General features: G+C 38.1%; 1 protein-coding gene across 1 annotated transcript; it reads left to right on the plus strand.

Annotated features, from left to right (window-relative positions):
* Positions 1-6,848: 6,848 nt before the first annotated feature.
* On the plus strand, positions 6,849-12,257 carry LOC146882360 (uncharacterized). Its single transcript, XM_085667365.1, has 3 exons — positions 6,849-8,676; positions 8,770-9,402; positions 9,886-12,257. Exons 1-3 carry the CDS (start codon positions 6,849-6,851, stop codon positions 12,255-12,257), a joined length of 4,833 nt encoding a protein of 1,610 aa, XP_085523491.1.
* Positions 12,258-72,089: the final 59,832 nt, after the last annotated feature.

The raw sequence follows: 72,089 nt of genomic DNA on the forward strand, positions 1-72,089 counted from the left end.
ATTCGAATCAAGCGAGGATCAAATTCAGTACAGGACAATGTGTGAAACAAGTATTATGTGATATTGCTCCCATGAACTCTTGTCATCTTGTTTTGAGATTGGCATGGCTTAGTTTTAAAAACACTCAATCTTGATGAACGTTCCCTTTATTTGAGGCATGAGGGACATGAAATGAAGTTGAAATTTATGACACTAAGACAAGCCAAGAAGGATCAACACACGTTGAAGGAGAAAATAGAAAAAAAAGAAATATAAACTGCAGAAGGAAGGGAAATTGAAGAAAAAGAAAAGGAAGTAAAGAAAATGATTATGGAAAATGTAGTAGAGAAACAAGGTGTTTAATCGAAGGCCACCCATGTTTAGTTGCATTCGTTTACGAAAGCGACAACAATGTTGTAAGTCACAGATTGGTGGAGAAACTCCAGTTACCAACAAGCTTTCATCCGAATCAAGCGAGGATCAAATTCAGTATAGGACAATGTGTGAAAGAAGTATTATGTGATATTGCTCCCACGAACTCTTGTCATCCTTTTTTTAGATGGGCATGGCTTAATTTTAAAACACTCAATGTTGATGAACGTTCCCTTTATTTGAGGCATGACGGACATGAAATGAAGTTGAAGTTTATGACACAAGGACAAGCCAAGATGGATCAACATACGTTGAACGAGAAAATAGAAAAAGAAGAAATATAAACTGCAGAAGGAAGGGAAATTCAAGAAAAAGAAAAGGAAGTAATGAAAATAATTATGGAAAATGTAGTAGAGAAACAAGGTGTTTAATCGAAGGCCACCCATGTTTAGTTGCATTCGTTTACGAAAGCGACAACAATGTTGTAAGTCACAGATTGGTGGAGAAACTCCAGTTACCAGCAAGCTTTCATCCGAATCAAGCGAGGATCAAATTCAGTATAGGACAATGTGTGAAAGAAGTATTATGTGATATTGCTCCCATGAACTCTTGTCATCTTGTTTTGAGATGGGCATGGCTTAGTTTTAAAAACACTCAATCTTGATGAACGTTCCCTTTATTTGAGGCATGAGGGACATGAAATGAAGTTAAAATTTATGACACCAAGACAAGCGAAGAAGGATCAACATACGTTAAAGGAGAAAATAGAAAAAGAAGAAATATAAACTGCAGAAGGAACGGAAATTGAAGAAAAAGAAAAGGAAGTAAAGAAAATTATTATTGAAAAGGTAGTAGAGAAACAAGGTGTTTAATCGAAGGCAACCCATGTTTAGTTGCATTCGTTTACGAAAGCAACAACAATGTTGTAAGCCAAAGATTGATGGAGAAACTCCAGTTACCAACAAGCTTTCATTCGAATCAAGCGAGGATCAAATTCAGTACAGGACAATGTGTGAAAGAAGTATTATGTGATATTGCTCCCATGAACTCTTGTCATCTTGTTTTGAGATGGGCATGGCTTAGTTTTAAAAACACTCAATCTTGATGAACGTTCCCTTTATTTGAGGCATGAGGGACATGAAATGAAGTTGAAATTTATGACACCAAGACAAGCCAAGAAGGCTCAACATACGTTGAAGGAGAAAATAGAAAAAGAAAGAATAGAAAAAGAAGAAATATAAACTGCAGAAGGAAGGGAAATTGAAGAAAAAGAAAAGGAAGTAAAGAAAATGATTATGGAAAAGGTAGTAGAGAAACAAGGTGTTTAATCGAAGGCCACCCATGTTTAGATGCATTCGTTTACGAAAGCAACAACAATGTTGTAAGCCAAAGATTGATGGAGAAACTACAGTTACCAACAAGCTTTCATTCGAATCAAGCGAGGATCAAATTCAGTACAGGACAATGTGTGAAAGAAGTATTATGTGATATTGCTCCCATGAACTCTTGTCATCTTGTTTTGAGATGGGCAGGGCTTAGTTTTAAAAACACTCAATCTTGATGAACGTTCCCTTTATTTGAGGCATGAGGGACATGGAATGAAGTTAAAATTTATGACACCAAGACAAGCCAAGAAGGATCAACATACGTTAAAGGAGAAAATAGAAAAAGAAGAAATATAAACTACAGAAGGAAGGGAAATTGAAGAAAAAGAAAAGGAAGTAAAGAAAATTATTATGGAAAAGGTAGTAGAGAAACAAGGTGTTTAATCGAAGGCCACCCACGTTTAGTTGCATTCGTTTACGAAAGCAACAACAATGTTGTAAGCCAAAGATTGATGGAGAAAATCCAGTTACCAACAAGCTTTCATTCGAATCAAGCGAGGATCAAATTCAGTACAGGACAATGTGTGAAAGAAGTATTATGTGATATTGCTCCCATGAATTCTTGTCATCTTGTTTTGAGATGGGCATGGCTTAATTTTAAAACACTCAATCTTGATGAACGTTCCCTTTATTTGAGGCATGAGTGACATGAAAGGAAGTTGAAATTTATGACACCAAGACAAGCCAAGAAGGATCAACATACATTGAACAAGAAAATAGAAAAAGAAATAATAGAAAAAGAAGAAATATAAACTGTAGAAGGAAGGGAAATTTAAGAAAAAGATAAGGAAGTAAAGAAAATGATTATGGAAAATGTAGTAGAGAAACAAGGTGTTTAATCGAAGGCCACCCATGTTTAGTTGCATTCGTTTACGAAAGCAAGAACAATATTGTAAGCCAAAGATTGATGGAGAAACTCCAGTTACCAACATGCTTTCATTCGAATCAAGCGAGGATCAAATTCAGTACAGGACAATGTGTGAAACAAGTATTATGTGATATTGCTCCCATGAACTCTTGTCATCTTGTTTTGAGATTGGCATGGCTTAGTTTTAAAAACACTCAATCTTGATGAACGTTCCCTTTATTTGAGGCATGAGGGACATGAAATGAAGTTGAAATTTATGACACTAAGACAAGCCAAGAAGGATCAACACACGTTGAAGGAGAAAATAGAAAAAAAAGAAATATAAACTGCAGAAGGAAGGGAAATTGAAGAAAAAGAAAAGGAAGTAAAGAAAATGATTATGGAAAATGTAGTAGAGAAACAAGGTGTTTAATCGAAGGCCACCCATGTTTAGTTGCATTCGTTTACGAAAGCGACAACAATGTTGTAAGTCACAGATTGGTGGAGAAACTCCAGTTACCAACAAGCTTTCATCCGAATCAAGCGAGGATCAAATTCAGTATAGGACAATGTGTGAAAGAAGTATTATGTGATATTGCTCCCACGAACTCTTGTCATCCTTTTTTTAGATGGGCATGGCTTAATTTTAAAACACTCAATGTTGATGAACGTTCCCTTTATTTGAGGCATGACGGACATGAAATGAAGTTGAAGTTTATGACACAAGGACAAGCCAAGATGGATCAACATACGTTGAACGAGAAAATAGAAAAAGAAGAAATATAAACTGCAGAAGGAAGGGAAATTCAAGAAAAAGAAAAGGAAGTAATGAAAATAATTATGGAAAATGTAGTAGAGAAACAAGGTGTTTAATCGAAGGCCACCCATGTTTAGTTGCATTCGTTTACGAAAGCGACAACAATGTTGTAAGTCACAGATTGGTGGAGAAACTCCAGTTACCAGCAAGCTTTCATCCGAATCAAGCGAGGATCAAATTCAGTATAGGACAATGTGTGAAAGAAGTATTATGTGATATTGCTCCCATGAACTCTTGTCATCTTGTTTTGAGATGGGCATGGCTTAGTTTTAAAAACACTCAATCTTGATGAACGTTCCCTTTATTTGAGGCATGAGGGACATGAAATGAAGTTAAAATTTATGACACCAAGACAAGCGAAGAAGGATCAACATACGTTAAAGGAGAAAATAGAAAAAGAAGAAATATAAACTGCAGAAGGAACGGAAATTGAAGAAAAAGAAAAGGAAGTAAAGAAAATTATTATTGAAAAGGTAGTAGAGAAACAAGGTGTTTAATCGAAGGCAACCCATGTTTAGTTGCATTCGTTTACGAAAGCAACAACAATGTTGTAAGCCAAAGATTGATGGAGAAACTCCAGTTACCAACAAGCTTTCATTCGAATCAAGCGAGGATCAAATTCAGTACAGGACAATGTGTGAAAGAAGTATTATGTGATATTGCTCCCATGAACTCTTGTCATCTTGTTTTGAGATGGGCATGGCTTAGTTTTAAAAACACTCAATCTTGATGAACGTTCCCTTTATTTGAGGCATGAGGGACATGAAATGAAGTTAAAATTTATGACACCAAGACAAGCCAAGAAGGATCAACATACGTTAAAGGAGAAAATAGAAAAAGAAGAAATATAAACTGCAGAAGGACGGGAAATTGAAGAAAAAGAAAAGGAAGTAAAGAAAATTATTATGGAAAAGGTAGTAGAGAAACAAGGTGTTTAATCGAAGGCCACCCATGTTTAGTTGCATTCGTTTACGAAAGCAACAACAATGTTGTAAGCCAAAGATTGATGGAGAAAATCCAGTTACTAACAAGCTTTCATTCGAATCAAGTGAGGATCAAATTCAGTACAGGACAATGTGTGAAAGAAGTATTATGTGATATTGCTCCCATGAATTCTTGTCATCTTGTTTTGAGATGGGCATGGCTTAATTTTAAAACACTCATTCTTGATGAACGTTCCCTTTATTTGAGGCATGAGTAACATGAAAGGAAGTTGAAATTTATGACACCAAGACAAGCCAAGAAGGATCAACATACATTGAACGAGAAAATAGAAAAAAAATAATAGAAAAAGAAGAAATATAAACTATAGAAGGAAGGGAAATTGAAGAAAAAGATAAGGAAGTAAAGAAAATGAATATGGAAAATGTAGTAGAGAAACAAGGTGTTTAATCGAAGCCCGCCCATGTTTAGTTGCATTCGTTTACGAAAGCAAATACAATGTTGTAAGCCAAAGATTGATGGAGAAACTCCAGTTACCAACATGCTTTCATTCGAATCAAGCGAGGATCAAATTCAGTACAGGACAATGTGTGAAAGAAGTATTATGTGATATTGCTCTCATGAACTCTTGTCATCTTGTTTTGAGATTGGCATGGCTTAGTTTTAAAAACACTCAATCTTGATGAACGTTCCCTTTATTTGAGGCATGAGGGACATGAAATGAAGTTGAAATTTATGACACCAAGACAAGCCAAGAAGGATCAACACACGTTGAAGGAGAAAATAGAAAAAAAAAGAAATATAAACTGCAGAAGGAAGGGAAATTGAAGAAAAAGAAAAGGAAGTAAAGAAAATGATTATGGAAAATGTAGTAGAGAAACAAGGTGTTTAATCGAAGGCCACCCATGTTTAGTTGCATTCGTTTACGAAAGCGACAACAATGATGTAAGTCACAGATTGGTGGAGAAACTCCAGTTACCAACAAGCTTTCATCCGAATCAAGCGAGGATCAAATTCAGTATAGGACAATGTGTGAAAGAAGTATTACGTGATATTGCTCCCACGAACTCTTGTCATCCTTTTTTTAGATGGACATGGCTTAATTTTAAAACACTCAATGTTGATGAACGTTCCCTTTATTTGAGGCATGACGGACATGAAATGAAGTTGAAGTTTATGACACAAGGACAAGCCAAGAAGGATCAATATACGTTGAAGGAGAAAATAGAAAAAGAAGAAATATAAACTGCAGAAGGAAGGGAAATTCAAGAAAAAGAAAAGGAAGTAATGAAAATAATTATGGAAAATGTAGTAGAGAAACAAGGTGTTTAATCGAAGGCCACCCATGTTCAGTTGCATTTGTTTACGAAAGCGACAACAATGTTGTAAGTCACAGATTGGTGGAGAAACTCCAGTTACCAGCAAGCTTTCATCCGAATCAAGCGAGGATCAAATTCAGTATAGGACAATGTGTGAAAGAAGTATTATGTGATATTGCTCCCATGAACTCTTGTCATCTTGTTTTGAGATGGGCATGGCTTAGTTTTAAAAACACTCAATCTTGATGAACGTTCCCTTTATTTGAGGCATGAGGGACATGAAATGAAGTTAAAATTTATGACACCAAGACAAGCGAAGAAGGATCAACATACGTTAAAGGAGAAAATAGAAAAAGAAGAAATATAAACTGCAGAAGGAACGGAAATTGAAGAAAAAGAAAAGGAAGTAAAGAAAATTATTATTGAAAAGGTAGTAGAGAAACAAGGTGTTTAATCGAAGGCAACCCATGTTTAGTTGCTGTACTGTACCTAACCAAACTCAATCAAGTAAATAGTACACATGTCAAAACTACATACTACTTAATATTCGGATGCCATCAACATAAGCCATCTAGACAAATAGTCGGTCTAGGCCGACTACCTGTCGACAAGGTTGGTCAACATCGATACCCCCATACTCCTCTAAGACCTGTTTTAGGGCCAGACCCACTCGTGGCCCAAACAGGGCCCAAGCTAGAGCCCAAGTCAAGGCCCAGCCCATGAAATGGTCAAACGTCATTAATGCTCTATAAATACGCGTGGACCCCATCATTTAAAGGTACGCAGTCATTAATTGCTGATTTGACTTCTGGAGAGCTTTGACTCACTTGAGCTTCGGAGATTCTTCTGCAGGTAACCCCTCCTGGGTTCAAGCCGACATGTAGCGAGTGGAAAGAGGCCAACTGAGGAGATAGCGGACTATATGGTAAGGTGACTCTTGTGTCTGATTTTATGTTTGTTCTCTGCAGGAACAATTGGCGCCCACCGTGGGACACGAGACGAACACCCTTTGTACCCGCTTTTCTCTGAAGATGGTTTCTACCCGTAGCAAGGCTGGAGTTAGCAAGCAAGTAGACGCTGGTCCCTCTGGACCCTCTGGCGTCACCCCCGACTTGGCCGCCATCCTAGACGGCCAGATGAAGATGCAACAGGAAATCGCAGACCTGAAGAAGCGCAACGCTGAAGAGATGGAAGCGCTCAAACAAGAAAACTCTCGCCTCAGGAGGAAAATTGAGGCAGATGCAGATCTCAAGGGAAAAGCCAAAGAAACATCTGAAGCCGTGAAGTCTCTGGCTTTTCAACCTACAGAAGAAGAGAGTGAATACAACCCCACCCCCCACACCTTCACCTCCACCCAACAAACCCCTCTCACGACCACACACCCTCAACACCTCCCACCCAGTCACCCAGGGCTTACAGCCCCCTCAACAACCCACATTCCTCAGAACCTACCCACTACCCTCCACACCGCATACGTCCCACCCTACAACCCCCCATATCTTCCAGCAACCCACATCCCTCCTCATAACGTGACCTCCACCTTCCCTACCATGATCAACCACCCACCACCTCACCTTCCCCATCCACACCAGCCCAGACGCCGCCACCCGTTCACAGACTTCATCTCCAACACCCCTCTCCCAACCCAGTGGGAACCATTCAACCTTGATCGCTACACTGGCGAAACGGACCCCGATGAACACCTCAAAGTTTACATCACACACGTCGCCCTATACACGTCCCAGGACGCAGTCTTCTGCAAAGCTTTTCCCACAACACTCAAAGGCCCAGCCTTAGAGTGGTTCACCACCCTTCCACCCTACTCCATTGACAATTTCGACACCCTTTCCCACATGTTCTCCACACATTTCGCCGGCAGCCGGCCTCACCAAACTACCACCATGTCCCTACTGGGCATCAGACAAGAACCCAACGAACCACTTAGAACATTCATCGATCGCTTCAGCAAAGCAGCCCTCCGCACACCACACCTTAACCAGGAGATGATACTCCAATGCATGACCCTCACCCTGCAACCCGGACCTTTCGCTAACAACGTCTACCTCCACCCGCCCACCACCATGCACGAACTCAAGCTGCGTGCCGCCGACTATGTGCGCATGGAAGAAATGCAAACTCTTCACACCCAATTCTGCAACGACTATGCCGCCAACACCTCCCAAACCAATCCCAACCCCGCACCCAATCCCAACTCCGCACCCAATCCCACCCCGCGGCCTCACCCGCGCCCCGATGCCCGTCCACGTGAACCCCGCCAACCACGTTTCACTAGGTACGCCCCACTAACAGTAGCCCGCTCCCGCATACTTGATGAAGCCCTCCAGGCTGATCTCCTCCCCCCACCACGCAAAACAACTACCCCTCCTAACGCTGATATGACCAAATATTGTCGATACCACCGCAATCATGGTCATACTACAGAAGAGTGCAGAGCGCTACAGGATAAGATTGAAGAACTGGTACGCGCCGGCCACTTTCGTCGCTTCATCCGCAGAGATGACCACACCTCCTCCCGAACCCACCACCCCCCACGCCACGACCACAGACGACAACCAAACACCACCAACCACAATGACCAAACCACTCAACCCAATGACCAACACTCACAACCAGCCCACACCAACATCACTCCTGCCGACCCCCCCTTGCGAGGTACTATTAACACCATCTCTGGTGGCTTCGCAAGCGGAGGCTCCACCTCATCAGCCAGAAAGAGACACCTTCGCCACATACAATCCATTAACCACATCACCCAATCCCATCACAGACGCCGTATGCCCCCTATCGTGTTCACCGACGACGACTTTCACGGCCTCGACCACCAACAAGACGACCCCATGGTCATTACAGTCGAAATCGAGAACTACGCCGTTAAAAAAGTACTGGTAGACCAAGGCAGCTCAGTCGACATCCTCTACTGGGCCACTTACCAAAAATTACAACTCCCGGACACCGCCATGATCCCATACAATGAACCCATATACGGTTTTTCCGGTGAACAAGTCTCAACCCGTGGCTACATAGACCTCCATACCGTCTTTCGGGAGGGAACCCAAACAAAAACAATCCCAATCCGCTTCCTGATAGTTGACGCACCCACATCTTATAATATACTCTTGGGTCGTCCTTCCCTCAACACCCTCGGAGCAGTCGTCTCCACCCCGCATTTAGCCATGAAATTCCCAGCACCATCCGGTGATATCCTAACCATCCACTGCGACCAACGTTTGGCGCGCGAATGCTATATGGCAAGCTTAAGACCCCAGCTCCCAATCCAACAGACAAACCACATCGAACGCCCATCTAACTCACGCATAGCCTTATCCGGCGAAGACCTTGATCCCAGAATAGGCCGAGATGCCCGCCTCGAACCAGTCGAGGACACAACCCCCCTAGAACTCCCAAACGGCCAGTCCATCAAATTGGGCACTGGTTTAAGTCTTGATGAGCGTGCCCCAATTACACCCATCCTTATAAACAACTCGGATCTCTTCGCTTGGTCAGCCGCCGACCTCCCAGGGGTAGACCCTAGTGTCGCCTCCCACAAGCTCTCGGTATATAAAGAAGCCCGCTATGTATCTCAGAAAAAACGCAAGCTTGGTGAAGAACGCAGGCAAGCAGCCAAAACAGAAGCTGAGAAGTTGTTGAGCGCAGGATTCATAGAAGAAGCGCACTACACCACCTGGCTCTCTAATGTTGTCTTGGTGAAGAAGGCCAACGGTAAATGGCGAATGTGCGTGGACTACACAGATCTAAACAAGGCATGCCCTCGCGACGCCTACCCCCTACCCAACATCGATCGCCTTGTAGACGGCGCAGCAGGAAATAAAGTACTTAGCTTTCTGGACGCATACTCAGGTTACAACCAGATACCCATGGCCACAACTGATATGCACAAGACCGCCTTCATCACAGACGACGCCAATTACTTCTATAGAGTCATGCCCTTTGGCCTCAAGAACGCTGGGGCAACCTACCAGCGTCTAATGGACAAAGTCTTCAGCCACCTCACAGGACAATGTGTCGAGGTCTACGTCGATGACATGGTTGTCAAATCCCCAAGCCATCATCAACACGCCATAGACCTGGAGGCAGTTTTCTCCGCATTACGCCGTTACAACCTCCGCCTAAACCCTGAGAAATGCGTATTCGGGGTGGACCGGGGTAAATTCCTCGGTTTCATGTTAACTCAACGCGGCATAGAGGTTAACCCCGAAAAGTGCAAGGCCATCATCGAGATGCGCAGCCCTACCACCATCAAAGAAGTGCAACGACTAATCGGCCGCCTCACAGCTATATCCCGCTTCCTACCTAAACTAGCAGAGCAAACCCAGCCCATCATCCAGCTCCTAAAGAAATCCGCCCGGTTCACGTGGACAGAAGATTGTGAACAAATTTTCCTTAAGCTCAAATCATCCCTAACCTCACCCCCCATCCTCCGCAAACCTGACACTAGCCAACCCCTGCTAGTATACATCACGGCCACCGATCACACCGTCAGTGCTGCCCTCGTCCAAGAAGCAGAAGGCACCCAACACCCTGTTTACTTTGTAAGCAGAACGCTCCAAGACCCTGAAACCAGATACCAAATGGTAGAAAAACTAGCCCTATCCCTGGTTCACGCCGCACGCCGCTTGCGTCCATATTTCCAAAACCACACCATAATCGTCAAGACCGATTACCCAATTCAGAAAATATTGCAAAAGCCGGACTTGGCCGGGCGCATGTCGTCATGGGCCGTGGAGCTTTCCGAATTCAACATCCGTTATGAACCACACGGCCCCATCAAAGCCCAATGTCTTTTGGACTTCGTCAACGACCTACAACAGACACCCATCGAGGACCAGTGGACGCTTCATGTAGATGGCTCCTCGAATCCAAGGGGTGCAGGAGCTGGCATCGTACTAGAAGGCCCCAACGATATCCTCATTGAGAAATCCCTTCACTTCGCTTTCAAAACGTCGAATAATCAAGCCGAGTACGAAGCTATACTGGCTGGTCTCTCCCTAGCCCGTGAAGTAGGCGTCAAGCAGTTGATATGTAAAACCGACTCCAAACTTACAGTAGGTCATTTGAACAACGAATTCCAGATCAAAGACCCCATCCTCCAACAATACTACCACTTGGTCCGCGCAATCATCCAATCCGCCTTCGAATCAGTCCGCATCGAACACATACCCAGAACCGATAACATTAGAGCCGATATCCTTTCCAAATTAGCAAGCACCAAGCTCAAAAACCGCAACCGATCCTTGCTACAACAAACACTATCCACACCCTCTGTCACACACACTTGCCAAACGTTAACCCATACCCCATCTGACAATATCATCCCTACCCAAAACCCAAACTGGACCACCCCCTACATTCAATACCTCAAAACTGGCAACCCCCCGCCCGACGCGGACAAGTCCTGGATGGCCAAAGCCGCCAGGTATACTATGATAGGCGACGATCTCTACAAACGCGGATACGGCCAGCCCTTGCTCAAATGTGTCATGCCAGAACAAGCCCACTACATCATCAAAGAACTACACGAAGGAATCTGCGGGTATCATTCAGGCGCCCGCACCATGGCCACGAGGGTCCTCAGAGCCGGATACTTCTGGCCCACTATAGAAGCGGACTGCCAAGATTACGTCAAAAAGTGCAAGCAATACCAGAAGCATGGCAACCTTATACACCAAAAGCAGGAACAACTACATCACATATTATCCCCCTGGCCTTTCGCTAAGTGGGGAATGGACATCCTAGGCCCATTCACGCCTGGCAAAGGACAGGTTAAGTTCCTAATCGTAGCCGTCGACTACTTCACCAAGTGGATTGAAGCCAAACCATTAACCACTATCACAGCCCAGCAAGTCCAGCAGTTCGTGTGGAAGGACATCATATGCAGATATGGTATACCACATACCATCATAACAGATAACGGCCGACAATTCATTGACAAAGAGCTAGCAAAATTCTATACCGGCTTGGGCATCAAACATATCACCAGTTCAGTAGAACACCCGCAAACTAATGGGCAGGCAGAGGCGACAAACAAGGTCATCCTCGTGGAACTACGTAAAAGATTGGATACCGCGAAGGGCCGGTGGCCGGAAGAGTTAATTGAAGTACTTTGGGCCTATAGATGCACCCCGCAATCGTCAACCAACGAATCCCCCTTCAGCCTAGTCTACGGCGCAGACGCCATGATACCGGTAGAAATTGGCGAACCATCTCTGCGCCGAGAACTATACGACCCAGCTATCAACCATCAAAACATGGCTTTGCATCTCGACCTCCTTCCCGAACTCAGAGAAAAAGCTCAAATACGCAACCTCGCCGCCAAACAACGAGCCGCCAGGAAATATAACGCAAACCTGCAACCGCGTTCGTTTGTCATAGGAGATTTAGTATGGAGAATGGCCAGCAGTGCTAGAAAGAAGGATGGCAAGTTCTCCGCCAATTGGGACGGTCCATACCGCATACGAGAAGACACAGGTGGTGGGGCTTATCGCTTAGAGCAACTATCTGGGGAAGAAATCCCCAATACATGGAACGTCTCCCACCTCAAGTTTTATTTCAGTTGAACATGTATCATAAGCGAATCCATACTTGTAACCACGGGTGTACTCTTTTTCCTCACTTGGTCTTTTTTCCCTAAGGAGGGTTTTGGCCAAGGAGGTTTTAACGAGGCACCCCAATTCGAATAAATAAAATGAGTGGTTCCCTACCTTATGACTCTATACTACTTTTCTTGTGTTTAATTCGTTTAAGTTCCCCACCCTTACCACAAGTAGGCGGCCTGGGTCGAACACACTTTTCTTGTGTTTAATTCGTTTAAGTTCCCCACCCTTACCACAAGTAGGCGGCCTGGGTCGAACACCCTTTTCTTGTGTTTAATTCGTTTAAGTTCCCCACCCTTACCACAAGTAAGCGGCCTGGGTCGAACACCCTCTTCTTGTTTAATTCGTTTAAGTTCCCCACCCTTACCACAAGTAAGCGGCCTGGGTCGAACACCCTCTTCTTGTTTAATTCGTTTAAGTTCCCCACCCTTACCACAAGTAAGCGGCCTGGGTCGAACACCCTCTTCTTGTTTAATTCGTTTAAGTTCCCCACCCTTACCACAAGTAGGCGGCCTGGGTCGAACACCCTTTTCTTGTGTTTAATTCGTTTAAGTTCCCCACCCTTACCACAAGTAAGCGGCCTGGGTCGAACACCCTTTTCTTGTGTTTAATTCGTTTAAGTTCCCCACCCTTACCACAAATAAGCGGCCTGGGTCGAACACCCTCTTCTTGTGTTTAATTCGTTTAAGTTCCCCACCCTTACCACAAATAAGCGGCCTGGGTCGAACACCCTCTTCTTGTGTTTAATTCGTTTAAGTTCCCCACCCTTACCACAAGTAGGCGGCCTGGGTCGAACACCCTTTTCTTGTGTTTAATTCGTTTAATTTCCCCACCCTTACCACAAGTAAGCGGCCTGGGTCGAACACCCTTTTCTTGTGTTTAATTCGTTTAAGTTCAACAACATTCCCCTACTTAAATACACATGCAACACGACATATCTCATATTCCTATCACATACTACCACCAACAACCACAAAACATATATATCCACAACATGTATCATATTAAAGACAAACGAAAATATTGTACGAGTTATTACAAACTTAGAATTCACTGCCAAACAATATGAAAACTATATCCTAAGCTGCCTGATTGTCATCACCCTTCACGGTCACATCCGCGTCCTTCTCCGCCTCGAGCGCCTCACTCCTAACCCCCTCCTCACCCTCTTCATCATCACCCACCAGCTTCCCACCAACCACATCCTTGTCTACATCAAACCTTGAATCCAGTGCATCCACATCCTTGTAGAAGAAGGCCGCCTGCCGCAACCCCTTCTCAAAGCCGTTTATGTGCTCCTGGATAACACTGTTCTTTAGGTCATCCAACTCACCCACAGCACCATCGTACTTATCCTTTAAATCTTCATAATCCTCCTCCAGCTCCCCGATCCGCTTATTCAATTTCTCTTCGGAGTCTAGACACCGAACCTTCCACGACGCCAACCTTTTTCTCTCCGCCTCCCATCCTTCCTTCTCCTTCTCCAACGCCGCCTTCTCCTCTGACAACTTGTCCACTTTATCCTGCAGCCCCCCCGCCTCCTTCACTTCCCTTCTGTACAAGGACCCAACACGTCTACTCAACACCAACGCCTTACTCCCAAACTCCACCATGGTTCTCACAATATGATCAACCTCCATATTGTCGATGGAGTTCACAACAGTGTCCGGCAAATTGATTGAAATATCCTTCCTAATGCATATCTCTGGTAACTCGATCAGCCCAGCCTCCGGCGGCTTCTCGCCGCTGGCCAACCCCGCTCCATCACCTGACCCAAGAATAGCTGCCCTTGCTCTCTTCACATCCTTACCCTTCCCGGGTCGAGCCGGGAGCTCAGCCCTCCTCTTCGTGCCGCCATGCACGTGTACTTCTACCACAGACTCCTGCAAATTAGGAACATCAGTCTTCCCAGCCTCTTTGGCCTTGGCGGCCATCTCCTTCCTCAGCGCTTGGAAGAGTGCCAAGTTCTTCTTCCCGGATTGTGCCATATGCCCTGCAATAACATATCACATTTCGAATCAAAACAACTTAGCTTCAATAACACAGATTAAGTAACAAACAGATACCTTCAATATCTATAATCGGATGCACCGAATTATAAACCCTAACTAAGCCCTTAGTGGGCAACTTATCCACAAATCTTAATAACATTCCGACCACCTCCCTGTCTCCCGACGACAACTCCTCCATCCCCATATCCTTGTACCGCGAAGGGCTGTTGGTCCAACTAAAAGGGAATTTCGTACTCCCATCCGCATTCAAAAAATACTTCTCGCCTCCCTCCTTCACCACAACCTTGAAGTATCCATCCTTAAAATGCTTGAAAGATTGGGAGAAGGCGTCCAATCTGCTAATACTCGGACGGCTGATCAATGATAGCCATGTAGTCAGCCTCCGGGGTCTGGTATCATAAAAATATAGGAACGCGTATGGGGAAGGCTCTAAGTACAGCGACTTGCATAAGATGCGAAAAGCCTGTAAGTACGCCCAACTGTTAGGGTGCAACTGAGTAGGCGCCACGTTCAGAGCCCGCAGCACACCCATAGTAAAGTCATCTAGTGGTAGCCGTATGTGAAGTTGAGAAAAGTGGCACATGTACATGTAGAAGAACTTCTCAGCAGCCCCTTCTTGCCCGTGACATACCCGATCTATGGCGCTCACTCTTTCTAATGAGACGATATCTCCACTAACCCCTTTAGAGATAACGGGCGTACAATTCAGCCAGGAATTCAGCAGACGAGACCACCTGAACAGAGATGACTGCTCACGAACATCAGAGGCCACCCACGCATAACCACCCCTAGCCGGCCAGTTGCTTTCCTCCAGTTCTTCAGGGGGATCTTCTCGGATCTCCCTCACTACCTCCATCGGCACCCCGCTTGTGCCAAGTCCAGCATTCTCACCCTCTCCACGGAACCGATCACCTCTACTCCTATCTGACTCTGTACTTTGACTACTACTAGATGTAGATAACGATGAACTATCGCTACTAGACATACCTGTTTGATTTTTTACGGAAAGATGTCGGCGGAAATTGGGAACTAGTCGGACAAAAGGATGCGCACAAGATCTCTGTTTTCAAAACTCGCAAATGAACCAAGTAAACCATCAGCTGCATTCAAACCCATATTTATACTCCACGATCCCAAACGACTCAAGCTCTTCCCGCCAAAATGAACACCCAGGCCAAGCGACACCATCATTGTGAAATATATGACACAAAAAACGGCGGCGCCAAAAGCAAAACGATGTGACCACCTGACGCCTTTTCACCTACCTTCTGACACTTCCAAGCCTTAACACTGTTCACCACACTTAAAGGCTGGGGGACTGGTGTATCACACCTAGCCGGTTTTGCTAGTTTACCTGCACATGTCATCCTTGACCGACAACCCATATCGGACAAGGCTGGGGGACTGGTGTACTGTACCTAACCAAACTCAATCAAGTAAATAGTACACATGTCAAAACTACATACTACTTAATATTCGGATGCCATCAACATAAGCCATCTAGACAAATAGTCGGTCTAGGCCGACTACCTGTCGACAAGGTTGGTCAACATCGATACCCCCATACTCCTCTAAGACCTGTTTTAGGGCCAGACCCACTCGTGGCCCAAACAGGGCCCAAGCTAGAGCCCAAGTCAAGGCCCAGCCCATGAAATGGTCAAACGTCATTAATGCTCTATAAATACGCGTGGACCCCATCATTTAAAGGTACGCAGTCATTAATTGCTGATTTGACTTCTGGAGAGCTTTGACTCACTTGAGCTTCGGAGATTCTTCTGCAGGTAACCCCTCCTGGGTTCAAGCCGACATGTAGCGAGTGGAAAGAGGCCAACTGAGGAGATAGCGGACTATATGGTAAGGTGACTCTTGTGTCTAATTTTATGTTTGTTCTCTGCAGGAACAGTTGCATTCGTTTACGAAAGCAACAACAATGTTGTAAGCCAAAGATTGATGGAGAAACTCCAGTTACCAACAAGCTTTCATTCGAATCAAGCGAGGATCAAATTCAGTACAGGACAATGTGTGAAAGAAGTATTATGTGATATTGCTCCCATGAACTCTTGTCATCTTGTTTTGAGATGGGCATGGCTTAGTTTTAAAAACACTCAATCTTGATGAACGTTCCCTTTATTTGAGGCATGAGGGACATGAAATGAAGTTAAAATTTATGACACCAAGACAAGCCAAGAAGGATCAACATACGTTAAAGGAGAAAATAGAAAAAGAAGAAATATAAACTGCAGAAGGAAGGGAAATTGAAGAAAAAGAAAAGGAAGTAAAGAAAATTATTATGGAAAAGGTAGTAGAGAAACAAGGTGTTTAATCGAAGGCCACCCATGTTTAGTTGCATTCGTTTACGAAAGCAACAACAATGTTGTAAGCCAAAGATTGATGGAGAAAATCCAGTTACTAACAAGCTTTCATTCGAATCAAGCGAGGATCAAATTCAGTACAGGACAATGTGTGAAAGAAGTATTATGTGATATTGCTCCCATGAATTCTTGTCATCTTGTTTTGAGATGGGCATGGCATAATTTTAAAACACTCATTCTTGATGAACGTTCCCTTTATTTGAGGCATGAGTAACATGAAAGGAAGTTGAAATTTATGACACCAAGACAAGCCAAGAAGGATCAACATACATTGAACGAGAAAATAGAAAAAAAAATAATAGAAAAAGAAGAAATATAAACTATAGAAGGAAGGGAAATTGAAGAAAAAGATAAGGAAGTAAAGAAAATGAATATGGAAAATGTAGTAGAGAAACAAGGTGTTTAATCGAAGCCCGCCCATGTTTAGTTGCATTCGTTTACGAAAGCAACAACAATGTTGTAAGCCAAAGATTGATGGAGAAACTCCAGTTACCAACATGCTTTCATTCGAATCAAGCGAGGATCAAATTCAGTACAGGACAATGTGTGAAAGAAGTATTATGTGATATTGCTCTCATGAACTCTTGTCATCTTGTTTTGAGATTGGCATGGCTTAGTTTTAAAAACACTCAATCTTGATGAACGTTCCCTTTATTTGAGGCATGAGGGACATGAAATGAAGTTGAAATTTATGACACCAAGACAAGCCAAGAAGGATCAACATACGTTGAAGGAGAAAATAGAAAAAGAAGAAATATAAACTGCAGAAGGAAGGGAAATTGAAGAAAAAGAAAAGGAAGTAAAGAAAATGATTATGGAAAAGGTAGTAGAGAAACAAGGTGTTTAATCGAAGGCAACCCATGTTTAGTTGCATTCGTTTACGAAAGCAACAACAATGTTGTAAGCCAAAGATTGATGGAGAAACTCCAGTTACCAACAAGCTTTCATTCGAATTAAGCGAGGATCAAATTCAGTACAGGACATTGTGTGAAAGAAGTATTATGTGATATTGCTCCCATGAACTCTTGTCATCTTGTTTTGAGATGGGCATGGCTTAGTTTTAAAACACTCATTCTTGATGAACGTTCCCTTTATTTGAGGCATGAGTAACATGAAAGGAAGTTGAAATTTATGACACCAAGACAAGCCAAGAAGGATCAACATACGTTGAAGGAGAAAATAGAAAAAGAAGAAATATAAACTGCAGAAGGAAGGGAAATTCAAGAAAAAGAAAAGGAAGTAAAGAAAATGATTATGGAAAATGTAGTAGAGAAACAAGGTGTTTAATCGAAGGCCACCCATGTTTAGTTGCATTCGTTTACAAAAGCAACAACAATGTTGTAAGCCAAAGATTGATGGAGAAACTCCAGTTACCAACAAGCTTTCATTCGAATTAAGCGAGGATCAAATTCAGTACAGGCCAATGTGTGAAAGAAGTATTATGTGATATTGCTCCCATGAACTCTTGTCATCTTGTTTTGAGATGGGCATGGCTTAGTTTTAAAAACACTCAAGCTTGATGAACGTTCCCTTTATTTGACGCATGAGGGACATGAAATGAAGTTGAAGTTTATGACACAAGGACAAGCCAAGAAGGATCAACATACGTTGAAGGAGAAAATAGAAAAAGAAGAAATATAAACTGCAGAAGGAAGGGAAATTCAAGAAAAAGAAAAGGAAGTAAAGAAAATGATTATGGAAAATGTAGTAGAGAAACAAGGTGTTTAATCGAAGGCCACCCATGTTTAGTTGCATTCGTTTACGAAAGCAACAACAATGTTGTAAGCCAAAGATTGATGGAGAAAATCCAGTTACTAACAAGCTTTCATTCGAATCAAGCGAGGATCAAATTCAGTACAGGACAATGTGTGAAAGAAGTATTATGTGATATTGCTCCCATGAATTCTTGTCATCTTGTTTTGAGATGGGCATGGCTTAATTTTAAAACACTCATTCTTGATGAACGTTCCCTTTATTTGAGGCATGAGTAACATGAAAGGAAGTTGAAATTTATGACACCAAGACAAGCCAAGAAGGATCAACACACGTTGAGGGAGAAAATAGAAAAAGAAGAAATATAAACTGCAAAAGGAAGGGAAATTGAAGAAAAAGAAAAGGAAGTAAAGAAAATTATTATGGAAAAGGAAGTAGAGAAACAAGGTGTTTAATCGAAGGCAACCCATGTTTAGTTGCATTCGTTTACGAAAGCAACAACAATGTTGTAAGCCAAAGATGGATGGAGAAACTCCAGTTACCAACAAGCTTTCATTCGAATTAAGCGAGGATCAAATTCAGTACAGGACATTGTGTGAAAGAAGTATTATGTGATATTGCTCCCATGAACTCTTGTCATCTTGTTTTGAGATGGGCATGGCTTAGTTTTAAAAACACTCAATCTTGATGAACGTTCCCTTTATTTGAGGCATGAGGGACATGAAATGAAGTTGAAATTTATGACACCAAGACAAGCCAAGAAGTATCAACATACGTTGAAGGAGAAAATAGAAAAAGAAGAAATATAAACTACAGAAGGAAGGGAAATTGAAGAAAAAGAAAAGGAAGTAAAGAAAATGATTATGGAAAAGGTAGTAGAGAAACAAGGTGTTTAATCGAAGGCAACCCATGTTTAGTTGCATTCGTTTACGAAAGCAACAACAATGTTGTAAGCCAAAGATTGATGGAGAAACTCCAGTTACCAACAAGCCTTCATTCGAATTAAGCGAGGATCAAATTCAGTACAGGACATTGTGTGAAAGAAGTATTATGTGATATTGCTCCCATGAACTCTTGTCATCTTGTTTTGAGATGGGCATGGCTTAGTTTTAAAAACACTCAATCTTGATGAACGTTCCCTTTATTTGAGGTATGAGGGACATGAAATGAAGTTGAAATTTATGACACCCAGATAAGCCAAGAAGGATCAACATACGTTGAAGGAGAAAATAGAAAAAGAAGAAATATAAACTGCAGAAGGAAGGGAAATTGAAGAAAAAGAAAAGGAAGTAAAGAAAATTATTATTGAAAAGGTAGTAGAGAAACAAGGTGTTTAATCGAAGGCAACCCATGTTTAGTTGCATTCGTTTACGAAAGCAACAACAATGTTGTAAGCCAAAGATTGATGGAGAAACTCCAGTTACCAACAAGCTTTCATTCGAATCAAGCGAGGATCAAATTCAGTACAGGACAATGTGTGAAAGAAGTATTATGTGATATTGCTCCCATGAACTCTTGTCATCTTGTTTTGAGATGGGCATGGCTTAGTTTTAAAAACACTCAATCTTGATGAACGTTCCCTTTATTTGAGGCATGAGGGACATGAAATGAAGTTAAAATTTATGACACCAAGACAAGCCAAGAATGATCAACATACGTTAAAGGAGAAAATAGAAAAAGAAGAAATATAAACTGCAGAAGGAAGGGAAATTGAAGAAAAAGAAAAGGAAGTAAGGAAAATTATTATGGAAAAGGTAGTAGAGAAACAAGGTGTTTAATCGAAGGCCACCCATGTTTAGTTGCATTCGTTTACGAAAGCAACAACAATGTTGTAAGCCAAAGATTGATGGAGAAAATCCAGTTACTAACAAGCTTTCATTCGAATCAAGCGAGGATCAAATTCAGTACAGGACAATGTGTGAAAGAAGTATTATGTGATATTGCTCCCATGAATTCTTGTCATCTTGTTTTGAGATGGGCATGGCTTAATTTTAAAACACTCATTCTTGATGAACGTTCCCTTTATTTGAGGCATGAGTAACATGAAAGGAAGTTGAAATTTATGACACCAAGACAAGCCAAGAAGGATCAACACACGTTGAGGGAGAAAATAGAAAAAGAAGAAATATAAACTGCAAAAGGAAGGGAAATTGAAGAAAAAGAAAAGGAAGTAAAGAAAATTATTATGGAAAAGGAAGTAGAGAAACAAGGTGTTTAATCGAAGGCAACCCATGTTTAGTTGCATTCGTTTACGAAAGCAACAACAATGTTGTAAGCCAAAGATGGATGGAGAAACTCCAGTTACCAACAAGCTTTCATTCGAATTAAGCGAGGATCAAATTCAGTACAGGACATTGTGTGAAAGAAGTATTATGTGATATTGCTCCCATGAACTCTTGTCATCTTGTTTTGAGATGGGCATGGCTTAGTTTTAAAAACACTCAATCTTGATGAACGTTCCCTTTATTTGAGGCATGAGGGACATGAAATGAAGTTGAAATTTATGACACCAAGACAAGCCAAGAAGTATCAACATACGTTGAAGGAGAAAATAGAAAAAGAAGAAATATAAACTACAGAAGGAAGGGAAATTGAAGAAAAAGAAAAGGAAGTAAAGAAAATGATTATGGAAAAGGTAGTAGAGAAACAAGGTGTTTAATCGAAGGCAACCCATGTTTAGTTGCATTCGTTTACGAAAGCAACAACAATGTTGTAAGCCAAAGATTGATGGAGAAACTCCAGTTACCAACAAGCCTTCATTCGAATTAAGCGAGGATCAAATTCAGTACAGGACATTGTGTGAAAGAAGTATTATGTGATATTGCTCCCATGAACTCTTGTCATCTTGTTTTGAGATGGGCATGGCTTAGTTTTAAAAACACTCAATCTTGATGAACGTTCCCTTTATTTGAGGTATGAGGGACATGAAATGAAGTTGAAATTTATGACACCCAGATAAGCCAAGAAGGATCAACATACGTTGAAGGAGAAAATAGAAAAAGAAGAAATATAAACTGCAGAAGGAAGGGAAATTGAAGAAAAAGAAAAGGAAGTAAAGAAAATTATTATTGAAAAGGTAGTAGAGAAACAAGGTGTTTAATCGAAGGCAACCCATGTTTAGTTGCATTCGTTTACGAAAGCAACAACAATGTTGTAAGCCAAAGATTGATGGAGAAACTCCAGTTACCAACAAGCTTTCATTCGAATCAAGCGAGGATCAAATTCAGTACAGGACAATGTGTGAAAGAAGTATTATGTGATATTGCTCCCATGAACTCTTGTCATCTTGTTTTGAGATGGGCATGGCTTAGTTTTAAAAACACTCAATCTTGATGAACGTTCCCTTTATTTGAGGCATGAGGGACATGAAATGAAGTTAAAATTTATGACACCAAGACAAGCCAAGAATGATCAACATACGTTAAAGGAGAAAATAGAAAAAGAAGAAATATAAACTGCAGAAGGAAGGGAAATTGAAGAAAAAGAAAAGGAAGTAAGGAAAATTATTATGGAAAAGGTAGTAGAGAAACAAGGTGTTTAATCGAAGGCCACCCATGTTTAGTTGCATTCGTTTACGAAAGCAACAACAATGTTGTAAGCCAAAGATTGATGGAGAAAATCCAGTTACTAACAAGCTTTCATTCGAATCAAGCGAGGATCAAATTCAGTACAGGACAATGTGTGAAAGAAGTATTATGTGATATTGCTCCCATGAATTCTTGTCATCTTGTTTTGAGATGGGCATGGCTTAATTTTAAAACACTCATTCTTGATGAACGTTCCCTTTATTTGAGGCATGAGTAACATGAAAGGAAGTTGAAATTTATGACACCAAGACAAGCCAAGAAGGATCAACACACGTTGAGGGAGAAAATAGAAAAAGAAGAAATATAAACTGCAAAAGGAAGGGAAATTGAAGAAAAAGAAAAGGAAGTAAAGAAAATTATTATGGAAAAGGAAGTAGAGAAACAAGGTGTTTAATCGAAGGCAACCCATGTTTAGTTGCATTCGTTTACGAAAGCAACAACAATGTTGTAAGCCAAAGATGGATGGAGAAACTCCAGTTACCAACAAGCTTTCATTCGAATTAAGCGAGGATCAAATTCAGTACAGGACATTGTGTGAAAGAAGTATTATGTGATATTGCTCCCATGAACTCTTGTCATCTTGTTTTGAGATGGGCATGGCTTAGTTTTAAAAACACTCAATCTTGATGAACGTTCCCTTTATTTGAGGCATGAGGGACATGAAATGAAGTTGAAATTTATGACACCAAGACAAGCCAAGAAGTATCAACATACGTTGAAGGAGAAAATAGAAAAAGAAGAAATATAAACTACAGAAGGAAGGGAAATTGAAGAAAAAGAAAAGGAAGTAAAGAAAATGATTATGGAAAAGGTAGTAGAGAAACAAGGTGTTTAATCGAAGGCAACCCATGTTTAGTTGCATTCGTTTACGAAAGCAACAACAATGTTGTAAGCCAAAGATTGATGGAGAAACTCCAGTTACCAACAAGCCTTCATTCGAATTAAGCGAGGATCAAATTCAGTACAGGACATTGTGTGAAAGAAGTATTATGTGATATTGCTCCCATGAACTCTTGTCATCTTGTTTTGAGATGGGCATGGCTTAGTTTTAAAAACACTCAATCTTGATGAACGTTCCCTTTATTTGAGGTATGAGGGACATGAAATGAAGTTAAAATTTATGACACCAAGACAAGCCAAGAAGGATCAACATACGTTAAAGGAGAAAATAGAAAAAGAAGAAATATAAACTGCAGAAGGAAGGGAAATTGAAGAAAAAGAAAAGGAAGTAAGGAAAATTATTATGGAAAAGGTAGTAGAGAAACAAGGTGTTTAATCGAAGGCCACCCATGTTTAGTTGCATTCGTTTACGAAAGCAACAACAATGTTGTAAGCCAAAGATTGATGGAGAAAATCCAGTTACTAACAAGCTTTCATTCGAATCAAGCGAGGATCAAATTCAGTACAGGACAATGTGTGAAAGAAGTATTATGTGATATTGCTCCCATGAATTCTTGTCATCTTGTTTTGAGATGGGCATGGCTTAATTTTAAAACACTCATTCTTGATGAACGTTCCCTTTATTTGAGGCATGAGTAACATGAAAGGAAGTTGAAATTTATGACACCAAGACAAGCCAAGAAGGATCAACATACGTTAAAGGAGAAAATAGAAAAAGAAGAAATATAAACTGCAGAAGGAACGGAAATTGAAGAAAAAGAAAAGGAAGTAAAGAAAATTATTATTGAAAAGGTAGTAGAGAAACAAGGTGTTTAATCGAAGGCAACCCATGTTTAGTTGCATTCGTTTACGAAAGCAACAACAATGTTGTAAGCCAAAGATTGATGGAGAAACTCCAGTTACCAACAAGCTTTCATTCGAATCAAGCGAGGATCAAATTCAGTACAGAACAATGTGTGAAAGAAGTATTATGTGATATTGCTCCCATGAACTCTTGTCATCTTGTTTTGAGATGGGCATGGCTTAGTTTTAAAAACACTCAATCTTGATGAACGTTCCCTTTATTTGAGGCATGAGGGACATGAAATGAAGTTAAAATTTATGACACCAAGACAAGCCAAGAAGGATCAACATACGTTAAAGGAGAAAATAGAAAAAGAAGAAATATAAACTGCAGAAGGAAGGGAAATTGAAGAAAAAGAAAAGGAAGTAAAGAAAATTATTATGGAAAAGGTAGTAGAGAAACAAGGTGTTTAATCGAAGGCCACCCATGTTTAGTTGCATTCGTTTACGAAAGCAACAACAATGTTGTAAGCCAAAGATTGATGGAGAAACTCCAGTTACCAACAAGCCTTCATTCGAATTAAGCGAGGATCAAATTCAGTACAGGACATTGTGTGAAAGAAGTATTATGTGATATTGCTCCCATGAACTCTTGTCATCTTGTTTTGAGATGGGCATGGCTTAGTTTTAAAAACACTCAATCTTGATGAACGTTCCCTTTATTTGAGGCATGAGGGACATGAAATGAAGTTGAAATTTATGACACCAAGACAAGCCAAGAAGTATCAACATACGTTGAAGGAGAAAATAGAAAAAGAAGAAATATAAACTACAGAAGGAAGGGAAATTGAAGAAAAAGAAAAGGAAGTAAAGAAAATGATTATGGAAAAGGTAGTAGAGAAACAAGGTGTTTAATCGAAGGCAACCCATGTTTAGTTGCATTCGTTTACGAAAGCAACAACAATGTTGTAAGCCAAAGATTGATGGAGAAACTCCAGTTACCAACAAGCCTTCATTCGAATTAAGCGAGGATCAAATTCAGTACAGGACATTGTGTGAAAGAAGTATTATGTGATATTGCTCCCATGAACTCTTGTCATCTTGTTTTGAGATGGGCATGGCTTAGTTTTAAAAACACTCAATCTTGATGAACGTTCCCTTTATTTGAGGTATGAGGGACATGAAATGAAGTTGAAATTTATGACACCCAGATAAGCCAAGAAGGATCAACATACGTTGAAGGAGAAAATAGAAAAAGAAGAAATATAAACTGCAGAAGGAAGGGAAATTGAAGAAAAAGAAAAGGAAGTAAAGAAAATTATTATTGAAAAGGTAGTAGAGAAACAAGGTGTTTAATCGAAGGCAACCCATGTTTAGTTGCATTCGTTTACGAAAGCAACAACAATGTTGTAAGCCAAAGATTGATGGAGAAACTCCAGTTACCAACAAGCTTTCATTCGAATCAAGCGAGGATCAAATTCAGTACAGGACAATGTGTGAAAGAAGTATTATGTGATATTGCTCCCATGAACTCTTGTCATCTTGTTTTGAGATGGGCATGGCTTAGTTTTAAAAACACTCAATCTTGATGAACGTTCCCTTTATTTGAGGCATGAGGGACATGAAATGAAGTTGAAATTTATGACACCAAGACAAGCCAAGAAGTATCAACATACGTTGAAGGAGAAAATAGAAAAAGAAGAAATATAAACTACAGAAGGAAGGGAAATTGAAGAAAAAGAAAAGGAAGTAAAGAAAATGATTATGGAAAAGGTAGTAGAGAAACAAGGTGTTTAATCGAAGGCAACCCATGTTTAGTTGCATTCGTTTACGAAAGCAACAACAATGTTGTAAGCCAAAGATTGATGGAGAAACTCCAGTTACCAACAAGCCTTCATTCGAATTAAGCGAGGATCAAATTCAGTACAGGACATTGTGTGAAAGAAGTATTATGTGATATTGCTCCCATGAACTCTTGTCATCTTGTTTTGAGATGGGCATGGCTTAGTTTTAAAAACACTCAATCTTGATGAACGTTCCCTTTATTTGAGGTATGAGGGACATGAAATGAAGTTGAAATTTATGACACCCAGATAAGCCAAGAAGGATCAACATACGTTGAAGGAGAAAATAGAAAAAGAAGAAATATAAACTGCAGAAGGAAGGGAAATTGAAGAAAAAGAAAAGGAAGTAAAGAAAATTATTATTGAAAAGGTAGTAGAGAAACAAGGTGTTTAATCGAAGGCAACCCATGTTTAGTTGCATTCGTTTACGAAAGCAACAACAATGTTGTAAGCCAAAGATTGATGGAGAAACTCCAGTTACCAACAAGCTTTCATTCGAATCAAGCGAGGATCAAATTCAGTACAGGACAATGTGTGAAAGAAGTATTATGTGATATTGCTCCCATGAACTCTTGTCATCTTGTTTTGAGATGGGCATGGCTTAGTTTTAAAAACACTCAATCTTGATGAACGTTCCCTTTATTTGAGGCATGAGGGACATGAAATGAAGTTAAAATTTATGACACCAAGACAAGCCAAGAATGATCAACATACGTTAAAGGAGAAAATAGAAAAAGAAGAAATATAAACTGCAGAAGGAAGGGAAATTGAAGAAAAAGAAAAGGAAGTAAGGAAAATTATTATGGAAAAGGTAGTAGAGAAACAAGGTGTTTAATCGAAGGCCACCCATGTTTAGTTGCATTCGTTTACGAAAGCAACAACAATGTTGTAAGCCAAAGATTGATGGAGAAAATCCAGTTACTAACAAGCTTTCATTCGAATCAAGCGAGGATCAAATTCAGTACAGGACAATGTGTGAAAGAAGTATTATGTGATATTGCTCCCATGAATTCTTGTCATCTTGTTTTGAGATGGGCATGGCTTAATTTTAAAACACTCATTCTTGATGAACGTTCCCTTTATTTGAGGCATGAGTAACATGAAAGGAAGTTGAAATTTATGACACCAAGACAAGCCAAGAAGGATCAACACACGTTGAGGGAGAAAATAGAAAAAGAAGAAATATAAACTGCAAAAGGAAGGGAAATTGAAGAAAAAGAAAAGGAAGTAAAGAAAATTATTATGGAAAAGGAAGTAGAGAAACAAGGTGTTTAATCGAAGGCAACCCATGTTTAGTTGCATTCGTTTACGAAAGCAACAACAATGTTGTAAGCCAAAGATGGATGGAGAAACTCCAGTTACCAACAAGCTTTCATTCGAATTAAGCGAGGATCAAATTCAGTACAGGACATTGTGTGAAAGAAGTATTATGTGATATTGCTCCCATGAACTCTTGTCATCTTGTTTTGAGATGGGCATGGCTTAGTTTTAAAAACACTCAATCTTGATGAACGTTCCCTTTATTTGAGGCATGAGGGACATGAAATGAAGTTGAAATTTATGACACCAAGACAAGCCAAGAAGTATCAACATACGTTGAAGGAGAAAATAGAAAAAGAAGAAATATAAACTACAGAAGGAAGGGAAATTGAAGAAAAAGAAAAGGAAGTAAAGAAAATGATTATGGAAAAGGTAGTAGAGAAACAAGGTGTTTAATCGAAGGCAACCCATGTTTAGTTGCATTCGTTTACGAAAGCAACAACAATGTTGTAAGCCAAAGATTGATGGAGAAACTCCAGTTACCAACAAGCCTTCATTCGAATTAAGCGAGGATCAAATTCAGTACAGGACATTGTGTGAAAGAAGTATTATGTGATATTGCTCCCATGAACTCTTGTCATCTTGTTTTGAGATGGGCATGGCTTAGTTTTAAAAACACTCAATCTTGATGAACGTTCCCTTTATTTGAGGTATGAGGGACATGAAATGAAGTTGAAATTTATGACACCCAGATAAGCCAAGAAGGATCAACATACGTTGAAGGAGAAAATAGAAAAAGAAGAAATATAAACTGCAGAAGGAAGGGAAATTGAAGAAAAAGAAAAGGAAGTAAAGAAAATTATTATTGAAAAGGTAGTAGAGAAACAAGGTGTTTAATCGAAGGCAACCCATGTTTAGTTGCATTCGTTTACGAAAGCAACAACAATGTTGTAAGCCAAAGATTGATGGAGAAACTCCAGTTACCAACAAGCTTTCATTCGAATCAAGCGAGGATCAAATTCAGTACAGGACAATGTGTGAAAGAAGTATTATGTGATATTGCTCCCATGAACTCTTGTCATCTTGTTTTGAGATGGGCATGGCTTAGTTTTAAAAACACTCAATCTTGATGAACGTTCCCTTTATTTGAGGCATGAGGGACATGAAATGAAGTTAAAATTTATGACACCAAGACAAGCCAAGAATGATCAACATACGTTAAAGGAGAAAATAGAAAAAGAAGAAATATAAACTGCAGAAGGAAGGGAAATTGAAGAAAAAGAAAAGGAAGTAAGGAAAATTATTATGGAAAAGGTAGTAGAGAAACAAGGTGTTTAATCGAAGGCCACCCATGTTTAGTTGCATTCGTTTACGAAAGCAACAACAATGTTGTAAGCCAAAGATTGATGGAGAAAATCCAGTTACTAACAAGCTTTCATTCGAATCAAGCGAGGATCAAATTCAGTACAGGACAATGTGTGAAAGAAGTATTATGTGATATTGCTCCCATGAATTCTTGTCATCTTGTTTTGAGATGGGCATGGCTTAATTTTAAAACACTCATTCTTGATGAACGTTCCCTTTATTTGAGGCATGAGTAACATGAAAGGAAGTTGAAATTTATGACACCAAGACAAGCCAAGAAGGATCAACATACGTTAAAGGAGAAAATAGAAAAAGAAGAAATATAAACTGCAGAAGGAACGGAAATTGAAGAAAAAGAAAAGGAAGTAAAGAAAATTATTATTGAAAAGGTAGTAGAGAAACAAGGTGTTTAATCGAAGGCAACCCATGTTTAGTTGCATTCGTTTACGAAAGCAACAACAATGTTGTAAGCCAAAGATTGATGGAGAAACTCCAGTTACCAACAAGCTTTCATTCGAATCAAGCGAGGATCAAATTCAGTACAGAACAATGTGTGAAAGAAGTATTATGTGATATTGCTCCCATGAACTCTTGTCATCTTGTTTTGAGATGGGCATGGCTTAGTTTTAAAAACACTCAATCTTGATGAACGTTCCCTTTATTTGAGGCATGAGGGACATGAAATGAAGTTAAAATTTATGACACCAAGACAAGCCAAGAAGGATCAACATACGTTAAAGGAGAAAATAGAAAAAGAAGAAATATAAACTGCAGAAGGAAGGGAAATTGAAGAAAAAGAAAAGGAAGTAAAGAAAATTATTATGGAAAAGGTAGTAGAGAAACAAGGTGTTTAATCGAAGGCCACCCATGTTTAGTTGCATTCGTTTACGAAAGCAACAACAATGTTGTAAGCCAAAGATTGATGGAGAAAATCCAGTTACTAACAAGCTTTCATTCGAATCAAGCGAGGATCAAATTCAGTACAGGACAATGTGTGAAACAAGTATTATGTGATATTGCTCCCATGAATTCTTGTCATCTTGTTTTGAGATGGGCATGGCTTAATTTTAAAACACTCATTCTTGATGAACGTTCCCTTTATTTGAGGCATGAGTGACATGAAAGGAAGTTGAAATTTATGACACCAAGACAAGCCAAGAAGGATCAACATACATTGAACGAGAAAATAGAAAAAAAAATAATAGAAAAAGAAGAAATATAAACTATAGAAGGAAGGGAAATTGAAGAAAAAGATAAGGAAGTAAAGAAAATGAATATGGAAAATGTAGTAGAGAAAGAAGGTGTTTAATCGAAGCCCGCCCATGTTTAGTTGCATTCGTGTACGAAAGCAACAACAATGTTGTAAGCCAAAGATTGATGGAGAAACTCCAGTTACCAACATGCTTTCATTCGAATCAAGCGAGGATCAAATTCAGTACAGGACAATGTGTGAAAGAAGTATTATGTGATATTGCTCTCATGAACTCTTGTCATCTTGTTTTGAGATTGGCATGGCTTAGTTTTAAAAACACTCAATCTTGATGAACGTTCCCTTTATTTGAGGCATGAGGGACATGAAATGAAGTTGAAATTTATGACACCAAGACAAGCCAAGAAGGATCAACACACGTTGAAGGAGAAAATAGAAAAAAAAAGAAATATAAACTGCAGAAGGAAGGGAAATTGAAGAAAAAGAAAAGGAAGTAAAGAAAATGATTATGGAAAATGTAGTAGAGAAACAAGGTGTTTAATCGAAGGCCACCCATGTTTAGTTGCATTCGTTTACGAAAGCGACAACAATGATGTAAGTCACAGATTGGTGGAGAAACTCCAGTTACCAACAAGCTTTCATCCGAATCAAGCGAGGATCAAATTCAGTATAGGACAATGTGTGAAAGAAGTATTATGTGATATTGCTCCCACGAACTCTTGTCATCCTTTTTTTAGATGGGCATGGCTTAATTTTAAAACACTCAATGTTGATGAACGTTCCCTTTATTTGAGGCATGACGGACATGAAATGAAGTTGAAGTTTATGACACAAGGACAAGCCAAGAAGGATCAACATACGTTGAAGGAGAAAATAGAAAAAGAAGAAATATAAACTGCAGAAGGAAGGGAAATTCAAGAAAAAGAAAAGGAAGTAAAGAAAATGATTATGGAAAATGTAGTAGAGAAACAAGGTGTTTAATCGAAGGCCACCCATGTTTAGTTGCATTCGTTTACGAAAGCGACAACAATGTTGTAAGTCACAGATTGGTGGAGAAACTCCAGTTACCAGCAAGCTTTCATCCGAATCAAGCGAGGATCAAATTCAGTATAGGACAATGTGTGAAAGAAGTATTATGTGATATTACTCCCATGAACTCTTGTCATCTTGTTTTGAGATGGGCATGGCTTAGTTTTAAAAACACTCAATCTTGATGAACGTTCCCTTTATTTGAGGCATGAGGGACATGAAATGAAGTTAAAATTTATGACACCAAGACAAGCCAAGAAGGATCAACATACGTTAAAGGAGAAAATAGAAAAAGAAGAAATATAAACTGCAGAAGGAAGGGAAATTGAAGAAAAAGAAAAGGAAGTAAAGAAAATTATTATGGAAAAGGTAGTAGAGAAACAAGGTGTTTAATCGAAGGCAACCCATGTTTAGTTGCATTCGTTTACGAAAGCAACAACAATGTTGTAAGCCAAAGATTGATGGAGAAACTCCAGTTATCAATAAGCTTTCATTCGAATCAAGCAAGGATTAAATTCAGTACAGGACAATGTGTGAAAGAAGTATTATGTGATATTGCTCCCATGAACTCTTGTCATCTTGTTTTGAGATGGGCAGGGCTTAGTTTTAAAAACACTCAATCTTGATGAACGTTCCCTTTATTTGAGGCATGAGGGAAATGAAATGAAGTTAAAATTTATGACACCAAGACAAGCCAAGAAGGATCAACATACGTTAAAGGAGAAAATAGAAAAAGAAGATTATAAACTGCAGAAGGAAGGGAAATTGAAGAAAAAGAAAAGGAAGTAAAGAAAATTATTATGGAAAAGGTAGTAGAGAAACAAGGTGTTTAATCGAAGGCCACCCATGTTTAGTTGCATTCGTTTACGAAAGCAACAACAATGTTGTAAGCCAAAGATTGATGGAGAAAATCCAGTTACCAACAAGCTTTCATTCGAATCAAGCGAGGATCAAATTCAGTACAGGACAATGTGTGAAAGAAGTATTATGTGATATTGCTCCCATGAACTCTTGTCATCTTGTTTTGAGATGGGCATGGCTTAATTTTAAAACACTCATTCTTGATGAACGTTCCCTTTATTTGAGGCATGAGTGACATGAAAGGAAGTTGAAATTTATGACACCAAGACAAGCCAAGAAGGATCAACATACATTGAACGAGAAAATAGAAAAACAAATAATAGAAAAAGAAGAAATATAAACTGTAGAAGGAAGGGAAATTGAAGAAAAAGATAAGGAAGTAAAGAAAATGAATATGGAAAATGTAGTAGAGAAACAAGGTGTTTAATCGAAGCCCGCCCATGTTTAGTTGCATTCGTTTACGAAAGCAACAACAATGTTGTAAGCCAAAGATTGATGGAGAAACTCCAGTTACCAACATGCTTTCATTCGAATCAAGCGAGCATCAAATTCAGTACAGGACAATGTGTGAAAGAAGTATTATGTGATATTGCTCTCATGAACTCTTGTCATCTTGTTTTGAGATTGGCATGGCTTAGTTTTAAAAACACTCAATCTTGATGAACGTTCCCTTTATTTGAGGCATGAGGGACATGAAATGAAGTTGAAATTTATGACACCAAGACAAGCCAAGAAGGATCAACACACGTTGAAGGAGAAAATAGAAAAAAAAAGAAATATAAACTGCGGAAGGAAGGGAAATTGAAGAAAAAGAAAAGGAAGTAAAGAAAATGATTATGGAAAATGTAGTAGAGAAACAAGGTGTTTAATCGAAGGCCACCCATGTTTAGTTGCATTCGTTTACGAAAGCGACAACAATCTTGTAAGTCACAGATTGGTGGAGAAACTCCAGTTACCAACAAGCTTTCATCCGAATCAAGCGAGGATCAAATTCAGTATAGGACAATGTGTGAAAGAAGTATTATGTGATATTGCTCCCACGAACTCTTGTCATCCTTTTTTTAGATGGGCATGGCTTAATTTTAAAACACTCAATGTTGATGAACGTTCCCTTTATTTGAGGCATGACGGAGATGAAATGAAGTTGAAATTTATGACACAAGGACAAGCCAAGAAGGATCAACATACGTTGAAGGAGAAAATAGAAAAAGAAGAAATATAAACTGCAGAAGGAAGGGAAATTGAAGAAAAAGAAAAGGAAGTAAAGAAAATGATTATGGAAAATGTAGTAGAGAAACAAGGTGTTTAATCGAAGGCCACCCATGTTTAGTTGCATTCGTTTACGAAAGCGACAACAATGTTGTAAGTCACAGATTGGTGGAGAAACTCCAGTTACCAGCAAGCTTTCATCCGAATCAAGCAAGGATCAAATTCAGTATAGGACAATGTGTGAAAGAAGTATTATGTGATATTGCTCCCATGAACTCTTGTCATCTTGTTTTGAGATGGGCATGGCTTAGTTTTCAAAACACTCAATCTTGATGAACGTTCCCTTTATTTGAGGCATGAGGGACATGAAATGAAGTTAAAATTTATGACACCAAGACAAGCCAAGAAGGATCAACATACGTTAAAGGAGAAAATAGAAAAAGAAGAAATATAAACTGCAGAAGGAAGGGAAATTGAAGAAAAAGCAAAGGAAGTAAAGAAAATTATTATGGAAAAGGTAGTAGAGAAACAAGGTGTTTAATCGAAGGCAACCTATTTTTAGTTGCATTCGTTTACGAAAGCAACAACAATGTTGTAAGCCAAAGATTGATGGAGAAACTCCAGTTACCAACAAGCTTTCATTCGAATCAAGCGAGGATCAAATTCAGTACAGGACAATGTGTGAAAGAAGTATTATGTGATATTGCTCCCATGAACTCTTGTCATCTTGTTTTGAGATGGGCATGGCTTAGTTTTAAAAACAGTCAATCTTGATGAACGTTCCCTTTATTTGAGGCATGAGGGACATGAAATGAAGTTAAAATTTATGACACCAAGACAAGCCAAGAAGGATCAACATACGTTAAAGGAGAAAATAGAAAAAGAAGAAATATAAACTGCAGAAGGAAGGGAAATTGAAGAAAAAGAAAAGGAAGTAAAGAAAATTATTATGGAAAAGGTAGTTGAGAAACAAGGTGTTTAATCGAAGGCCACCCATGTTTAGTTGCATTCGTTTACGAAAGCAACAACAATGTTGTAAGCCAAAGATTGATGGAGAAAATCCAGTTACCAACAAGCTTTCATTCGAATCAAGCGAGGATCAAATTCAGTACATGACAACGTGTGAAAGAAGTATTATGTGATATTGCTCCCATGAATTCTTGTCATCTTGTTTTGAGATGGGCATGGCTTAATTTTAAAACACTCAATCTTGATGAACGTTCCCTTTATTTGAGGCATGAGTGACATGAAAGGAAGTTGAAATTTATGACACCAAGAAAAGCCAAGAAGGATCAACATACATTGAACGAGAAAATAGAAAAAGAAGAAATATAAACTATAGAAGGAAGGGAAATTGAAGAAAAGATAAGGAAGTAAAGAAAATGATTATGGAAAATGTAGTAGAGAAACAAGGTGTTTAATCGAAGGCCACCCATGTTTAGTTGCATTCGTTTACGAAAGCAACAACAATGTTGTAAGCCAAAGATTAATGGAGAAACTCCAGTTACCACCATGCTTTCATTCGAATCAAGCGAGGATCAAATTCAGTACAGGACAATGTGTGAAAGAAGTATTATGTGATATTGCTCCCATGAACTCTTGTCATCTTGTTTTCAGATTGGCATGGCTTGGTTTTAAAAACACTCAATCTTGATGAACGTTCCCTTTATTTGAGACATGAGGGACATGAAATGAAGTTGAAATTTATGACACCAAGACAAGCCAAGAAGGATCAACACACGGTGAAGGAGAAAATAGAAAAAAAAGAAATATAAACTACAGAAGGAAGGGAAATTGAAGAAAAAGAAAAGGAAGTAAAGAAAATGATTATGGAAAATGTAGTAGAGAAACAAGGTGTTTAATCGAAGGCCACCCATGTTTAGTTGCATTCGTTTACGAAAGCGACAACAATGTTGTAAGTCACAGATTGGTGGAGAAACTCCAGTTACCAACAAGCTTTCATCCGAATCAAGCGAGGATCAAATTCAATATAGGACAATGTGTGAAAGAAGTATTATGTGATATTGCTCCCACTAACTCTTGTCATCCTTTTTTTAGATGGGCATGGCTTAATTTTAAAACACTCAATGTTGATGAACGTTCTCTTTATTTGAGGCATGACGGACATGAAATGAAGTTGAAATTTATGACACAAGGACAAGCCAAGAAGGATCAACATACGTTGAAGGAGAAAATAGAAAAATAAGAAATATAAACTGCAGAAGGAAGGGAAATTGAAGAAAAAGAAAAGGAAGTAAAGAAAATGATTATGTAAAATGTAGTAGAGAAACAAGGTGTTTAATCGAAGGCCACCCATGTTTAGTTGCATTCGTTTACGATAGCGACAACAATGTTGTAAGTCACAGAATGGTGGAGAAACTCCAGTTACCAGCAAGCTTTCATCCGAATCAAGCGAGGATCAAATTCAGTACAGGACAATGTGTGAAAGAAGTATTATGTGATATTGCTCCCATGAATTCTTGTCATCTTGTTTTGAGATGGGCATGGCTTAGTTTTAAAAACACTCAATCTTGATGAACGTTCCCTTTATTTGAGGCATGAGTGACATGAAATGAAGTTGAAATTTATGACACCAAGACAAGCCAAGAAGGATCAACACACGTTGAAGAAGAAAATAGAAAAAAAAGAAATATAAACTGCAGAAGGAAGGGAAATTGAAGAAAAAGAAAAGGAAGTAAAGAAAATGATTATGGAAAATGTAGTAGAGAAACAAGGTGTTTAATCGAAGGCCACCCATGTTTAGTTGCATTTGTTTACGAAAGCGACAACAATGTTGTAAGTCACAGATTGGTGGAGAAACTCCAGTTACCAACAAGCTTTCATCCGAATCAAGCGAGGATCAAATTCAGTATAGGACAATGTGTGAAAGAATTATTATGTGATATTGCTCCCACGAACTCTTGTCATCCTTTTTTTAGATGGGCATGGCTTAATTTTAAAACACTCAATGTTGATGAACGTTCCCCTTATTTGAGGCATGACGGACATGAAATGAAGTTGAAATTTATGACACAAGGACAAGCCAAGAAGGATCAACATACGTTGAAGGAGAAAATAGAAAAAGAAGAAATATAAACTGCAGAAGGAAGGGAAATTGAAGAAAAAGAAAAGGAAGTAAAGAAAATGATTATGGAAAATGTAGTAGAGAAACAAGGTGTTTAATCGAAGGCCACCCATGTTTAGTTGCATTCGTTTACGATAGCGACAACAATGTTGTAAGTCACAGATTGGTGGAGAAACTCCAGTTCCCAGCAAGCTTTCATCCGAATCAAGCGAGGATCAAATTCAGTATAGGACAATGTGTGAAAGAAGTATTATGTGATATTGCTCCCATGAACTCTTGTCATCTTGTTTTGAGATGGGCATGGCTTAGTTTTAAAAACACTCAATCTTGATGAACGTTCCCTTTATTTGAGGCATGAGGGACATGAAATGAAGTTAAAATTTATGACACCAAGACAAGCCAAGAAGGATCAACATACGTTAAAGGAGAAAATAGAAAAAGAAGAAATATAAACTGCAGAAGGAAGGGAAATTGAAGAAAAAGAAAAGGAAGTAAAGAAAATTATTATGGAAAAGGTAGTAGAGAAACAAGGTGTTTAATCGAAGGCCACCCATGTTTAGTTGCATTCGTTTACGAAAGCAACAACAATGTTGTAAGCCAAAGATTGATGGAGAAAATCCAGTTACCAACAAGCTTTCATTCGAATCAAGCGAGGATCAAATTCAGTACATGACAACGTGTGAAAGAAGTATTATGTGATATTGCTCCCATGAATTCTTGTCATCTTGTTTTGAGATGGGCATGGCTTAATTTTAAAACACTCAATCTTGATGAACGTTCCCTTTATTTGAGGCATGAGTGACATGAAAGGAAGTTGAAATTTATGACACCAAGAAAAGCCAAGAAGGATCAACATACATTGAACGAGAAAATAGAAAAAGAAGAAATATAAACTATAGAAGGAAGGGAAATTGAAGAAAAGATAAGGAAGTAAAGAAAATGATTATGGAAAATGTAGTAGAGAAACAAGGTGTTTAATTGAAGGCCACCCATGTTTAGTTGCATTCGTTTACGAAAGCAACAACAATGTTGTAAGCCAAAGATTAATGGAGAAACTCCAGTTACCACCATGCTTTCATTCGAATCAAGCGAGGATCAAATTCAGTACAGGACAATGTGTGAAAGAAGTATTATGTGATATTGCTCCCATGAACTCTTGTCATCTTGTTTTCAGATTGGCATGGCTTGGTTTTAAAAACACTCAATCTTGATGAACGTTCCCTTTATTTGAGACATGAGGGACATGAAATGAAGTTGAAATTTATGACACCAAGACAAGCCAAGAAGGATCAACACACGTTGAAGGAGAAAATAGAAAAAAAAGAAATATAAACTACAGAAGGAAGGGAAATTGAAGAAAAAGAAAAGGAAGTAAAGAAAATGATTATGGAAAATGTAGTAGAGAAACAAGGTGTTTAATCGAAGGCCACCCATGTTTAGTTGCATTCGTTTACGAAAGCGACAACAATGTTGTAAGTCACAGATTGGTGGAGAAACTCCAGTTACCAACAAGCTTTCATCCGAATCAAGCGAGGATCAAATTCAATATAGGACAATGTGTGAAAGAAGTATTATGTGATATTGCTCCCACTAACTCTTGTCATCCTTTTTTTAGATGGGCATGGCTTAATTTTAAAACACTCAATGTTGATGAACGTTCTCTTTATTTGAGGCATGACGGACATGAAATGAAGTTGAAATTTATGACACAAGGACAAGCCAAGAAGGATCAACATACGTTGAAGGAGAAAATAGAAAAATAAGAAATATAAACTGCAGAAGGAAGGGAAATTGAAGAAAAAGAAAAGGAAGTAAAGAAAATGATTATGTAAAATGTAGTAGAGAAACAAGGTGTTTAATCGAAGGCCACCCATGTTTAGTTGCATTCGTTTACGATAGCGACAACAATGTTGTAAGTCACAGAATGGTGGAGAAACTCCAGTTACCAGCAAGCTTTCATCCGAATCAAGCGAGGATCAAATTCAGTACAGGACAATGTGTGAAAGAAGTATTATGTGATATTGCTCCCATGAATTCTTGTCATCTTGTTTTGAGATGGGCATGGCTTAGTTTTAAAAACACTCAATCTTGATGAACGTTCCCTTTATTTGAGGCATGAGTGACATGAAATGAAGTTGAAATTTATGACACCAAGACAAGCCAAGAAGGATCAACACACGTTGAAGGAGAAAATAGAAAAAAAAGAAATATAAACTGCAGAAGGAAGGGAAATTGAAGAAAAAGAAAAGGAAGTAAAGAAAATGATTATGGAAAATGTAGTAGAGAAACAAGGTGTTTAATCGAAGGCCACCCATGTTTAGTTGCATTTGTTTACGAAAGCGACAACAATGTTGTAAGTCACAGATTGGTGGAGAAACTCCAGTTACCAACAAGCTTTCATCCGAATCAAGCGAGGATCAAATTCAGTATAGGACAATGTGTGAAAGAATTATTATGTGATATTGCTCCCACGAACTCTTGTCATCCTTTTTTTAGATGGGCATGGCTTAATTTTAAAACACTCAATGTTGATGAACGTTCCCCTTATTTGAGGCATGACGGACATGAAATGAAGTTGAAATTTATGACACAAGGACAAGCCAAGAAGGATCAACATACGTTGAAGGAGAAAATAGAAAAAGAAGAAATATAAACTGCAGAAGGAAGGGAAATTGAAGAAAAAGAAAAGGAAGTAAAGAAAATGATTATGGAAAATGTAGTAGAGAAACAAGGTGTTTAATCGAAGGCCACCCATGTTTAGTTGCATTCGTTTACGATAGCGACAACAATGTTGTAAGTCACAGATTGGTGGAGAAACTCCAGTTCCCAGCAAGCTTTCATCCGAATCAAGCGAGGATCAAATTCAGTATAGGACAATGTGTGAAAGAAGTATTATGTGATATTGCTCCCATGAACTCTTGTCATCTTGTTTTGAGATGGGCATGGCTTAGTTTTAAAAACACTCAATCTTGATGAACGTTCCCTTTATTTGAGGCATGAGGGACATGAAATGAAGTTAAAATTTATGACACCAAGACAAGCCAAGAAGGATCAACATACGTTAAAGGAGAAAATAGAAAAAGAAGAAATATAAACTGCAGAAGGAAGGGAAATTGAAGAAAAAGAAAAGGAAGTAAAGAAAATTATTATGGAAAAGGTAGTAGAGAAACAAGGTGTTTAATCGAAGGCAACCCATGTTTAGTTGCATTCGTTTACGAAAGCAACAACAATGTTGTAAGCCAAAGATTGATGGAGAAACTCCAGTTACCAACAAGCTTTCATTCGAATCAAGCGAGGATCAAATTCAGTACAGGACAATGTGTGAAAGAAGTATTATGTGATATTGCTCCCATGAACTCTTGTCATCTTGTTTTGAGATGGGCATGGCTTAGTTTTAAAAACAGTCAATCTTGATGAACGTTCCCTTTATTTGAGGCATGAGGGACATGAAATGAAGTTAAAATTTATGACACCAAGACAAGCCAAGAAGGATCAACATACGTTAAAGGAGAAAATAGAAAAAGAAGAAATATAAACTGCAGAAGGAAGGGAAATTGAAGAAAAAGAAAAGGAAGTAAAGAAAATTATTATGGAAAAGGTAGTAGAGAAACAAGGTGTTTAATCGAAGGCCACCCATGTTTAGTTGCATTCGTTTACGAAAGCAACAACAATGTTGTAAGCCAAAGATTGATGGAGAAAATCCAGTTACCAACAAGCTTTCATTCGAATCAAGCGAGGATCAAATTCAGTACATGACAACGTGTGAAAGAAGTATTATGTGATATTGCTCCCATGAATTCTTGTCATCTTGTTTTGAGATGGGCATGGCTTAATTTTAAAACACTCAATCTTGATGAACGTTCCCTTTATTTGAGGCATGAGTGACATGAAAGGAAGTTGAAATTTATGACACCAAGACAAGCCAAGAAGGATCAACATACATTGAACGAGAAAATAGAAAAAGAAATAATAGAAAAAGAAGAAATATAAACTGTAGAAGGAAGGGAAATTGAAGAAAAAGATAAGGAAGTAAAGAAAATGATTATGGAAAATGTAGTAGAGAAACAAGGTGTTTAATCGAAGGCCACCCATGTTTAGTTGCATTCGTTTACGAAAGCAACAACAATGTTGTAAGCCAAAGATTGATGGAGAAACTCCAGTTACCAACATGCTTTCATTCGAATCAAGCGAGGATCAAATTCAGTACAGGACAATGTGTGAAAGAAGTATTATGTGATATTGCTCCCATGAACTCTTGTCATCTTGTTTTGAGATTGGCATGGCTTAGTTTTAAAAACACTCAATCTTGATGAACGTTCCCTTTATTTGAGGCATGAGGGACATGAAATGAAGTTGAAATTTATGACACCAAGACAAGCCAAGAAGGATCAACACACGTTGAAGGAGAAAATAGAAAAAAAAGAAATATAAACTCAGAAGGAAGGGAAATTGAAGAAAAAGAAAAGGAAGTAAAGAAAATGATTATGGAAAATGTAGTAGAGAAACAAGGTGTTTAATCGAAGGCCACCCATGTTTAGTTGCATTCATTTACGAAAGCGACAACAATGTTGTAAGTCACAGATTGGTGGAGAAACTCCAGTTACCAACAAGCTTTCATCCGAATCAAGCGAGGATCAAATTCAGTATAGGACAATGTGTGAAAGAAGTATTATGTGATATTGCTCCCACGAACTTTTGTCATCCTTTTTTTAGATGGGCATGGCTTAATTTTAAAACACTCAATGTTGATGAACGTTCCCTTTATTTGAGGCATGAGGGACATGAAATGAAGTTGAAATTTATGACACAAGGACAAGCCAAGAAGGATCAACATACGTTGAAGGAGAAAATAGAAAAAGAAGAAATATAAACTGCAGAAGGAAGGGAAATTGAAGAAAAAGAAAAGGAAGTAAAGAAAATGATTATGGAAAATGTAGTAGAGAAACAAGGTGATGACTTCTTCTTGTCTCCATTGAAGCTTGCATGAAGAATGGAGGCTCCATGGATGGTGTTGGATGCGGAAGCATGAAGGAAAGAAGCTTAAGGTGTTTGGTTTGGTGTAGGTGAAAGGATTCTTAAGAGAGGTGAGGCCAACTCCTAAGGAAGAAGACTAGAGTAAACTAGAGAATAGTTTACTCTAAGGTGAGCTCAAAAGAGATTTGTGCACAAATTTGGGCAGCAATTCATTACTCAATTTCAAGCTGAAAAATACATCTCCTAAGCCTTCTATTTATAAGCTAAAATGAGACCAAGGGGTCTCCAAAAAGTGGAGGGAAAAAGGAGTCTAGAAAGTTGAATTTTGGAGCCAAAAAGGAGCATGTGGGAGGTGTGACTTGCCACCTAAGCAAGTCACACTTGTCTTGCCATGGGAAGCTAACTCTCATCCTTGGAGAGCAAGTTTGAGAAGCTTCTAGGCTTTTCTAGAGTAGACACACTACTCTCGGCCCATTTGGCCCAATTCCCCTTTTTGGTCCAAAATTACTTCTAAAGCCCAATTTCCTCTAAGGCCCAATACATGGCCCAAAGAAAATCCTATTCTACTGGGCCCAAAATACAAAGCCCAAAATAAAATCCTAATCTAGTATTTACAAGCAAAATGTCCTAGGCTAGGTCTTCACATCTTCCTTGGCCCATGTGAAGTTCATCTTGGGCCTTGCATGCGCATTTAAGGCCCATTCCTCTTGTATTCTCCTAGCCATGGCTCTTGTTGTAGGTCCCTCGGCTCGAGGCTTCTCATCATCCCCTCCCTCTTGAGAAGGATTTGTCCTCAAATCTGTAGTCTCTGCTTCATCATCTGTACCACCTACAAAAGGTATTAGGTCAGCAACATTAAAGGTGGCATGCACATCATAGCCTTCAGGCAACTCTAGCCTATACGCATTATCATTTACTCTTTTCAGCACTTTAAAGGGACCATCACCTCGAGGACTAAGTTTAGACTTCCTTTGCTTAGGAAATCTATCTTTTCTAAGGTGTAGCCACACCCAATCCCCTTCTTCAAAAATCATTTCCCTCTTCCCCTTATTGTTGTACTTAGCATACCTCTCTGTTTGTTGCTGGATTTGGCTTTTAATCTTTTCATGCATTTCTTTAACAAAATCAGATTTTGCCACCCCTTCTTTATGAATAAAATCAAAAGATGTAGGAAGTGGTAGCAAGTCCATGGGAGTGAGAGGATTAAAGCCATAAACAGCTTCAAATGGAGAGATTTTAGTAGTCCTATGAACTACTCTATTGTAGGCAAACTCAATATGGGGAAGGCATTCATCCCAAGATTTGTGGTTCCCTTTCAAAATTGCCCTTAACATAGTAGACAGAGACCTATTAACAACTTCAGTTTGCCCATCAGTTTGTGGGTGACATGAAGTAGAGAAATTAAGCTTAGTTCCTAACCTTGACCAAAGTGTTTTCCAAAAGTGGCTAAGGAACTTGGTGTCTCTATCAGAAACTATGGTGCGGGGTATACCATGAAGCTTGACCACATCTCTAAAGAAAAGCCTAGCAATGTTGCTAGCATCATCCACTTTGTGGCAGGGTATAAAGTGTGTCATTTTGCTAAAACGATCTACCACCACAAAAATGGAATCAAAACCCCTTTGTGTTCTTGGGAGTCCTAAGACAAAATCCATACTTATATCTTCCCAAGGGGCTGAAGCAACAGGCAAGGGGGTGTATAATCCATGAGGCATTATTTTAGACTTAGATTGTAAGCATGAAATACATCTATTACAATGCCTTTGGACATCCTTCCTCATATGGGGCCAAAAGAATTTCTCTTTTAAAAGACCTAGGGTTTTTTCTACCCCAAAATGACCCATTAATCCCCCTTCATGTGTTTCTTGAACAAGGAGTTTTCTTTGTGAACATTGGGGAATACAAATTTTTCCTTCTTTAAACAAATACCCCTCATTCACATAGAAACCTCCTTGAGGTCTTTCCATACATTCAGCATAAGTAGAGGAAAACTCAGAATCTTGATTATACATTTCTGGAATGTGATCAAATCCAAGAATTTGGGCTCCCAATTTTGAAAACAAGGTGTGCCTTCTAGACAAGGCATCAACCACCACATTACTTTTGCCTTTCTTGTACTTTATCACATAAGGAAATTGTTCCAAGAATTCTATCCACTTAGCATGTCTTTTATTCAGCTTATGTTGGCCCTTCAAATATTTTAGCGACTCATGGTCACTATGAATGACAAACTCTTTGGACACAAGGTAGTGTTCCCAAGTTTGAAGGGCCCTAACTAAGGCATACAATTCCTTATCATAGGTGGGATAGTTGAGGGAGGCACCATGAAGTTTTTCACTGAAATAAGCAATTGGGTGCCCTCCTTGCAACAACACAGCACCTATTCCTACACCGGATGCATCACACTCTAGCTCAAAGGTTTTTGAAAAGTTTGGTAAAGCTAGAATGGGTGCATTGGTGAGATTTTCCTTGAGTTGTTGAAAAGCAGACTCTTGTTTTTCACCCCAATTAAAAGATACATCTTTCTTGACAAGTTCATTAAGGGGTGAAGCCAAAGTAGAGAAGTTAGGAACAAACCTTCTATAAAAGCTTGCCAAACCATGGAAGCTCCTAACCTCTCCAACATTTTTAGGAGTAGGCCATTCTTGGATGGCCTTTATTTTTGTAAGGTCAACATGGACCCCATTTTTGTTCACAACAAAACCTAAGAAAACTACACTATCTACACAGAAAGTACATTTCTCTTTATTAGCAAACAAACTATTTACCCTAAGGATGGTAAGGACAGACCTCAGATGGTCTATGTGCTCATGCAAGCTCTTGCTATAAATCAAGATATCATCAAAATAGACAACCACAAACTTTCCTATGCATTCTCTAAGGACATGGTTCATTAGCCTCATGAATGTGCTAGGTACATTAGTAAGCCCAAAGGGCATCACTAACCACTCATATAGTCCAAATTTGGTCTTAAAAGCGGTTTTCCACTCATCACCTTCTTTGATTCTTATTTGGTGATAACCACTCTTTAGATCAATTTTAGAAAACATGAGGGACCCATGCAACTCATCAAGCATGTCATCAAGCCTAGGGATTGGATGCCTATATTTAATGGTGATGTTATTTATGGCTCTACAATCACTGCACATTCTCCATTTCCCATCCTTTTTAGGTACTAACAAAACAGGCACAGCACAAGGGCTAAGGCTCTTTTGAACCCAACCCTTCTCCAACAACTCTTGGACTTGAGACTCTATCTCCTTTGTTTCTTGAGGATTTGTCCTATAGGCTGGTCTATTTGGTAGACTAGCCCCAGGCACTAAATCTATTTGATGTTCAATTCCTCTAAAGGGAGGAAGCCCAATAGGCCCTTCCTTAGGGAATATATCCTCAAACTCTTTCAAAAGATTTTCAATTTTAGGAGGTAGATTCTTACGTTCAAGAGTTGTGGCAGTACATGTGAGTGTTCCTTTACACAACAAGAGGCATGAAGGTTGTTCATCATTGAGAACTTGGTTCAAAGATTTTATAGTCAAAATGTTCTCATGTTGAATGACCTTGGGAGAAGGAACACCAATCTCTCCCACCTCAGATTCATCTTTAGTTACTTTTTTTGGGAGAGAGGGAGGACTTTTTTTTTATCCTCTTTTCTCTCCTTTTCCAACTTCTTTCTCATTTGGATTTGATCCTCTACCACTTGGGCTGGTGATAAAGGATGCAAGACAAATTTTCTATCCTTGTGAGTGAAGGTGATTTCATTGGTAAGACCATTATGCATGGTTTTCTTGTCAAATTGCCAAGGTCTTCCCAATAAAACATGGCAAGCTTCCATAGGTACTACATCACATAGCACACTATCTTCATATTTCCCTATGGATAACTTGACCTTCACTTGATGTTGGACTGTCAAATCCCCACTTTCATTAAGCCAATGCAATTTGTAAGGTTTTGGATGGGGAATGATAGTCAAAGCCAACTTATCAACCAACCTTGTACTACAACAATTGCAACATGAACCACTATCAACAATGAGAGAACAAGTGTTTTCTAAAATTTTACATCTTGTATGAAAGATGTTCTCTCTTTGTGTTGGCTCTTTTGGAATGGGTTGGTTGCTAAGAAGTCTTCTAATCATTAGAAGGTCTCCTTCACAAGGATAGGCAATTTCCTTAGCCTCATCATTAGACTCCTCACTAGAAGTCTCACTCTCACTTTCTTGCTCATCTTGGCTACTATAGTGGTCAACACCCCTTAAGATCATGGTCTTTTTGGTGGGGCATTGAGATGCAACATGACCTCTACCAAGACACTTGAAACATTTGATTTCACTAGTGCGAGTGTGTGAAGATGTGCCTTCCCTTGGTTTGTCCTTTTCCTTGAAACTTTTGGAGGGTTCCTCTTTGACTTGTTTACCCTCCCTCTTGAATTCTTTCTTGGTATAAGAGTTAGAGTAGTCATTTCGAAAATTTTTCCTTAGAATTTGTTGCTCTACCTCTATGCAAAGTTGAACCAAGTCATTTAAGTCTTGGTAGGGCAACAATTCTACTCTATCTCTTATCTCAAGACTTAAACCACTAAGGAACCTTGCAATGGTGGTATCCTCGGACTCCCTAATCCCAGCCCTCATCATATATAACTCCATCTTTTGTCTATATTCTTCCACTTTCATTTTATTTTGATGGAGTCTTTGGAGCTTATCCATTAGCTCTCTATGATAATAGGAGGGAATATGTCTTCTCCTAAGGGCTCCTTTGAGGTCATTCCAATATTTGACCTCGGGACTTTGATTGATTCTCCTATCTCTTTCAAGGGCAGTCCACCAATACATAGCATTGCCTTGGAAGCTAAGGGTAGCTAAGGGTACTTTCCTCTCCTCACTTATTTGATGGCAAGCAAAGAGTTGCTCAACCTTCATTTCCCAATCAAGATAAGCTTCAACATCATCTTTCCCATAAAAGTGAGGGAGGTCTATTCTAATGGCTCTTGGTTCCCTAGGCTCTCTTCTTTCTCTTCTTAGAGGAGGAGGAGGTTGATAGAAGTTGTCAACTAGTCTACTATCTTCTTCATAGTGTGTGACTAGTGTTGGAGTGTGGGAGTACAAATGTTGACTCCTATTACTCATCCTCTCATGCAACCTTTCCATATTTCTTGTTCCCCTCCTCTCTTCATCTAAAAGTTGATGAAATCTATCTCTTTCTTGTTTTTCCCTTTCCCTTGCAATTATTTCATCTTCCTTCCAACGTAGTAGTGCTCTCAAATCAAAGGCAATTTGTTTCAAACTTATTTCTTCTTCATTTGAAGCACTCATACATTGAGAAGGAGGTTGAGACATTTTTTTTTTTTAAGATTTTGGTCTTTAAAAGAAAATTTCAAAGAAGAAGTAGATAGCAAAAGCTTTTAGTTCTCCTCCAGGAAAGAGAGGTGAATCACTTGGATTGCTTACATACCAAGTCTTTCCTAGCCAAGGGAACTTGAAACTTTGGTACAAAACTTCTTAAATGAAATTAATTCAAAGACTAAGTTGACACACACTAAACTATCAAACAAGAAAATTAAAAACAAGAAAAATTATAAGCTATATGCGGCCTAAGTTTTGGTAGAAGTAGAAGGCACTTGGAACCTTCAAACTTCACCACTAAAAGCGCTTCACTAATGTATAGAAGAGGTTCTAGTTAGGAGATGGGATTGAGTACCTAAGACTCCCCCAAGACACCTAACTAGGCCATGAACACAAGAAGGAAAGCATTACAATTTTACAACTCAATTTGAATACAATCAAAGTGCGCAAAATGTAAAAGGTCTTCTTGGCTTTGTCTTCTTGGCTTGGTCCTCACAAGTGTTTCACTCTTGCATTTCCTCTTGATCTCACCAAAGAGGATTCTCTTTCGGGACTAGGTACTCCACCTCCTAGGATGCTACCTTAGGAAAATTAGATCACCTCCAAAAAGAATTATGCACCAAATATAGAAACCAAACCAAAAGAGGTCAAGAAATAAAGCAAGAAAAGCACAAAATTATAATTGCTAAACCAAAAGTGAATAATGCCATGACAAACTCAAAGGATTACCAAAGAAATGACAAACTAGAAATAAGGTAAAGAAACAAGATAAGCACTCAAATGAATTACCTAATGAATGGCACTAGAATGGATGAAAAACAACCAAAATAAGCTAGAAAACTGCACTGAAATTTGATTTTTCACTCACTGCCAGTCCAAAAACGTGAATTCAGGCCTCTGCTTCAGATATTTTTCATTTTTTCATTTCTCAATATTTTTCAATGATTATTTTTTTCACTTTTTCGTCTATGTCTTAGCTAAAAGAGGCAAAAATTAGATTTGGATTTGCACCGGCCAATTTTTTATGATAAATCAAATACAAACAGTGTGCAGTCAGACAGAAACTGGAACAGCAGTAAAATGCAACAAAATAATGCTCTCAAACTCAAGTGATGGTAGTGATTCTAGTGTACTTCTTTTGCCACTTTCTTTTGATCTTTTCTTTTGATTCTTTTTGGCACTTGCTTGTATTCTTTTTGTGCTATTTTTCTTTCTTTTTATTGCTGTTACAGCAGCTAGTTTCCACCACAAAATAGAATCACCACCACACTATGCTTGATCATTTGCATTTTAATGGAAACAAAAAGCACAAAGGAGAAGGAAACTTAAAGGAATCAAAAGAAGATCATGAAACACAATGAAACACAATGGAAATTGACTCTAAGACATTGCTAAGATCTAAATAGCAATCTGAACTCAAAAACAGAAATGAAAAAGCACCAAAGCACAATTAATTGAAAGGAAATTTAGTGTGGTTTATGGTGATTTTAAGCAAGCACAAGGAAAATTCCCACTGGACATTAAGATAACTAAGGTTATCTAGATGTGAAGGTTCATTTCCAAGGCTCAAAGAGAGAAGAGAGTGTTAATTTTTAAGGATTAAAAACTGCACTCAAATCTGAAAAAAAAATTCAGCAACACATCACCAACAAATTCAAAGAAAATTAAAAGCTAAACAAGGAATTAATGACATATATGGACTAAACATGACTCTAGACAAAACATGACTTCTAGGCTTTTCTAGAGTAGACACACTACTCTTGGCCCATTTGGCCCAATTCCCCTTTTTGGTCCAAAATTACTTCTAAAGCCCAATTTCCTCTAAGGCCCAATACATGGCCCAAAGAAAATCCTATTCTACTGGGCCCAAAATACAAAGCCCAAAATAAAATCCTAATCTAGTATTTACAAGCAAAATGTCCTAGGCTAGGTCTTCACATCTTCCTTGGCCCATGTGAAGTTCATCTTGGGCCTTGCATGCGCATTTTAAGGCCCATTCCTCTTGTATTCTCCTAGCCATGGCTCTTGTTGTAGGTCCCTCGGCTCGAGGCTTCTCATCACAAGGTGTTTAATCGAAGGCCACCCATGTTTAGTTGCATTCGTTTACAAAAGCAACAACAATGTTGAAAGCCAAAGATTGATGGAGAAACTACAGTTACCAACAAGCTTTCATTCGAATCAAGCGAGGATCAAATTCAGTACAGGACAATGTGTGAAAGAAGTATTATGTGATATTGCTCCCATGAACTCTTGTCATCTTGTTTTGAGATGGGCATGGCTTAATTGTAAAACACTCAATCTTGATGAACGTTCCCTTTATTTGAGGCATGAGGGACATGAAATGAAGTTGAAATTTATGACACCAAGACAAGCCAAGAAGGATCAACATACGTTGAAGGAGAAAATAGAAAAAGAAGAAATATAAACTGTAGAAGGAAGAGAAATTGAAGAAAAAGAAAAGGAAGTAAAGAAAATGATTATGGAAAATGTAGTAGAGAAACAAGGTGTTTAATCGAAGGCCACCCATGTTTAGTTGCATTCGTTTACGAAAGCAACAACATTGTTGTAAGCCAAAGATTTATGGAGAAACTCCAGTTACCAACGAGCTTTCATTCGAATCAAGCGAGGATCAAATTCAGTACTGGACAATGTGTGAAAGAAGTATTATGTGATATTGCTCCCATGAACTCTTGTCATCTTGTTTTGAGATGGGCATGGCTTAGTTTTAAAAACACTCAATCTTGATGAACGTTCCCTTTATTTGAGGCATGAGGGACATGAAATGAAGTTGAAATTTATGACACCAAGACAAGCCAAGAAGGATCAACACACGTTGAAGGGGAAAATAGAAAAAGAAGAAATATAAACTGCAGAAGGAAGGGAAATTGAAGAAAAAGAAAAGGAAGTAAAGAAAATGATTATGGAAAATGTAGTAGAGAAACAAGGTGTTTAATCAAACGCCACCCATGTTTAGTTGCATTCGTTTACAAAAGCAACAACAATGTTGAAAGCCAAAGATTGATGGAGAAACTACAGCTACCAACAAGCTTTCATTCGAATCAAGCGAGGATCAAATTCAGTACAGGACAATGTGTGAAAGAAGTATTATGTGATATTGCTCCCATGAACTCTTGTCATCTTGTTTTGAGATGGGCATGGCTTAATTTTAAAACACTCAATCTTGATGAACGTTCCCTTTATTTGAGGCATGAGGGACATGAAATGAAGTTGAAATTTATGACACCAAGACAAGCCAAGAAGGATCAACATACGTTGAAGGAGAAAATAGAAAAAGAAGAAATATAAACTGCAGAAGGAAGGGAAATTGAAGAAAAAGAAAAGGAAGTAAAGAAAATGATTATGGAAAATGTAGTAGAGAAACAAGGTGTTTAATCGAAGGCCACCCATGTTTAGTTGCATTCGTTTACCAAAGCAACAACATTGTTGTAAGCCAAAGATTTATGTAGAAACTCCAGTTACCAACAAGCTTTCATTCGAATCAAGCGAGGATCAAATTCAGTACTGGACAATGTGTGAAAGAAGTATTATGTGATATTGCTCCCATGAACTCTTGTCATCTTGTTTTGAGATGGGCATGGCTTAGTTTTAAAAACACTCAATCTTGATGAACGTTCCCTTTATCTGAGGCATGAGGGACATGAAATGAAGTTGAAATTTATGACACCAAGACAAGCCAAGAAGGATCAACACACGTTGAAGGAGAAAATAGAAAAAGAAGAAATATAAACTGCAGAAGGAAGGGAATTGAAGAAAAAGAAAAGGAAGTAAAGAAAATGATTATGGAAAATGTAGTAGAGAAACAAGGTGTTTAATCGAAGGCCACCCATGTTTAGTTGCATTCGTTTACGAAAGCGACAACAATGTTGTAAGTCACAGATTGGTGGAGAAACTCCAGTTACCAACAAGCTTTCATCCGAATCAAGCGAGGATCAAATTCAGTATAGGACAATGTGTGAAAGAAGTATTATGTGATATTGCTCCCACGAACTCTTGTCATCCTTTTTTTAGATGGGCATGGCTTAATTTTAAAACACTCAATGTTGATGAACGTTCCCTTTATTTGAGGCATGACGGACATGAAATGATGTTGAAATTTATGACACAAGGACAAGCGAAGAAGGATCAACATACGTTGAAGGAGAAAATAGAAAAAGAAGAAATATAAACTGCAGAAGGAAGGGAATTGAAGAAAAAGAAAAGGAAGTAAAGAAAATGATTATGGAAAATGTAGTAGGGAAACAAGGTGTTTAATCGAAGGCCACCCATGTTTAGTTGCATTCATTTACGAAAGCGACAACAATGTTGTAAGTCACAGATTGGTGGAGAAACTACAGTTACCAACAAGCTTTCATTCGAATCAAGCGAGGATCAAATTCAGTACAGGACAATGTGTGAAAGAAGTATTATGTGATATTGCTCCCATGAACTCTTGTCATCTGGTTTTGAGATGGGCATGGCTTAATTTTAAAACACTCAATGTTGATGAACGTTCCTTTTATTTGAGGCATGACGGAGATGAAATGAAGTTGAAATTTATGACACCAAGACAAGCCAAGAAGGATCAACATACGTTGAAGGAGAAAATAGAAAAAGAAAGAATAGAAAAAGAAGAAATATAAACTGCAGAAGGAAGGGAAATTGAAGAAAAATAAAAGGAAGTAAAGAAAATGATTATGGAAAAGGTAGTAGAGAAATAGGGTGTTTAATCGAAGGCCATCCATGTTTAGTTGCATTCGTTTACAAAAGCAACAAGAATGTTGTAAGCCAAAATTGATGGAGAAACTCCAGTTACCAACAAGCTTTCATCCGAATCAAGCGAGAATCAAATCCAGTATAGGACAATGTGTGAAAGAAGTATTATGTGATATTGCTCCCACGAACTCTTGTCATCTTGTTTTGAGTGGGCATGGCTTAATTTTAAAACACTCAATCTTGATGAACGTTCGCTTTATTTGAGGCATGAGTGACATGAAATGAAGTTGAAATTTATGACACCACGACAAGCCAAGAAGGATCAACATACATTGAACGAGAAAATAGAAAAAGAAAGAATAGAAAAAGAAGAAATAAAACTGCAGAAGGAAGGGAAATTGAAGAAAAAGAAAAGGAAGTAAAGAAAACGATTATGGAAAATGTAGTAGAGAAACAAGGTGTTTAATCGAAGGCCACCCATGTTTAGTTGCATTCGTTTACGAAAGCAACAACAATGTTGTAAGCCAAAGATTGATGGCGAAACTCCAGTTACCAACATGCTTTCATTCGAATCAAGCGAGGATGAAATTCAGTACAGGACAATGTGTGAAAGAAGTATTATGAGATATTGCTCCCATGAACTCTTGTCATCTTGTGTTGAGATTGGCATGGCTTAGTTTTAAAAACACTCAATCTTGATGAACGTTCCCTTTATTTGAGGCATGAGGGACATGAAATGAAGTTGAAATTTATGACACCAAGACAAGCCAAGAAGGATCAACACACGTTGAAGGAGAAAATAGAAAAAAAAGAAATATAAACTACAGAAGGAAGGGAAATTGAAGAAAAAGAAAAGGAAGTAAAGAAAATGATTATGGAAAATGTAGTAGAGAAACAAGGTGTTTAATCGAAGGCCACCCATGTTTAGTTGCATTCGTTTACGAAAGCGACAACAATGTTGTAAGTCACAGATTGGTGGAGCAACTCCAGTTACCAACAAGCTTTCATCCGAATCAAGCGAGGATCAAATTCAGTATAGGACAATGTGTGAAAGAAGTATTATGTGATATTGCTCCCATGAACTCTTGCCATCCTTTTTTTAGATGGGCATGGCTTAATTTTAAAACACTCAGTGTTGATGAACGTTTGATGAAGGATTATCTTGTTCCTTTTTAAGATTATTGAATATGGTGTGAGTTGATTAAGAAAACCTAGGAAATCCCCACTGGACATTAAGATAGCAAGCTATCTAGATGTGAAGGTTCCTTTCCAAGGTTCTAGAGAGGAGGAGAATGGATTGATGGGAAGTAAGAAATCAAAAGAAAAAACATATAATAGAAACAATATAAACCAAGAAGAGTAAAGAAACATAAAATGAAAAGCAAGGGAAATGGGAGGAATGGAGGATTCACGCCACTACAAGGCTAGGCTAGAAGAAGCCATGGCAACCTTGAAGATGAGTGGTGTATGCCGCCACTTGCCAAGGCAAGATAAGGCTTGAAAGAACTCCACTCCCTAAGGAGGAATGCTCTCACAAAAGGTTGAAACACAAAGTGTATAATTTCTCCAAAATGTTCAACCCTTTTACATGTCTAGGAGCACCCCTTATATAGAAGAGTTTAGAGGCCTCTAAGCAAATAAAAGATACCTAAGGATGTCTCTACAAAAACCTAACCCTAGCTTCTAGAAACTAGGTCAAATAAGGTTACAAAAATGAGAGACAAAAGAGCCAACTATGGTGTGTGTAAGGCTAATTTCGTTCTAGCACAAAAGGAGACAAAGAATGTGTCTCACATGTCTCCAAAAAGTGGCCAAAGTGTGCTAAAAACAAAGGAGGCCAAAGGTACATAAGTACACTTGTTTTATGCCTTTTACTTTATGCTTTATGACTTTGCTTTACTCTCTCATCCACATCATTTATGCTCCCCAATCACCATGCGCCACCTAGCATTGCTTTCTTACTCCTAATTAACCTACAAAGCAAATAAACATAGATTAGCATGTTGGCTTAAGTCAAGTCAACTATAGTCAACAAGTCAAACCTAGTCAAAGGTCAACAAGTCAACTAAAGTTGATTCAACTAAGTCAACTTAGGGAATCAAAAATAATAAACACAAATGAAAGGGATGAAGGATTAGTGAACTTCCTTTCTAAACATGCTTAGTCTTCTTAAGCATGTGCCTTTATCCTTGGTTGGGGTCAATCCTTCATCATCCTCCCTTTCTTGGAGAGAATTTGACCACAAATTCTTGAAGCCTTTGTGGATGGAACTTGACTTGATTTGGGGGAGGATTTGCGCCTCCCTTTTATGAGCTTTTGTTCCATCCTTTCTAAGGGTATTACCCCTAGCTTTGGTTAGGCCATCTTTATTTTCTAGACTACTCTTCCTCTCTTGCTTATGCTTTGGGCCTTCCTTTTTGGCTTGGGAAGAGAAGGAAGAGTGATGCACATCTTGCTTTGGAAGAATTTTTTTGTAGGTAAGTAAAACCTTGGTGAAGGCTTGCCCCTTTTCTTTTTCTTCTTTATCTTTTCTTATTATATTTCTATCCTTATTAACTTCTTGAGGTGATAGAGGTAGTAAAGTTGTCTTTTTCCCATTTTTGAAGAAAATGTATTGGTTGGTATAGCCATCATGTAAAGTTTGTTTATCAAATTGCCATGGCCTACCTAGTAAGATATGTGTGACTTCCATAGGAACAACATCACATAGCACCTCATCTTTGTAGCTTCCTATAGAGAAGTTAATTAGGACTTGTTTATTGACATCTATTCCTCCCTCTTTACTTATCCAAGCAAGCTTGTAGGGCTTAGCATGAGGAATGGTCTCTAAGCTAAGCTTTTCCACCAACCTTGTGCTAGCTACATTGGTACTACTTCCTCCATCAATAATTAGAGAGCAAACCCATTTGTTAATTTTGCATCTAGATTGAAAAATGTTTTCTCTTTGAGTTGGCTCAAGCTCACTTTGATCTTGACCTATCATGCGACTTAATAACATAGGGTCTTTCTCAAAAATTTTAGTTTTACTAGAGGAAGAAGATTCTTTTGAAAGAGAATGGGGAGATGAGTGTTCACTTTCAACATCATTACTCTTCTTTAAGATCATGGTCCTCTTGGTTGGGCAATTTAAAGCAATGTGATTATAACCCAAACATTTAAAACATTTAATGGAACTTGATCTTGAAGAAGTGGAATGGTGAATGTGATCACTTGGTGACTTACTTTTACTTGGTGGTTCTTGATGAGAGTTAGAAGGGAACTTATCATGTTTCTTTTTATGCTTTCCCTTCCATGAGTGACTAAAGTAGTGGTTGGGTGAGTAACTCTTCCTTGCCATTCTTTTTCTTTTCATTGAATTTCAATCCCAAGGGCAAGTGTGAAAACATTTTCAAGAGTGGAGTACTCATACAACTCTACTTGGTCTTGTATGTCTCTCCTAAGACCACTCACAAATCTTTTTATTTTCTCTTTGTTAGTCTCTTTTATTTCAACCCTACGCATTTGAGACTCTAATTCTTTAAAGTACTCACTCACACTCATAGAACCTTGGTGAAGCCTTTGGAGCTTCAAAAGAAGTTCCTTCCTATAGGAGGGAGGAACAAATCTAGCGCGCATAAGAGTTTTAATGTCCATCCAAGAAGCCGCGGGTGGCCCTTGGTCATAATTCTTACAAACTTTATGCCACCAAGTATTGGCATACTCCAAAAATCCTAAAACTACTAGATCAACTTGTGTTTGATCCTTTACATGATTTTCATTGAAAATTTGATCAACTTTAGCTTCCCAATCAAGGAAGACTTTGGGATCACTTCCTCCATAGAACTTAGGAATCTTTGGAGTTTGCTTCTCTTGTGATGGGTTGCGCCTAGAATGCCCTTTTTTCCTAGCCTCTCTTTCTTGCTCTTTAGCTTCAAGCCTTTGAATTTGCTCTTGGATTCTTAGGTCACTTTGCTCCTTGTCTTTTCTTAATTGTTCAAAGGCCTCCTTCCTAGACAACTCCAAATCCCGGAGCAATCTCATCAATGTATTGTTTTTGTTTGGTGTAGGTGCATTTGATGAACTTGCCATGATTCCTACAACAAAAACATTCAAATCCGAGACAAAATAAATTGATTAGAGGTTAGACAACATGAAAACCGAGACCAAATGCAACCCAAATTGTAACCCAAGTGTTTAGATCACTCTCCCAAAGTAACAAGGCAAGGCTAGCACTCAAAATCCACCAAAGGAGTGAAGCAAACACTTTTAAAAACTTGTTCAAAACCTTTCAAATGCAAGACAAGTGATTCGGCCACAACATCCCAAGAGTTTCAAGAAAAGAAAACTACTAAGACACAACAAAGAACACCTAGTGACAAGCAAGAAAAGCACAAAAACAAGAAAGTTTAACTTCTAAGGAAACTTGTTTTTAAAGACAAAACTTGAACAAGACTAAAGCAATAAAAAGCACTTTCAAAGACTATATGGAAAGCATTTGAACAAGCCAAGATTATACCTCAAATTATGCATACACCAAGAAAGATCATAACCAAGTTAAAGCATGGAACTAATTTGCCAATATCACCCAAAATCCAAGTATAAAATTTGGTAGCATAACACCTAGTAAAAATGGCCAAATGGATTCACCAAGCAACACATTAGCTCTCGGCCAAACTGTTTTTGGTCATGAAAATAATTTTTCTTTTCAAAACTAGGTACTTAAGATGATGAGAAGGATATTTTAGGGTGTCTTGAACACTTAGTTCCCAAAAAAATTAGGTCAAAATCAATTTCAAGGAGCATACAACAACAAAGGGCATAGATCTCATGCAATAGCTCAAATACTTAGAAACAAGAACAAGAAAACTCAAAGAAGCATATGACAAGAGACTCAAGCATCCAAAGACATGTTATCCAACCACATTTAGGAGCAAAAGAGTCACAAAACCGAAGCCAAAATTGCCACAACATAACCTGAAAACGTTGTTTTTCGTATTCTTGGCAGCTCTGCCTTTGCTCACTCATTTGATCATAACTCTCTCCACATAACTCCAAATTCGTTGATTCTTTTTTTGTTGGAAACTAGACTCACAGAGCTTTCTTTTGATATAAAGAACGTTACTTTTGGACCACTGAGCTAACTGCAGTATTTTTTTCAAAAACGCACACGTTGCTGCCTGCACTGTTTTTATGTGGACCATTCAAAGATAGCTACACAAGACCAGGTTAGAACATGAAACCACCATATTCAAGGACAACCAAAGCTCTAGATACCAAATGATGAAGGATTATCTTGTTCCTTTTTAAGATTATTGAATATGGTGTGAGTTGATTAAGAAAACCAAGGAAATCCCCACTGGACATTAAGATAGCAAGCTATCTAGATGTGAAGGTTCCTTTCCAAGGTTCTAGAGAGGAGGAGAATGGATTGATGGGGAGTAAGAAATCAAAAGAAAAGAACATATAATAGAAACAATATAAACCAAGAAGAGTAAAGAAACATAAAATGAAAAGCAAGGGAAATGGGAGGAATGGAGGATTCACGCCACTACAAGGCTAGGCTAGAAGAAGCCATGGCAACCTTGAAGATGAGTGGTGTATGCCGCCACTTGCCAAGGCAAGATAAGGCTTGAAAGAACTCCACTCCCTAAGGAGGAATGCTCTCACAAAAGGTTGAAACACAAAGTGTATAATTTCTCCAAAATGTTCAACCCTTTTACATGTCTAGGAGCACCCCTTATATAGAAGAGTTTAGAGGCCTCTAAGCAAATAAAAGATACCTAAGGATGTCTCTACAAAAACCTAACCCTAGCTTCTAGAAACTAGGTCAAATAAGGTTACAAAAATGAGAGACAAAAGAGCCAACTATGGTGTGTGTAAGGCTAATTTCGTTCTAGCATAAAAGGAGACAAAGAATGTGTCTCATATGTCTCCAAAAAGTGGCCAAAGTGTGCTAAAAACAAAGGAGGCCAAAGGTACATAAGTACACTTGTTTTATGCCTTTTACTTTATGCTTTATGACTTTGCTTTACTCTCTCATCCACATCATTTATGCTCCCCAATCACCATGCGCCACCTAGCATTGCTTTCTTACTCCTAATTAACCTACAAAGCAAATAAACATAGATTAGCATGTTGGCTTAAGTCAAGTCAACTATAGTCAACAAGTCAAACCTAGTCAAAGGTCAACAAGTCAACTAAAGTTGATTCAACTAAGTCAACTTAGGGAATCAAAAATAATAAACACAAATGAAAGGGATGAAGGATTAGTGAACTTCCTTTCTAAACATGCTTAGTCTTCTTAAGCATGTGCCTTTATCCTTGGTTGGGGTCAATCCTTCATCAACGTTCCCTTTATTTGAGGCATGACGGACATGAAATGAAGTTGAAATTTATGACACAAGGACAAGCCAAGAAGGATCAACATACGTTGAAGGAGAAAATAGAAAAAGAAGAAATATAAACTGCAGAAGGAAGGGAAATTGAAGAAAAAGAAAAGGAAGTAGAGAAAATGATTATGGAAAATGTAGTAGAGAAACAAGGTGTTTAATCGAAGGCCACCCATGATTAGTTGCGTTCGTTTACGAAAGCAACAAGAATGTTGTAAGCCAAAATTGATGGAGAAACTCCAGTTACCAACAAGCTTTCATTCTGATCAAGCGAGGATCAAATTCAGTACAGGACAATGTGTGAAAGAAGTATTATGTGATATTGCTCCCATGAACTCTTGTCATCTTGTTTTGAGATGGGCATGGCTTAATTTTAAAACACTCAATCTTGATGAACGTTCCCTTTATTTGAGGCATAAGGGACATGAAATGAAGTTGAAATTTATGACACCAAGACAAGAAAAGAAGGATCAACATACGTTGAAGGAGAAAATAGAAAAAGAAAGAATAGAAAAGAAGAAATAAAAACTGCAGAAGGAAGGGAAATTGAAGAAAAAGAAAAGGAAGTAAAGAAAATGATTATGGAAAGCGTAGTAGAGAAACAAGGGGTTTAATCGAAGGCCACCCATGTTTAGTTGCATTCGTTTACGAAAGCAACAACAATGTTGAAAGCCAAAGATTGATGGAGAAACTCCAGTTACCAACAAGCTTTCATTCGAATCAAGCGAGGATCAAATTCAGTACAGGACAATGTGTGAAAGAAGTATTATGTCATATTGCTCCCATGAACTCTTGTCATCTTGTTTTGAGATGGGCATGGCTTAATTTTAAAACACTCAATCTTGATGAACGTTCCCTTTATTTGAGGCATGAGGGACATGAAATGAAGTTGAAATTTATGACACCAAGACAAGCCAAGAAGGATCAACATACGTTGAAGGAGAAAATAGAAAAAGAAGAAATATAAACTGCAGAAGGAAGAGAAATTGAAGAAAAAGAAAAGGAAGTAAAGAAAATGATTATGGAAAATGTAGTAGAGAAACAAGGTGTTTAATCGAAGGCCACCCATGTTTAGTTGCATTCGTTTACGAAAGCAATAACATTGTTGTAAGCCAAAGATTTATGGAGAAACTCCAATTACAACCAAGCTTTCATTCGAATCAAGCGAGGATCAAATTCAGTACTGGACAATGTGCGAAAGAAGTATTATGTGATATTGCTCCCATGAACTCTTGTCATCTTGTTTTGAGATGGGCATGGCTTAATTTTAAAAGACTCAATGTTGATGAACGTTCCCTTTATTTGAGGCATGACGGACATGAAATGAAGTTGAAATTTATGACACAAGGACAAGCCAAGAAGGATCAACATACGTTGAAGGAGAAAATAGAAAAAGAAGAAATATAAACTGCAGAAGGAAGGGAAATTGAAGAAAAAGAAAAGGAAGTAAAGAAAATGATTATGGAAAATGTTGTAGAGAAACAAGGTGTTTAATCGAAGGCCACCCATGTTTAGTTGCATTCGTTTACGAAAGCAACAACATTGTTGTAAGCCAAAGATTTATAGAGAAACTCCAGTTACCAACAAGCTTTCATTCGAATCAAGCGAGGATCAAATTCAGTACTGGACAATGTGTGAAAGAAGTATTGTGTGATATTGCTCCCATGAACTCTTGTCATCTTGTTTTGAGATGGGCATGGCTTAGTTTTAAAAACACTCAATCTTGATGAACGTTCCCTTTATTTGAGGCATGAGGGATATGAAATGAAGTTGAAATTTATGACACCAAGACAAGCCAAGAAGGATCAACACACGTTGAAGGAGAAAATAGAAAAAGAAGAAATATAAACTGCAGAAGGAAGGGAAATTGAAGAAAAAGAAAAGGAAGTAAAGAAAATGATTATGGAATATGTACTACAGAAACAAGGTGTTTAATCGAAGGCCACCCATGTTTAGTTGCATTCGTTTACGAAAGCGACAACAATGTTGTAAGTCACAGATTGGTGGAGAAAGTCCAGTTACCAACAAGCTTTCATCCGAATCAAGCGAGGATCAAATTCAGTATAGGACAATGTGTGAAAGAAGTATTATGTGATATTGCTCCCACGAACTCTTGTCATCCTTTTTTTAGATGGGCATGGCTTAGTTTTAAAAACACTCAATCTTGATGAACGTTCCCTTTATTTGAGGCATGAGGGCATGAAATGAAGTTGAAATTTATGACACCAAGACAAGCCAAGAAGGATCAACATACGTTGAAGGAGAAAATAGAAAAAGAAGAAATATAAACTGCAGAAGGAAGAGAAATTGAAGAAAAAGAAAAGGAAGTAAAGAAAATGATTATGGAAAATGTAGTAGAGAAACAAGGTGTTTAATCGAAGGCCACCCATGTTTAGTTGCATTCGTTTACGAAAGCAACAACATTGTTGTAAGCCAAAGATTTATAGAGAAACTCCAGTTACCAACAAGTTTTCATTCGAATCAAGCGAGGATCAAATTCAGTACTGGACAATGTGTGAAAGAAGTATTATGTGATATTGCTCCCATGAACTCTTGTCATCTTGTTTTGAGATGGGCATGGCTTAGTTTTAAAAACACTCAATCTTGATGAACGTTCCCTTTATTTGAGGCATGAGGGATATGAAATGAAGTTGAAATTTATGACACCAAGACAAGCCAAGAAGGATCAACACACGTTGAAGGAGAAAATAGAAAAAGAAGAAATATAAACTGCAGAAGGAAGGGAAATTGAAGAAAAAGAAAAGGAAGTAAAGAAAATGATTATGGAAAATGTAGTAGAGAAACAAGGTGTTTAATCGAAGACCACCCATGTTTAGTTGCATTCGTTTACGAAAGCGACAACAATGTTGTAAGTCACAGATTGGTGGAGAAACTCCAGTTACCAACAAGCCTTCATCCGAATCAAGCGAGGATCAAATTCAGTATAGGACAATGTGTGAAAGAAGTATTATGTGATATTGCTCCCACGAACTCTTGTCATCCTTTTTTTAGATGGGCATGGCTTAATTTTAAAACACTCAATGTTGATGAACGTTCTCTTTATTTGAGGCATGAGGGCATGAAATGAAGTTGAAATTTATGACACCAAGACAAGCCAAGAAGGATCAACATACGTTGAAGGAGAAAATAGAAAAAGAAAGAATAGAAAAAGAAGAATGATAAACTGTAAAAGGAAGGGAAATTGAAGAAAAAGAAAAGGAAGTAAAGAAAATGATTATGGAAAAGGTAGTAGAGAAACAAGGTGTGTAATCGAAGGCAACCCATGTTTAGTTGTATTCGTTTAGGAAAGCGACAACGTTCCCTTTATTTGAGGCATGACGGACATGAAATGAAGTTGAAATTTATGACACAAGGTCAAGCCAAGAAGGATCAACATACGTTGAAGGAGAAAATAGAAAAAGAAGAAATATAAACTGCAGAAGGAAGGGAAATTGAAGAAAAAGAAAAGGAAGTAAAGAAAATGATTATGGAAAATGTAGTAGAGAAACAAGGTGTTTAATCGAAGGCCACCCATGTTTAGTTGCATTCGTTTACAAAAGCAACAACATTGTTGTAAGCCAAAGATTTATGGAGAAACTACAGTTACCAACAAGCTTTCATTCGAATCAAGCGAGGATCAAATTCAGTACAGGACAATGTGTGAAAGAAGTATTATGTGATATTGCTCCCATGAACTCTTGTCATCTTGTTTTAAGATGGGCATGGCTTAATTTTAAAACACTCAATGTTGATGAACGTTCCCTTTATTTGAGGCATGACGGACATGAAATGAAGTTGAAATTTATGACACCAAGACAAGCCAAGAAGGATCAACATACGTTGAAGGAGAAAATAGAAAAAGAAAGAATAGAAAAAGAAGAAATATAAACTGCAGAAGGAAGGGAAATTGAAGAAAAATAAAAGGAAGTAAAGAAAATGATTATGGAAAAGGAAGTAGAGAAATATGGTGTTTAATCGAAGGCCATCCATGTTAGTTGCATTCGTTTACGAAAGCAACAACAATGTTGTAAGCCAAAATTGATGGAGAAACTCCAGTTACCAACAAGCTTTCATCCGAATCAAGCGAGAATCAAATCCAGTATAGGACAATGTGTGAAAGAAGTATTATGTGATATTCCTCCCACGAACTCTTGTCATCTTGTTTTGAGTGGGCATGGCTTAATTTTAAAACACTCAATCTTGATGAACGTTCACTTTATTTGAGGCATGAGTGACATGAAATGAAGTTAAAATTTATGACACCACGACAAGCCAAGAAGGATCAACATACATTGAACGAGGAAATAGAAAAAGAAAGAATAGAAAAAGAAGAAATATAAACTGCAGAAGGAAGGGAAATTGAAGAAAAAGAAAAGGAAGTAAAGAAAACGATTATGGAAAATGTAGTAGAGAAACAAGGTGTTTAATCGAAGGCCACCCATGTTTAGTTGAATTCGCTTACGAAAGCAACAACAATGTTGTAAGCCAAAGATTGATGGAGAAACTCCAGTTACCAACATGCTTTCATTCGAATCAATCGAGGATCAAATTCAGTACAGGACAATGTGTGAAAGAAGTATGATGTGATATTGCTCCCATGAACTCTTGTCATCTTGTTTTGAGATTGGCATGGCTTAGTTTTAAAAACACTCAATCTTGATGAACGTTCCCTTTATGTGAGGCATGAGGGACATGAAATGAAGTTGAAATTTATGACACCAAGACAAGCCAAGAAGGATCAACACACGTTGAACGAGAAAATAGAAAAAAAAGAAATATAAACTGCAGAAGGCAGGGAAATTGAAGAAAAAGAAAAGGAAGTAAAGAAAATGATTATGGAAAATGTGGTAGAGAAACAAGGTGTTTAATCGAAGGCCACCCATGTTTAGTTGCATTCGTTTACGAAAGCGACAACAATGTTGTAAGTCACAGATTGATGGAGAAACTCCAGTTACCAACAAGCTTTCATCCGAATCAAGCGAGGATCAAATTCAGTATAGGACAATGTGTGAAAGAAGTATTATGTGATATTGCTCCCACGAACTCTTGTCATCCTTTTTTTAGATGGGCATGGCTTAATTTTAAAACACTCAATGTTGATGAACGTTCCCTTTATTTGAGGCATGACGGACATGAAATGAAGTTGAAATTTATGACACAAGGACAAGCCAAGAAGGATCAACATATGTTGAAGGAGAAAATAGAAAAAGAAGAAATATAAACTGCAGAAGGAAGGGAAATTGAAGAAAAAGAAAAGGAAGTAAAGAAAATGATTATGGAAGATGTAGTAGAGAAACAAGGTGTTTAATCGAAGGCCACCCATGTTTAGTTGCATTCGTTTACAAAAGCAACAACATTGTTGTAAGCCAAAGATTTATGGAGAAACTACAGTTACCAACAAGCTTTCATTCGAATCAAGCGAGGATCAAATTCAATACAGGACAATGTGTCAAAGAAGTATTATGTGATATTGCTCCCATGAACTCTTGTCATCTTGTTTTGAGATGGGCATGGCTTAATTTTAAAAAACTCAATGTTGATGAACGTTCCCTTTATTTGAGGCATGACGGACATGAAATGAAGTTGAAATTTATGACACCAAGACAAGCCAAGAAGGATCAACATACGTTGAAGGAGAAAATAGAAAAAGAAGAAATATAAATTGCAGAAGGAAGGGAAATTGAAGAAAAAGAAAAGGAAGTAAAGAAAATGATTATGGAAAAGGTAGTAGTGAAACAAGGTGTTTAATCGAAGGTCACCCATGTTTAGTTGCATTCGTTTACAAAAGCAACAACATTGTTGTAAGCCAAAGATTTATGGAGAAAGTCCAGTTACCAACAAGCTTTCATTCGAATCAAGCGAGGATCAAATTTAGTACAGGACAATGAGTGAAAGAAGTATTATGTGATATTGCTCCCACGAACTCTTGTCATCTTGTTTTGAGATGGGCATGGCTTAATTTTAAAACACTCAATCTTGATGAACGTTCCCTTTATTTGAGGCATGAGGGACATGAAATGAAGTTGAAATTTATGACACCAAGACAAGCCCAAGAAGGATCAACATACGTTGAAGGAGAAAATAGAAAAAGAAAGAATAGAAAAAGAAGAAATATAAACTGCAGAAGGAAGGGAAATTGAAGAAAAAGAAAAGGAAGTAAAGAAATTGATTATGGAAAAGGTAGTAGAGAAATTGGGTGTTTAATCGAAGGCCATCCATGTTTAGTTGCATTCGTTTACGAAAGCGACAACAATGTTGTAAGTCAAAGATTGGTGGAGAAACTCCAGTTACCAACAAGCTTTTATCCGAATCAAGTGAGGATCAAATTCAGTATAGGACAATGTGTGAAAGAAGTATTATGTGATATTGCTCCCACGAACTCTTGTCATCTTGTTTTGAGATGGGCATGGCTTAATTTTAAAACACTCAATCTTGATGAACGTTCCCTTTATTGGAGGCATGACGGACATGAAATGAAGTTGAAATTTATGACACCAAGACAAGCCAAGTGATGAAGGATTATCTTGTTCCTTTTTAATATTATTGAATATGGTGTGAGTTGATTAAGAAAGCTAAGCGAAATCCCCACTGGACATTAAGATAGCAAGCTATCTAGATGTGAAGGTTCCTTTCACAAAGCTCAAGAGAAGAAGATGATGGATTGATTCAAAACAAAAAGGAAATGGAAAGCACATAAACCATAGAAAACCAAGAACAATTAAAGGAAGAAGAAAACATAAAACGGAAAGGGAAGAAATGGTAAAAGTGTGAGAAGCACGCCACTACAAGGCTAGGCTAGAAGCCATGGCAACCTTGAAGATGAGTGGATGTGTGCCGCCACTTGCTATGCAAGATAAGGCTTAAAAGTTTCACTCCCAAGGGAGGAAACTCTCACAAATGGTTGAGACACAAGAGTGTTTTTACTTCAAAATGTTCAACCCTTTTACATGTCTAGGAGCACCCCTTATATAGAAGAGTTTAGGGGCCTCTAAGCAAATAAAAGATACCTAAGGATGTCTCTACAAAAACCTAACCCTAGCTTCTAGAAACTAGGTCAAATAAGGTTACAAAAATGAGAGACAAAAGAGCCACTATGGTGTGTGCAAGGCTAATTTCGTTCTAGCACAAAAGGAGACAAAGAATGTGTCTCATATGTCTCCAAAAAGTGGCCAAAGTGTGCTAAAAACAAAGGAGACCAAAGGTACATAGGTACACTTGCTTCATGCCTTTTACTTTATGCTTTATGCCTTTGCTTTACTCTCTCCTCCACATCATTTATGCTCCCCAATCACCATGCGCCACCTAGCATTGCTTTCTTACTCCTAATTAACCTACAAAGCAAATAAACATAGATTAGCATGTTGGCTTAAGTCAAGTCAACTATAGTCAACAAGTCAAACCTAGTCAAAGGTCAACAAGTCAACTAAAGTTGATTCAACTAAGCCAACTTAGGGAATCAAAAAATAACAAACACAAATGAAAGGGATGAAGGATTAGTGAACTTTCTTTCTAAACATGCTTAGTCTTCTTAAGCATGTGCCTCCATCCTTGGTTGGGGTCAATCCTTCATCATCAAGAAGGATCAACATACGTTGAAGGAGAAAATAGAAAAAGGAAAAATAGAGAAAGAAGAAATATAAACTGTAAAAGGAAGGGAAATTGAAGAAAAAGAAAAGGAAGTTAAGAAAATGATTATGGAAAAGGTAGTAGAGAAACAAGGTGTTTAATCGAAGGCAACCCATATTTAGTTGCATTCGTTTACGAAAGCGACAACAATGTTGTAAGTCAAAGATTGGTGGAGAAACTCCAGTCACCAACAAGCTTTCATCCGAATCAAGCGAGGATCAAATTCAGTACAGGATAATGTGTGAAAGAAGTATTATGTGATATTGCTCCCATGAACTCTTGTCATCTTGTTTTGAGATGGGCATGGCTTAAGTTTAAAACACTAAATCTTGATGAACGTTCCCTTTATTTGAGGCATGAGGGACATGAAATGAAGTTGAAATTTAAGACACCAAGACAAGCCAAGAAGGATCAACATACGTTGAAGGAGAAAATAGAAAAAGAAAGAATAGAAAAAGAAGAAATATAAACTGCAGAAGGAAGGGTAATTGAAGAAAAAGAAAAGGAAGTAAAGAAAATGATTATGGAAAAGGTAGTAGAGAAATTGGGTGTTTAATCGAAGGCCATCCATGTTTAGTTGCATTCGTTTACGAAAGCGACAACAATGTTGTAAGTCAAAGATTGGTGGAGAAACTCCAGTTACCAACAAGCTTTTATCCGAATCAAGTGAGGACCAAATTCAGTACAGGACAATGTCTGAAAGAAGTATTATGTGATATTGCTCCCACGAACTCTTGTCATCTTGTTTTGAGATGGGCATGGCTTAATTTTAAAATAGTCAATCTTGATGAACGTTCCCTTTATTTGAGGCATGAGGGACATGAAATGAAGTTGAAATTTATGACACCAAGACAAGCCCAAGAAGGATCAACATACGTTGAAGGAGAAAATAGAAAAAGAAAGAATAGAAAAAGAAGAAATATAAACTGCAGAAGGAAGGGAAATTGAAGAAAAAGAAAAGGAAGTAAAGAAATTGATTATGGAAAAGGTAGTAGAGAAACAAGGTGTTTAATCGAAGGCCACCCATATTTAGTTGCATTCATTTACGAAAGCAACAACAATGTTGTAAGCCAAAGATTGATGGAGAAACTCCAATTACCAACAACCTTTCATTCGAATCAAGCGAGGATCAAATTCAGTACAGGACAATGTGTGGAAGAAGTATTATGTGATATTGCTCCCATGAACTCTTGTCATCTTGTTTTGAGATGGGCATGGCTTAATTTTAAAACACTCAATCTTGATGAACGTTCCCTTTATTTGAGGCATGAGGGACATGAAATGAAGTTGAAATTTATGACACCAAGACAAGCCCAAGAAGGATCAACATACGTTGAAGGAGAAAATAGAAAAAGAAAGAATAGAAAAAGAAGAAATATAAACTGCAGAAGGAAGGGTAATTGAAGAAAAAGAAAAGGAAGTAAAGAAAATGATTATGGAAAAGGCAGTAGAGAAATTGGGTGTTTAATCGAAGGCCATCCATGTTTAGTTGCATTCGTTTACGAAAGCGACAACAATGTTGTAAGTCAAAGATTGGTGGAGAAACTCCAGTTACCAACAAGCTTTTATCCGCATCAAGTGAGGACCAAATTCAGTACAGGACAATGTCTGAAAGAAGTATTATGTGATATTGCTCCCACGAACTCTTGTCATCTTGTTTTGAGATGGGCATGGCTTAATTTTAAAACACTCAATCTTGATGAACGTTCCCTTTATTTGAGGCATGAGGGACATGAAATGAAGTTGAAATTTATGACACCAAGACAAGCCCAAGAAGGATCAACATACGTTGAAGGAGAAAATAGAAAAAGAAAGAATAGAAAAAGAAGAAATATAAACTGCAGAAGGAAGAGAAATTGAAGAAAAAGAAAAGGAAGTAAAGAAATTGATTATGGAAAAGGTAGTAGAGAAACAAGGTGTTTAATCGAAGGCCACCCATATTTAGTTGCATTCGTTTACGAAAGCAACAACAATGTTGTAAGCCAAAGATTGATGGAGAAACTCCAGTTACCAACAAGCTTTCATCCGAATCAAGCGAGGATCAAATTCAGTACAGGACAATGTGTGAAAGAAGTATTATGTGATATTGCTCCCATGAACTCTTGTCATCTTGTTTTGAGATCGGCATGGCTTAATTTTACAACACTCAATCTTGATGAACGTTCCCTTTATTTGAGGCATGAGGGACATGAAATGAAGTTGAAATTTATGACACCAAGACAAGCAAAGAAGGAACAACATACGTTGAAGGAGAAAATAGAAAAAGAAAGAATAGAAAAAGAAGAAATATAAACTGCAGAAGGAAGGGAAATTGAAGGAAAAGAAAAGGAAATAAAGAAAATGATTATGGAAAAGGTAGAAGAGAAACAAGGTGTTTAATCGAAGGCCACCCATATTTAGTTGCATTCGTTTACGAAAGCAACAAAAATGTTGTAAGCCAAAGATTGATGGAGAAACTCCAGTTACCAACAACCTTTCATTCGAATCAAGCGAGGATCAAATTCAGTACAGGACAATGTGTGGAAGAAGTATTATGTGATATTGCTCCCATGAACTCTTGTCATCTTGTTTTGAGATGGGTATGGCTTAATTTTAAAACACTCAATCTTGATGAACGTTCCCTTTATTTGAGGCATGAGGGACATGAAATGAAGTTGAAATTTATGACACACGCCAAGAAGGATCAACATACGTTGAAGGAGAAAATAGAAAAAGAAAGAATAGAAAAAGAAGAAATATAGACTGCAGAAGGAAGGGAAATTCAAGAAAAACAAAAGGAAGTAAAGAAAATGATTATGGAAAAGGTAGTACAGAGGGTGTTTAATCGAAGGCCATCCATGTTTAGTTGCATTCGTTTACGAAAGTAACAACAATGTTGTAATTCAAAGATTGGTGGAGAAACTCGAGTTACCAACAAGCTTTCATCCGAATCAAGCGAGGATCAAATTCAGTATAGGACAATGTGTGAAAGAAGTATTATGTGATATTGCTCCCACGAACTCTTGTCATCTTGTTTTGAGATGGGCATGGCTTAATTTTAAAACACTCAATCTTGATGAATGTTCCCTTTATTTAAGGCATGAGGGAACAAGGTGTTTAATCGAAGGCCACCCATATTTAGTTGCATTCGTTTACGAAAGCAACAACAATGTTGTAAGCCAAAGATTGATGGAGAAACTCCAGTTACCAACAAGCTTTCATCCGAATCAAGCGAGGACCAAATTCAGTACAGGACAATGTGTGAAAGAAGTATTATGTGATATTGCTCCCATGAACTCTTGTCATCTTGTTTTGAGATGGGCATGGCTTAATTTTACAACACTCAATCTTGATGAACGTTCCCTTTATTTGAGGCGTGAGGGACATGAAATGAAGTTGAAATTTATGACACCAAGACAAGCAAAGAAGGAACAACATACGTTGAAGGAGAAAATAGAAAAAGAAAGAATAGAAAAAGAAGAAATATAAACTGCAGAAGGAAGGGAAATTGAAGGAAAAGAAAAGGAAATAAAGAAAATGATTATGGAAAAGGTAGTAGAGAAACAAGGTGTTTAATCGAAGGCCACCCATATTTAGTTGCATTCGTTTACGAAAGCAACAACAATGTTATAAGCGAAAGATTGATGGAGAAACTCCAGTTACCAACAACCTTTCATTCGAATCAAGCGAGGATCAAATTCAGTACAGGACAATGTGTGGAAGAAGTATTATGTGATATTGCTCCCATGAACTCTTGTCATCTTGTTTTGAGATGGGGATGGCTTAATTTTAAAACACTCAATCTTGATGAACGTTCCCTTTATTTGAGGCATGAGGGACATGAAATGAAGTTGAAATTTATGACACCAAGACAAGCAGAGAAGGATCAACATACGTTGAAGGAGAAAATAGAAAAAGAAAGAATAGAAAAAGAAGAAATATAGACTGCAGAAGGAAGGGAAATTCAAGAAAAACAAAAGGAAGTAAAGAAAATGATTATGGAAAAGGTAGTACAGAGGGTGTTTAATCGAAGGCCATCCATGTTTAGTTGCATTCGTTTACGAAAGCAACAACAATGTTGTAAGTCAAAGATTGGTGGAGAAACTCGAGTTACCAACAAGCTTTCATCCGAATCAAGCGAGGATCAAATTCAGTATAGGACAATCTGTGAAAGAAGTATTATGTGATATTGCTCCCACGAACTCTTGTCATCTTGTTTTGAGATGGGCATGGCTTAATTTTAAAACACTCAATCTTGATGAATGTTCCCTTTATTTGAGGCATGAGGGACATGAAATGAAGTTGACATTTATGACACCAAGACAAGCCAAGAAGGATCAACATACGTTGAAGGAGAATATAGAAAACGAAGAAATATAAAATCCACAAGGAAGGGAAATTGAAGAAAAAGAAACGGAAGTAAAGAAAATGATTATGGAAAAGGTAGTAGAGAAACAAGATGTTTAATCGAAGGCCACCCATGTTTAGGTTCATTTGTTTACGAAAGCAACAACAATGTTGTAAGCCAAAGATTGATGGAGAAACTCCAGTTACCAACAAGCTTTCGTTCGAATCAAGCGAGGATCAAATTCAGTACAGGACAATGTGTGAAAGAAGTATTATGTGATATTGCTCCCATGAACTCTTATCATCTTGTTTTGAGATGGGCATGGCTTAATTTTAAAACACTCAATCTTGATGAACGTTCCCTTTAATTGAGGCATGAGGGACATGAAATGAAGTTGAAATTTATGACACACGCCAAGAAGGATCAACATACGTTGAAGGAGAAAATAGAAAAAGAAAGAATAGAAAAAGAAGAAATATAGACTGCAGAAGGAAGGGAAATTCAAGAAAAACAAAAGGAAGTAAAGAAAATGATTATGGAAAAGGTAGTACAGAGGGTGTTTAATCGAAGGCCATCCATGTTTAGTTGCATTCGTTTACGAAAGTAACAACAATGTTGTAAGTCAAAGATTGGTGGAGAAACTCGAGTTACCAACAAGCTTTCATCCGAATCAAGCGAGGATCAAATTCAGTATAGGACAATGTGTGAAAGAAGTATTATGTGATATTGCTCCCACGAACTCTTGTCATCTTGTTTTGAGATAGGCATGGCTTAATTTTAAAACACTCAATCTTGATGAATGTTCCCTTTATTTAAGGCATGAGGGAACAAGGTGTTTAATCGAAGGCCACCCATATTTAGTTGCATTCGTTTACGAAAGCAACAACAATGTTGTAAGCCAAAGATTGATGGAGAAACTCCAGTTACCAACAAGCTTTCATCCGAATCAAGCGAGGATCAAATTCAGTACAGGACAATGTGTGAAAGAAGTATTATGTGATATTGCTCCCATGAACTCTTGTCATCTTGTTTTGAGATGGGCATGGCTTAATTTTACAACACTCAATCTTGATGAACGTTCCCTTTATTTGAGGCATGAGGGACATGAAATGAAGTTGAAATTTATGACACCAAGACAAGCAAAGAAGGAACAACATACGTTGAAGGAGAAAATAGAAAAAGAAAGAATAGAAAAAGAAGAAATATAAACTGCAGAAGGAAGGGAAATTGAAGGAAAAGAAAAGGAAATAAAGAAAATGATTATGGAAAAGGTAGTAGAGAAACAAGGTGTTTAATCGAAGGCCACCCATATTTAGTTGCATTCGCTTACGAAAGCAACAACAATGTTGTAAGCCAAAGATTGATGGAGAAACTCCAGTTACCAACAACCTTTCATTCGAATCAAGCGAGGATCAAATTCAGTACAGGACAATGTGTGGAAGAAGTATTATGTGATATTGCTCCCATGAACTCTTGTCATCTTGTTTTGAGATGGGTATGGCTTAATTTTAAAACACTCAATCTTGATGAACGTTCCCTTTATTTGAGGCATGAGGGACATGAAATGAAGTTGAAATTTATGACACACGCCAAGAAGGATCAACATACGTTGAAGGAGAAAATAGAAAAAGAAAGAATAGAAAAAGAAGAAATATAGACTGCAGAAGGAAGGGAAATTCAAGAAAAACAAAAGGAAGTAAAGAAAATGATTATGGAAAAGGTAGTACAGAGGGTGTTTAATCGAAGGCCATCCATGTTTAGTTGCATTCGTTTACGAAAGTAACAACAATGTTGTAAGTCAAAGATTGGTGGAGAAACTCGAGTTACCAACAAGCTTTCATCCGAATCTAGCGAGGATCAAATTCAGTATAGGACAATGTGTGAAAGAAGTATTATGTGATATTGCTCCCACGAACTCTTGTCATCTTGTTTTGAGATGGGCATGGCTTAATTTTAAAACACTCAATCTTGATGAATGTTCCGTTTATTTAAGGCATGAGGGACATGAAATGAAGTTGAAATTTATGACACTAAGACAAGCCAAGAAGGATCAACATACGTTGAAGGAGAAAATAGAAAAAGAAAGAATAGAAAAAGAAGAAATATAAACTGCAGAAGGAAGGGAAATTGAAGAAAAAGAAAAGGAAGTAAAGAAATTGATTATGGAAAAGGTAGTAGAGAAACAAGGTGTTTAATAGAAGGCCACCCATATTTAGTTGCATTCGTTTACGAAAGCAACAACAATGTTGTAAGCCAAAGATTGATGGAGAAACTCCAGTTACCAACAAGCTTTCATTCGAATCAAGCGAGATCAAATTCAGTACAGGACAATGTGTGAAAGAAGTATTATGTGATATTGCTCCCATGAACTCTTGTCATCTTGTTTTGAGATGGGCATGGCTTAATTTTACAACACTCAATCTTGAAGAACGTTCCCTTTATTTGAGGCATGAGGGACATGAAATGATGTTGAAATTTATGACACAAGGACAAGCGAAGAAGGAACAACATACGTTGAAGGAGAAAATAGAAAAAGAAAGAATAGAAAAAGAAGAAATATAAACTGCAGAAGGAAGGGAAATTGAAGAAAAAGAAACGGAAATAAAGAAAATGATTATGGAAAAGGTAGTAGAGAAACAAGGTGTTTAATCGAAGGCCACCCATATTTAGTTGCATTCGTTTACGAAAGCAACAACAATGTTGTAAGCGAAAGATTGATGGAGAAACTCCAGTTACCAACAACCTTTCATTCGAATCAAGCGAGGATCAAATTCAGTACAGGACAATGTGTGGAAGAAGTATTATGTGATATTGCTCCTATGAACTCTTGTCATCTTGTTTTGAGATGGGTATGGCTTAATTTTAAAACACTCAATCTTGATGAACGTTCCCTTTATTTGAGGCATGAGGGACATGAAATGAAGTTGAAATTTATGACACCAAGACAAGCCAAGAAGGATCAACATACCTTGAAGGAGAAAATAGAAAAAGAAAGAATAGAAAAAGAAGAAATATAGACTGCAGAAGGAAGGGAAATTGAAGAAAAAGAAAAGGAAGTAAAGAAATTGATTATGGAAAAGGTAGTAGAGAAACAAGGTGTTTAATCGAAGGCCACCCATATTTAGTTGCATTCGTTTACGAAAGCAACAACAATGTTGTAAGCCAAAGATTGATGGAGAAACTCCAGTTACCAACATGCTTTCATTCGAATCAAGCGAGG

Source organism: Vigna unguiculata, chromosome 10, assembly GCF_037176805.1.
Source record: "Vigna unguiculata cultivar grain cowpea cultivar isolate G323 ecotype 2 chromosome 10, ASM3717680v1, whole genome shotgun sequence".
NCBI lineage: Eukaryota > Viridiplantae > Streptophyta > Magnoliopsida > Fabales > Fabaceae > Vigna > Vigna unguiculata.

Excerpts from the sequence above, each read along its gene's own strand:
- LOC146882360 (XM_085667365.1), top strand. The coding sequence starts at position 6,849 with ATGGAAGCGCTCAAACAAGAAAACTCTCGCCTCAGGAGGAAAATTGAG. Across the intron at positions 8,677-8,769 it reads ACCCATATACGGTTTTTCCG|TTGACGCACCCACATCTTAT; the intron begins GTGAACAAGTCT and ends GCTTCCTGATAG. Across the intron at positions 9,403-9,885 it reads CTTGGTGAAGAAGGCCAACG|AGGTTAACCCCGAAAAGTGC; the intron begins GTAAATGGCGAA and ends AACGCGGCATAG.